The 61,756-nt window shown below is 37.9% G+C and overlaps 3 protein-coding genes and 1 long non-coding RNA gene across 4 annotated transcripts; 3 read left to right on the top strand and 1 right to left on the bottom strand.

Moving 5' to 3' along the window:
- Positions 1 to 11,519: 11,519 nt before the first annotated feature.
- Positions 11,520 to 14,590, top strand: LOC130104477 (cytochrome c oxidase subunit 5A, mitochondrial). The gene is made up of 5 exons (XM_056271040.1): positions 11,520 to 11,681; positions 12,713 to 12,829; positions 13,912 to 14,033; positions 14,199 to 14,327; positions 14,433 to 14,590. The coding sequence occupies exons 1-4, from the start codon at positions 11,609 to 11,611 to the stop codon at positions 14,310 to 14,312; spliced, it is 426 nt and encodes a 141-aa protein (XP_056127015.1). The 5' UTR covers positions 11,520 to 11,608; the 3' UTR covers positions 14,313 to 14,327; positions 14,433 to 14,590.
- A 1,180-nt stretch (positions 14,591 to 15,770) lies between these two features.
- On the top strand, positions 15,771 to 46,683 carry arid3b (AT rich interactive domain 3B (BRIGHT-like)). The gene is made up of 9 exons (XM_056270981.1): positions 15,771 to 16,059; positions 17,729 to 18,418; positions 28,682 to 28,756; positions 30,881 to 30,953; positions 40,955 to 41,138; positions 41,252 to 41,502; positions 44,274 to 44,579; positions 44,660 to 44,749; positions 45,738 to 46,683. Exons 1-9 carry the CDS (start codon positions 16,024 to 16,026, stop codon positions 45,896 to 45,898), a joined length of 1,866 nt encoding a protein of 621 aa, XP_056126956.1. The 5' UTR covers positions 15,771 to 16,023; the 3' UTR covers positions 45,899 to 46,683.
- Positions 46,684 to 48,567: 1,884 nt separating this feature from the next.
- syt18b (synaptotagmin XVIIIb) lies at positions 48,568 to 50,898 on the top strand. Its single transcript, XM_056271049.1, has 2 exons — positions 48,568 to 49,261; positions 49,560 to 50,898. Exons 1-2 carry the CDS (start codon positions 49,117 to 49,119, stop codon positions 50,570 to 50,572), a joined length of 1,158 nt encoding a protein of 385 aa, XP_056127024.1. The 5' UTR covers positions 48,568 to 49,116; the 3' UTR covers positions 50,573 to 50,898.
- Positions 50,899 to 52,888: 1,990 nt separating this feature from the next.
- Positions 52,889 to 54,159, bottom strand: LOC130104485 (uncharacterized). Its single transcript, XR_008809501.1, has 2 exons — positions 54,090 to 54,159; positions 52,889 to 53,356 (listed from the first exon to the last, which is right to left on the bottom strand). It is a non-coding gene; the product is annotated as an uncharacterized LOC130104485 (long non-coding RNA).
- Between the last annotated feature and the right edge of the window lie 7,597 nt (positions 54,160 to 61,756).

Genomic DNA, 61,756 nt, shown 5'->3' with positions numbered 1-61,756 from the left:
ATGGCGGCACAGCTGAAAGGTTTGTTTTAGCTGTGCTCATACTGAACAGGCGTGAATTTGCATTTCCTTCAGCCTGAGGCTTATTCATTTCACTTTTGGTCTGAAAGGGCCTTTATATTTGCCAAAAAAATGAATTTTTGTTTTAAACAAACAAGCAAGCCCAGCACAGGTGAGAAAACAGTAACGCAAAAGTAACGTAACAGATTACTTTTTAAGGGAGTAACGCAATATTGTAATGTATTACTTTTGAAAGTTACTTTCCCCAACACTGGGAATCACAAATTAGTATCCTAGTGAAGATCATGGTAGCTAACTCTATAATGACTCAAGGGTTTCCAAATCCGTCAGAAGGAATTACTATCCAAAATCTTGCAAAAACCCCAAAAGCGTATGACTTCAGTCATTACTAGACAGTTATCATGCTTTTCACTTTAGAATACTGCTCCAAATAATTATTCATTCCTTCTGAAAGATTTGGTAATACTTCAGTCATTCATTACTAGTGGGTTACCATAATCTTCAGTTTAGAATTAATTATACATTATGCATTATTCACATTAATTATGAACCTATAGTAATCCTCTGGGAGGTATGTAGTTACTAGCTTAACTGGTGTATTCAACTAAGCGCTATTACTTACTAATTTGTTAATCAGAGTTTCTTGTTAAGGTATATATAGTTCACCCAAGAATGAAAATTCTGTCTTAATTTACTAACCCTCAAGTTGTTCCAAACCTGTATGAATTTGATAACACTTTATTTTGATACTCCCCCAGCAGCAAGTACATGTCAACTCATTCAACTAACCCTAATCCCTTACTAACACCTCAGTCTACTAATACTCTGAGAGTTAGTTGACATGTGCAGCGTTACTTATAGTCAACAGAATGTTTAAAGGGGACCATCACAATAAAGTGTAACCGGATTTCTTTCTTCTGCTGAACACAAAAGAAGATATTTTAATAAAGAATGTCGGTAATCAAACAATTGGGCCCCATTGACTTCCATAGTATTATTATATATACAGGTCCTTCTAAAAAAATTAGCATATTGTGATAAAGTTCATTATTTTCCATAATGTAATGATAAAAATTAAACTTTCATATATTTTAGATTCATTGCACACTAACTGAAATATTTCAGGTCTTTTATTGTTTTAATACTGATGATTTTGGCATACAGCTCATGAAAACCCAAAATTCCTGTCTCAAAAAATTAGCATATCATGAAAAGGGTCTCTAAACGAGCTATTAACCTAATCATCTGAATCAACTAATTAACTCTAAACACCTGCAAAAGATTCCTGAGGCTTTTAAAAACTCCCAGCCTGTTTCATTACTCAAAACCGCAATCATGGGTAAGACTGCCGACCTGACTGCTGTCCAGAAGGCCATCATTGACACCCTCAAGCAAGAGGGTAAGACAGAAAGAAATTTCTGAACAAATAGGCTGTTCCCAGAGTGCTGTATCAAGGCACCTCAGTGGGAAGTCTGTGGGAAGGAAAAAGTGTGGCAAAAAACGCTGCACAACGAGAAGAGGTGACCGGACCCCGAGGAAGATTGTGGAGAAGGACCGATTCCAGACCTTGGGGGACCTGCGGAAGCAGTGGACTGAGTCTGGAGTAGAAACATCCAGAGCCACCGAGCACAGGCGTGTGCAGGAAATGGGCTACAGGTGCAACATTCCCCAGGTCAAGCCACTTTTGAACCAGAAACAGCGGCAGAAGCACCTGACCTGGGCTACAGAGAAGCAGCACTGGACTGTTGCTCAGTTTTGCATGTCATTCGGAAATCAAGGTGCCAGAGCCTGGAGGAAGACTGGGGAGAAGGAAATGCCAAAATGCCTGAAGTCCAGTGTCAAGTACCCACAGTCAGTGATGGTCTGGGGTGCCATGTCAGCTGCTGGTGTTGGTGCACTGTGTTTTATCAAGGGCAGGGTCAATGCAGCTAGCTATCAGGAGATTTTGGAGCACTTCATGCTTCCATCTGCTGAAAAGCTTTATGGAGATAAAGATTTCATTTTTCAGCACGACCTGGCACCTGCTCACAGTGCCAAAACCACTGGTAAATGGTTTACTGACCATGGTATTACTGTGCTCAATTGGCCTGCCAACTCTCCTGACCTGAACCCCATAGAGAATCTGTTGGATATTGTGAAGAGAAAGTTGAGAGACGCAAGACCCAACACTCTGGATGAGCTTAAGGCCGCTATCGAAGCATCCTGGGCCTCCATAACACCTCAGCAGTGCCACAGGCTGATTGCCTCCATGCCACGCCGCATTGAAGCAGTCATTTCTGCAAAAGGATTCCCGACCAAGTATTGACTATTGAGTGCATAACTGAACATAATTATTTGAAGGTTGACTTTTTTTGTGTGTGTTAAAAACACTTATTTTATTGGTCGGATGAAATATGCTAATTTTTTGAGACAGGAATTTTGGGTTTTCATGAGCTGTATGCCAAAATCATCAGTATTAAAACAATAAAAGACCTGAAATATTTCAGTTGGTGTGCAATGAATCTAAAATATATGAAAGTTTATTTTTTATCATTACATTATGGAAAATAATGAACTTTATCACAATATGCTAATTTTTTGAGAAGGACCTGTATATATATTATATAAAACATATTAATTATTAAGTATTGTTGTGGCAAAAATTCATCTCAAGCAAACATCACTGCGTAAGAGACAGTCAGAGTCAAATTATATAAAATAGAAGTATTTATTCTTGCAAGAATAGGAGCAGTCTAATACACAGTTGTTACCCTGTGCAGAAGAGTGACACACCCCCAGACAGACTGAACTAGCTTTTATCTTAGTTTCAAGGCCTTCTTCCCCCCAGAGCCTTCCTCCCAGTAGTTTTCCATAGACGTCACTAGTTGGTCCAATAAGCCCCCCTGCACCAAAATGGCCTTCTGACATCTAGGTCAGAGGTCCTTGTTCGTCTGTTCTCTGGAGTGTCTCCCTCTTCTGCCTCCCCAGGTACATAAACAGAATCTTCTCTCACTACAAGTGAGACACACATGTGACATTCTTTGAATCATCTATATTTTACACATTGAATAGGTTCTCTCTCTTATGATATCTGTTAGGGATCAATGACTATTAAAATTTCCACAACAAATTCCCGCTTTTTATCATTCTGATTACCCATAATCATAACAATAAACAATAAGACAAATTTTAAGTCATATCATCACACTTATACTCTTCATCTCTGATTTTTGCATAAATGATCACTCTCCTTGAACCTGTGAAGAAAAGTTTAGAATGAAGAAGCATAAGGCTGTTTTTGTGGGGGAAAGGCCCCGTAATATTTTAGCTAGCAAGTAAACATTTTTACTGGGCCGGGCTAAGCGAGAAATCACTGTTCCTGCGCTCCTGTAAACAGACCCTCAGTCACGCCAGTAAGGAAAAAGGTAGTTATAACATAGTAAGGAAACAAACAGATAAAAGTATAATAAAAAATCACTCAGTTTCAAACCCTATCTTTGTACGCCATCTCGTAACACGGATGACCGCTGCTTGTAACCTTCTTTAAATCTTTTGCCCTTAATCTTTCTCAGAAAATAAACAAATAGAAGAAAAACAAACAGAAAATACATTTAACACATATCTCACTGTAGCTCCCGCTAACTGTATCGTCACATAATTTTGTTCATCCTTGGGATAGACTGTCATTTTCACCAATTGAACAGACAGCATGTTTCACCTGTCACTGTAATCATATTCACCCATGAATAACAAAATTATTAGAATAACAATCCTAACTCCTATCATTAAGCCTTTTCCATTATTCTACGCCCATCTCCATATTTCACCTCGGTTTTCCTAACCATATTTTGTTCACTTCTAATTCAATTTAGTAAGCTCTATTTAATGCCATATTTAACTAAATCTAACCAGATAAGTCTTATAATTTTATCCATTCTTCCAACCAATGCAGTTGTTCAATATTAACTCTAATATTTCCATTACAGACACAATCAATATATTTTCTACATTTACAATCAAATCAATACCTAGTTTGATTCAATCAAACAAAATCATCACAAAAACAGATTCTTCTGTTAAACTTAAACCATCAGTTGTGTTGATCATCTCGTTCGCCCCACGGACGTTCTGTGTTCTTTTACCTTTAACTTTTAATTCAAACATGCTGTGGTTCTACTTAATAAGCTTCAACAATTATCCCTACCATTTACATTAATTAATAGATCTTCTCTTCCCAAAAACATTTTCCTTAAATATTTCCTAATGAATAAGTAACCAATCAAATCTTTTGATCTACTGTATATCAATACTAAGCCCTATTTTGATTTAATCAAATCAAATCCTCAAAATAATCACAAAACCACATTCTTAAACCATTAGTTGGTTCACATCCTCCTCCAGGCGTGTTGATCATCTCGTTCGCCCCATGGACTATGGGATGATTGTGGCCTGTTGGTGTTGTCTAAGGTGAGAGGCTTGGACCCAGGTGACACACTGATCTCCTGAGATCACCACCGCACCCCCACTGGAATGAACCATTTCCTGCTTCCCGTCACCTGTGAATGGAGACCTTAAGTATTTTGTTAGTGACCGCTTGTCTTGCCGCTCGTCCCCTTTGGTGTGACCTGTGGATTCAACAATCTGAAACATTATCACCGGATAATTTCTTGCTCACTTAATAGCACTCAGTCCTTTTCCCCTGAAAAACACATATCCACTTTGCTTACGTTAACAAGTCAATATTCATACATTTGGAAACACAATCAGTTCAGCTTGATGCAATCCATCCTGACATTCTGCAAAAGGAAACTTTTAAGTTATGCGCTGCGCAGGTGTAGCACCTTTCTGCCACAATAATAACCCAGGCCAGGACAGTTAGCCAAATTCATCCATAACCATTATTTTATTGGGCACATTTTGCCCTGTCTCCCAATCCTGCATGCTCTCTGTAAAGAGAAACAAATTTCGAGGTTATTGTCAGATAGTAAAGTACGTAGTTTCTTTTGTCTACTGTTCTCCCGTGTCCTTCGATGCCCTGGCGTTTCCTGTTGAAACAATCTTTGTTATTGGTGTGTGCAGCACACTCACAGACATAAATTTTGTTAGGCAGAAAAATGGCTTCTTTCAGGGCTTTTATCCAAATACCCCTAGTGTTCTCCCAACATTTATTCAGCAAATGTGAACCCCTTAATAAACCATATTTGGCAATTGTTATACCATCTCCCTCTTGATGCACGACACAACTCGAGCATCAATTTAACATAACATTTAACATAGTGTTTTTGATAAAGTTTGCCATCAACACTAATCCAAACATTGTCCTTCAGACAAATTTCCTCCAGACATCTTTCCCTGTCTCTGAAACAAAAATATTACATTCTTCACTTAAAGCCACAATCTCATCTTCTTCTCGCAGTATTTGAAGGGCAACGGCCCTCAGTCTCACAGCAAATGCCGCTTTTCAGGCCTGTTGTTTGGTCTCTCAAGTCAGTCATCTACAAACATTTTCCAAAGTCATCAATTGTTTCTATCAGGTCAGGTCGTGCTGTACAGACTTGGTCAATGTCAGTCAATCATTTCTCCCCCTTTGTTCACAATAATCATAAATGTGAGGGGCTCTCTTGATAATTTCATGTTGGCTTAGCCAATATGTCACTTTGTTGTTTCCCTCAAATCTACAACATTTTCATTTATCTCAGCCCATGCCAGATGGTGATCTACCACTACACTTCTACCTAATTTTACATCTGTTCATTATTCATTTGATTTTTAGACAAGTCAGCTGGGTTGTTTTGTTTCATTATCATTATTTTGCTTCAGCTTGCTCTAGCAGGCCGATAACAGAAAGACAGACACAGTTACCATCCCTTCCTCCGCTCAAGCAGTCTCTCTCACTATAAACAAATAATATTTCCCCCCCCCCAGCCTCCTAAGGCTGTAACTTAGACAAAATTTGTATTCATTACAATAACCTTTGACCATTCACCTTTGTCATCCAGACTTTTCTCAAATCTACAAAAGCTGTCTTCATCTTTAGCCACCACCATGTCTAACGACCTTCAAGAGTTAAAACTATGTTATAACATATTAGTTCAAAATCAACACTATGATTTTCCTTGCCCATAAGGCAACCAGTACATAAAAAAAAATTTATTACTGTCTCCACAACAACTAATGGGAATCACTTCATGGCCTCAGCTGGCTCTTGAAAGCCCACTCCTGTTCGCCCTTTATCTATAATCTCCATCAGGGTGTTTTCCCCTGGCATATTTGCAGACGCTTGTCACAATAAAAAAACAAGCCATACAACTAATGCGGTTTCTTCTGGCGAGTGGTATATATCGAGGAGCTTTGCTTTATTGGGGAGACATGCCGTGACTCGTCACCGCGTCATCTCCCCTTAACGCCATAAGGACGCTGCTGGCCTCACAGCTCCTGCTCAACCCTCATACCTGTCTCACATAACACACCTCCATTCAGGAGATGCCCAATGACTTTACGTGATCCACTCTGGCTTGGGTTGCCCCCTGTCAGGCCAATAGAAGGTCGTACCCGTCATAGAGATGGCCACTCGTGCCCACTGGTGACCGCTCTTTCCAATCACACAATCAGTTCTCTTCAACAGAACTCAGCTGTTTTCTGGAGCTTAGGAAAGGCACGTTCAAGAGTCACCCAGAGCCATTCCGATTGCCTAATAGTGTTCACATAGGGAGACAGATTAATAACAACAGTATTTAATCACTTAAATCCATTAACCATCTTAAAAGCAGAAACCTAGCTGCTTAGATTTATACTCAGTGAATTTAGATCACAACCGTACATTCAGTGTACTTCATCTGTAGCCGGAGCCATCGGTCCTGAATGGTGGAGACTAAATGAGACAAAGAAGTTACTGGTCCTAAAATAAGCTAATCAAAATGTCATCTCTATCTGTATTATTATTTTAAATACTTCTTTAAAGTCATTCAGTTTTATTTTTAAAACATCTCTGTGTCTATGATCTTCAACTGAAACACTGTGCTTTACTTATTATCACAGATACCAGCTTTTAGCTGACTCATTGAATGAGAGAGACTCTGAGACTCTATTGGATGGTACACTGCTCTCTCATATACTTCTAACATCAAACATTTATCTATCATCTTTTAACTCTATCCCAGCTTAAGGCATCTTTGCCAGAAATTACATACGGTTTCAAATAAACATATTATTTATATTTGTCTTTTGCCCACCTCAGGGAATTTAGACAAATTTCCCCTCAGATTGAGTCTCTGTCGCACTGGTAGTTTCAGGCACAGCACACATCAGATTTTAGATAAGCGAACTGTTTCATTACAGCCCATAGCAAACTTATCTTTTGAAAGCAAAACATCAGCTTCTAGTTCTTTCATGGTCAACACTAGCAGGCCTTTTTTGTTTAATCAAATGCCTCTCTATACATTTTACATTTAGCAACTCTTAATCCTATAACACTGCTTCTGCTTATTTGTTCTTACATAATGGTAATTATTCTAGTTCTCAATAACGTTTCACATTTCTCAATCTCAATTTTAGTTGTCAAGTTCTCAATTACCATAACTTAATATCTGACCTCAAAGTTTTCTCTTCTAGGAGTTTATCAGTCTCCAATCAGGATTCACACTAACTTTTACAAGGCTACTGCCTCTTTTGCAGTTATTATAAATCATCTTTGAGATCTGTCTCTCTATATTACCTGAACCCTTTTAAAAATGCTTAATTAAAACACAATTCTCCTTCTAGTTACCTTTACTATATTTTGCAACTCACATTTGTTGCAGTCATTCATTTTGCATCAACCTGTATTCAATTCACTTATAAAAATTACTATTATAGATCTTTTCTTCAAAAGGATTCACTTTGAGATCAATCTTTTGACCTTGTTTTTTATCTCTTATTTCTCAGACCAAAAATTGTCACTGTCGTCATTTAAACACTGATCTATTTTCAAACCAATATTATTACCAGAAATGTGTTTTCATTTTATCACATTTTTAAACACCTTCTCGGTGGTAATTTACAGTTACCTACTAAATTGTCCTGATGACCACCATTAAAACACTCTCTGTCATCTAGTGAATTTGTTTCAGCCTCAACTTCAGCATCAGACACCTGTCCTTGACTATAGTTTGATCACTGTGAGCTTGCAAACGGCTCCAACTAACTGCACACTCTTGAAGCAGTGTGTCCCATTCAGGAATGTAAACAGAGCCACTGATAAGCAGTTCTCTGTATTCCTTTGACCATCCACCAATGGCGGATTCAAATCACAATAGCCAAATCATACTCTTTATCATTATTATTGGCAGAACATAATTTCATGAGCAGCACAGAAAATGCTCAAAATATTCGAATTTGTTTTCTGTCTTTACCTTAGTAATTTGGTATTATCATCAACAACACTAATTACAAGTACTGTTGCTGTTATCCCAGCTTATCTTTTACAAAACCTCATCTGCAAATCTCTTCAAAGTGAGATCTTCAGAGCAGAGCTGTTTACAGCATTTGCTCTCTTCTGTCTCACTATTTATTTACTTATTTATTTTCCCGGACTGTTCCGTTACTCTTCATAAAGTGTAACAATTTGTACATCATTATTTTCATTACAACTGGTTTGAAGCCTTTTTTCCTTCCATCACATTATTGTCTCAGTCTTATCTCTACTGTTTCTCCAAAACAGATTATATTACTCAGTCCGTAAATTACACAGACAACCATTATAGCTACTTGCTTCTTTAATCTTATTTTCTTAACATTAATAAAATAAAACAGATATATCATCATTTCAATCATTATTTTATCAAAATCTAGAATTGTTCCCCATTCTGCTTAAAACATTCTTCATATCATGTTAATCCCTGTCAATCATACAATGCCTTATTTTATTCTAAAACTTTTCATATCATTTAAACTTCCATAAATTCTATCAGACCATGTCTATTTTCATCACATATAGTTTTCTACTATATTTCTCCTTTCTTTTCCCTACATGCCAGTTCCTTCATTATCCTCTCCTTTCTTTTCTCAAACATGCCAGTTCCTTCATTATCTAACCAGTACATGATTGTTTGAACAATCCCCACACACACATGTCTCAACCTTTTGTTTTTTCACTTCCCTCTTCCACCAAGTCTCACTTACAGTTCAGTTCCCTCTATTTCACACAGACAGGCTTATTGCTTCTTGCTACTTCAATCCTTGTCATATAAATTTAAGTTCTATAGACATCCCATGTCATGCATCCATTATCTGTTCACATTTTTACACACATGTTGAACGCAGCCACAACAACCTTTTGTCCCGCTGCCCTGTTCCACTGATTCTCGCACACTCTTAGTCTATTTGTGCTCAGTGTTCCCTCCCTGGGAAAATCATGGTATTTTCTCAGTTTTTTCAATATCTAAAATATACATTTTCCCCCATACTTTCCTAGTTCTACAGAAAACCGGTGTATCAAATTTCGCAAGCTTGCTTTTGAGACATCCCCATACTGGCTGTTTTCTGTTCTCTGTGGATTTCTCTTCAACGCGCGTTCTCTTGGTCTGAAAGGCGTCCCTCCCAGACCCGATTTTTCTTTTAACCCAAATCGGTCGGGTTGCACTATTAGTGCCCTCCTAATTATGGTTTACCAAAAAATCTTTTCTGGTTCCCCCTAATTAGCCTCAGCACCTAAAAACAATTTGCTCCGTGGTGGAACAACTAATTTTCAGGGTACCTATCTGTTTGAAATCTCTTGATCTGTTACAGTTCTCACTTAATCCCAGATTATTTATCTGCTTGAAATTTCTTGTTCTGTCACAGACCTCAATTAATCTCAGATATTTTCTCTCGTATCTGTTTGAAACCTCTTGATCTATATATAGATCTCAATTAATCTCAGATTACGTACCACAGAAACAGCCTTCAGCCAATATGGTTCAATTTCACTCTTCTCCCCAATTAAACTGAATTTAATTAACTTACCCAAAAGAAAATAAATTGAACTGTCTCTTACCAGAGATGCTTCTGTTGCCACCTGCGGGTTCTTTAGATTCCAGTGGTCGATTCTCCCGGCCCTGATATCGGTCGGCCCCTCTCTCTCAAGTTTACGAGGTAGAGCTGGAACTTACTTAGCCCAGGTGGCCAAACACCGTCCGATCTCAGGTCCAGGAGGCACGTCCAAGGAATGTCACTTCTGACACCAAAACTGTTGTGGCAAAAATTCATCTCAAGCAAACATCACTGCGTAAGAGACAGTCAGAGTCAAATTATATAAAATAGAAGTATTTATTCTTGCAAGAATAGGAGCAGTCTAATACACAGTTGTTACCCTGTGCAGAAGAGTGACACACCCCCAGACAGACTGAACTAGCTTTTATCTTAGTTTCAAGGCCTTCTTCCCCCCAGAGCCTTCCTCCCAGTAGTTTTCCATAGACGTCACTAGTTGGTCCAATAAGCCCCCCTGCACCAAAATGGCCTTCTGACATCTAGGTCAGAGGTCCTTGTTCGTCTGTTCTCTGGAGTGTCTCCCTCTTCTGCCTCCCCAGGTACATAAACAGAATCTTCTCTCACTACAAGTGAGACACACATGTGACATTCTTTGAATCATCTATATTTTACACATTGAATAGGTTCTCTCTCTTATGATATCTGTTAGGGATCAATGACTATTAAAATTTCCACAACAGTATATTAAGCAACTAATATATATATATATATATTAAGTAACAATAATGTTTTTATTTAGTTTTAACTATACCTGGGTTTTACATTATGAAATGTAATACTGCCCTCTGCTGATGAGAACAACTATTTTGGAAACAGATGCTTGTTGCTGTATTGTAGCTGTATGAAATTCACATTTAGGGATTAGAAGCTAAAAAAATATGTATGTTTTACTTTTAACTTAATAAAATACTTTTTTTTCACCAAAGACTAACTTTTCAGTAGGACTATAACATTATAATCACGCTACAATTGTAAAATCTATAAATGTAATGAAACTTAACTATGTTTGATAATACCGGTAATGCCATAATATAGCACAAAAAAGTTTACTAATGACGGCATATAATATCATTTAAATTATAAATGTGTAGGCCTAATGAAAAATTGCTTATATATATATATATGCAATCAATGCAGAATATTGTAGTTGCTGTAAGTTTTTGTTTAATTTAGCTGTTTTTTGTGTGTTATCCATTATTAAATATCAATTCAAATATGAATATAACATATATATAACATATTACATATTAAATAACAAAATAATATAAATATATTGAATCAAACATTGCTTACTGCACAAGACATGAGTTTACATTTATTACTGTGTTCATACTGGATACAGCTCATAGAGAGGCGTGGTGATTGTACACAGTATAGAAATGTATCTTTTGTCCTTCATGCTTTTTTATAATCCTCTTTAGCAAACCCCCTCACTACCATGAACAGAGTCCATACACTGCTTTATTGCCAAAGAAGTGCGCATGCGCAGTGACGCGACAGTCGCGTGTTTAGCAGGTCGGCTATCTGAAGTAGCCTCAGCAGCGCGAGCCCGTGCCGTGTATCGTTCTTCAAGTTCGAGCAGCGCTTGAGCCCGGTGATCCGCACAATGTTCAGAGCCGCCCTTCGAGTCTCAGTGTCCGGTGCTCGGAGTTTAACAAGGGCACGGCCACAATATACAGGTAAATACAGATTTTGCCGTATTACGTATGAAATCTTTAATTGAAAAAACTACAATAAGAGGCAGAGTTAACTGAAACACCTTGAACGTAGCTTAGCATACGAGCTAACCGAAGCCGCACCGGTGCCTTTCTTGAAACTTAGGTTATAACTTTTAGAGGTTATTATCACGCGCTCATTTATCGCTTTCATTAAAGCATTTCCATTTCATAATCGTGTTTTTCCCTGTCATTTATTAAGTCCTGTAGATGTTTTCTCACAGTGTCCTTGTAATGACCGACTAGAGTGAGGCTTCGGCCCAGCGCGCGGAGGAAACGCCACACTCAAACCGAAAGCTTTCCAGATTGACACATTATTCTGAGCTTTCGTTGAAACAGGAAGTCTAATAGCTAAATACTTGAAGTTCGAAAGATCACTCTGCATTTTAAACATAGCAAACAGGCTGTGTGGTTTATACTTTTTTGTATGCTTTGTAGCAGTTTAATCATATAGTCAATGGCTACGTGCAAGACTTGCATCTTAAAATGAAGATGCGTTACGCATAAATTCACCTTGCGTCAGTGCAAACCGCACTTTCCATTAGCTACAATACACTGACCTCTATGCGAACCCACACCTCAGATCATAATAGATGCAAGTATAGTATCATCAGAATATACACCACATCATACAACATCTACTTTGCATCTCATTTGTAGTATATCAGTTGGATTGATTGCCTGACCACCTTTAGCAAACAGTTAGGACTTAGCTCAAATCATACTTACCAATCGGACAAGGTAACGTAGGTCAAACTAGAACTGGGCCAGTTCCAGCTGGAACAAGGCCAGTATGCAAAATCTCACTGCACTATTAAGAGTTGTTCGCAATCATTGATATATAGACTAAATTATTAGCGCATTATTATGAGAATTGTGGCCCTTTTACACCTACACAATTGGCCATGACGGTAATGTTTGTCATTCTCTAACTAATTTATTTAGTGTATCAAGTCTCTTTTGATCTGATCGTCTCTGGTATTTTACTTTCACAGCTTCGGTAGCTGCTCGTTCTTATTCCCATGGCAAACATGAGACCGATGAAGAGTTTGATGCCCGCTGGGTCACTTACTTCAGCAAGCCGGACATCGATGCTTGGGAGCTGAGGAAAGGTGGGTGACTGAGGTGCTTTGACCTCATTGTATCAGCAGCTGTGCATTCGACTGCTGAGCTTGTAAAGCAAGCATTTACTCTCATAAATGTTTTTTAATGGCCTTACGTTCAATCTAAAATCCTCTTTTATTTGAATGCTGCTCTTTATGATTGCCGTATTTTAGAAAGTGGATTCCGTAGCAAGTTATGTCCCTGAAATGTTTTTGATGCTTGCTCCCAATATATATATACATACACACACACACACACACGGACAGTACCGATCAAAGGTTTGGAAACATTACTGTTTTTGAAAAGTCTCTTATGGTCATCAAGCCTGCATTTATTTAATCAAAAACACAGAAAAAATAGTAATATTGTGAAATATTATTTAAAATTTTAAATGTTTTTCTGTTTGAATATACTTTAAAACAAAATTTATTCCAGTGATGCAAAGCTGAATTTTCAGCATCATTACTCCAGACTTCAGTGTCACATGATCCTTCAGAAATCATTATGATATGCTGTATTTATTATCAATGTTGGAAACAGTTGTGCTGCTTAATATTTTTTATAACCTGTGATGCTTTTTTCACTATTATTTGATAAATAAAAAGAACAGCATTTATTTAAAATGGAAGTATTTTGTAACAATATGCACTACCATTCAACCATTTGGGGTCAGTCTTTTTTTTTAAAAGAAATTAATACTTTTATTCAGCAAGGATGTGTTAAATTGATAAAAAGTGATAGTAAAGATTTATATTGTTTAAAAAGATGTCTGTTTTGAATAAATGCTGTATCACCCTGTAACTATAATACACCATTAGGCAATACAAGTAGGTTTCCATAATTAAACATAACAAATGGATTTATATTGTTACAGCCTGTTTTTTTTTTTTTTACTGTTTACTAACCTGTAAAGCTGGTTTAGTTTGATCCGTTGATATAAAACATTTATGACCGTCTATTTATCTTTAACCTATAGAATCTTTGGAACAAGGAAGTGTAAGTTGTATGGAAGAGAATGTCAACAGAATGACACTCATCTGGTGTCTGTGGAGTAAATGTCTGTCTTCTTTTCTTTCTTTTTTTGCTTCAGGAATGAACACTTTAATCGGTTATGACTTGGTACCTGAGCCAAAGATCCTGGAGGCAGCCCTGAAAGCCTGTCGGAGGCTCGACGATTTAGCCAGTGCCATCCGCATTCTCGAGGCAGTCAAGGTCATTCAATCTCTCTGAACAACCGCAAAATACACCACAGTGACATTATTCACTTCATCTCTTGAAGCTGTTTAACGTGATTTTTCTGAAAATGAATACAAAAAATTATTTTTTACAAATTTAAGTAAAATTGTACTCGTATTCATTACTTTTTCTTTTACACAGGACAAATCTGGCCCACACAAAGAGATCTACCCCTATGTTATCCAAGAGCTGCTGCCTACCCTCAGTGAGCTTGGTATCCCTACACCCGAGGAACTTGGCCTTGACAAAGCATAGAAGTCTGCGATTGTGGTGAGTATTAGCATGCAGGATGTATTGTTCCTCTAAGAAAGTGAAAGGTGTTTCCTTATTGATATGATTGAACATGTCCATTGTATCTTTCCTTTTCACCTACAGTCTCCCAGAGGACTGCTGCTCTTGTCTGGACCGAGTAGACCACTGTACTTGAAGTCTTTGCCTCGTGTCATGGTGTTTGTGTTATATTTAATTGGCCTTTATTATGTTCTTTTGCTTGTAAAATATTGATGGACCTAATAAAGGGAGATTTATCTTTATTCAATCTTGTTGTGTTTTTATTTGATTCCTCAGACTTTGCTCCAGACTTGCTGTTTTAACTGTTAACTTAAAGGGACAGTTCGCCCAAAAATGAAAATAGTCTTTTACTCACCCTCAAGTTGTTCCAAACCTGTATGAATTTCTTTCTTATTCTGAACACAAAAGACATTTTAAAGAGCGTCAGAAACCAAACAGTGGAAAAAATACTATGGAAGTCAATGGAGCCATCAACTGTTTGGTTATAAACATTCTTCAAAATATCATCTTTTATGTTCCACATAACAGAAACTCATACAGGTTTGGACCGACATGAGGGTAAGTAAATGACAGAATTTCCGTTTTTGGGTGAACTATCCCTTTAAATGTAGTTTTGTTTGTTTGTGTCTTTAAATCGTTATAATCAATCACAAAAGTGAAAAATCAATCCACAAGTCTGTTAAATGTTACTGAATTTAGAAATTTAATGAACGCAACTTATTTCCGGTGAATGTGCAAGACTTAAGCGCAGTAAACGGTGAAACAATTTGCGCTACAAACCAGTGTTTATGAATATCATATGATAATACATTTATAAAAATATGATTAAAAAAGTATCAGTTTCCAACAACAATCAGCATAACGAACAATTCGTACCTAAAATAACAGGAAGCGGCCGATACCGGAAGCCTCGCACATTCGAGGTAAACATGAACGCGCCAGCCCTTACGTTGAAAATAAGGTGCATAGTAAACAGTTTTTGTTTTTCTGCTTGTCACCACCACCATAGACTATAATTATATAGAAAACGTTATAGCAGTTTTGTATCAGTAGAGGGCGCAGTAGATAAGCTTTCAACCTAAATCATATATCAAAAAGTCAAAAATTACAATCAAAAGTTGTGGTGTAGCCTATACTTTAAAAGCCTTTGGGTAAAAACGTACTTTTCCATCGGAGAATTTTTAAATTTTGGTCTTCAATAAATAGTATGCTCATACGTAGCTAAGCTGGGGTCAGAATTTCGAGTCTAAAATGAAAAATGACAGCCTAATATTAGATCCATAGCCACGTAAGTGTATGTTAAGTCCTATCGGTATTTGTGCTATAAATATTTTACTTAGCTGCTTGCATAGGGGAAACGTAAGAACGTAGTAACTTGTTGCACGAGCCAGTGGGGCGGGATTTAAATGTGCGTGAATGTGCGGGGGGATTGGCTCCGGCTGGAGGAGGAAAAGTCGAGGGGACTGTGGGAGTCCCTGAGCGCGCAGTTCGGGAGGTGAGGTCAGGCGTTTCCCCTTTGGCTGGCCCCAGTGTCGAGTGTTTTTTTCCCTCCCTCTGCGAACACCGTGAGGTTTATTACTGTTTTATCAGAGGGGATATTAAACGTCCGGGTGGATGCACACGTACTCGGTGCGCTGAGCAAAACACGCACAGTGGTTTATCTAGGAAAAGAGTGATGGTGGACAATTCCAGTAGCAGCAAAGCGCAAGTGGTGAGTTCCGTCCTGTTGGCACAGAGCCCTGTTGAATGTATTGATAAGCTACTGTAATATTTCATCAGCCGATCTCGAGCGAATTAAATATTGTATCATGTATACATTTAAGATTTTCTAACATAGTCGCAATGAATCAACATGTATTTAAATTACCTTCGTGTGAGTGATCAAGCTATTAAATGTAGCGAAAATCCACATTGTACACGTCATGATATCAGGATTTTTTTTTGATGATACTACTCGTGCTGTTTATTTGTTTTTAAAGTTTCAGTTCGCGCGCTGCCGAATTCGAATTCGTCAAAAACATCTCCGTTTGTTTCCATTAGAACGCGATACTTTGTTGCGTCGTGTGTTCGTTCTCTCTTTTAATAGCTTAATTGTTTTTGGAAGAGCGCCATACTTTTTGGCAGCCATGATTCGACTGTGCTCTGAATATCTTCTGTAACTGCGCGCACTTATCAAACTATGCTTTAATTAGTTATAAAGTAAAACCATAACTCGACTGGCATTGGCTAAATATTAATTATTTAACAAAGTGTAAAGCGAGACGCCGTTTTGGCCGGACATCCGGTCGTTCCACAATCCAGACTGGTCGCCTGTATTGGGGGGGGGGGGGTCAAAGGTAGGTTGGCCTACTGGGCAATAAGCGAGCTGCGGAATGCGACTTTAATCCTTTTGTGACATGAATACTGTTAACACTAGTTAAAATTCTTGTAAACATTAATTCGAAATTTCGAAGGCTGACCGGGCCACGCTCGTTGTGAAGATGTGCTTACACGTATTTGTTCCATTTAAATTAAATGAATTTGAATTCCTTATTATTGTCGTTTGTGCTTATTTGTTTACGCATTTTCGTGAATCGAATTTATTAGCCACTCTTTGTGCGTATTTATTTGTCCGTACTTCGAACTCTAATGCGTTTCTATTAAGCAAATAATGTAAATTATTTAAAAGAATTGAAGTTGCAAAAAAAAAAAAAAAAAAAAGTGATTGTTTACAAATTAGTTGTGTTTCGTGACTGAACGTTTGAAAGTGAGTTATTCAGTTGTTTATTATTATATATTTAAGTTAAATTTTTAATATGAATTACAGTACCAGTCAAAAGTTGGGAAACAACTATTTTTAATGTTTTTGAAAGAAGCCTCTTATGCTCATCAATCCTGCATTTATTTGATAAAAAAAATACAGAAAAAACAATAATATTGTGAAATATTATTACAATTTAAAATAATGGTATTCTATTTGAATATACTTTCAAATATAATTTATTTCTGTGATGCAAAGCTGAATTTTCATCAGCCATTACTCCAGTCTTCAGTGTCTCATGATTTGTCAGAAATCGTTCTAATATGCTGATTTATTATAAATGTTGGAAACAGTTGTGCTGCTTAATTTTTCTTTACAATCTGTGATACTTTTTTCAGGATTCTTTGATGAATAAAAAATGTAAGCATTTGTTTAAAATAGAAATCTTTTGTATAGTTTTTTCTATATATATATATATATATATATATATATATATATATATATATATATATATATATATATATATATATAATTATTATTATTTATTTTTTTCGGGTGAAAAAAAAAGACAAGAAATTGACTTACAGAATTTGTGTACAGAATGAATGCATTTTCTTATTTTCTTCTGTCCACAATCCAGCCCAGCTTGTCTCAAGACAGCAGTCTGGCTAGTGCATTTTCCCAGGCTGCTTTCGGAAGTGCGGCTGGTGTCAAACTGGAGGCAGTTATGGAGCAGCTCCAGAGACAACAACAAGCTAAACTGGAGATGGAGCGCAAGGAGAGACAATTCAGGGAAGCCCACATTCTCTACGCCCAACAGCTGGCTGCACAGCAAGCCATCATGGCCTCCGCTAGGGCCCAGGGCACCCCATTAACCCCTGATTTTTACAGCAAAAACTCTAGAGACAGCGCGCTGAAAGGCGGCCAGGGGCCTCCAGCTGCCAGGGGGCCCATGAAAACCAGCTCTGACCTAGTACACGAAGAGGACGCCACTGATGAGATGGACAGGGGAAGAGGCTCCGAGGGGGACGAGGGGGACGAAGATGACGATGATGAGATGATGATGGATGGAGAAGACGGCAGTGAAGAAGAGGAAAGCGAAGGCTTGGAGTTCCTCAGGAGGCAAAGCCTTGCTCTTCAGCAAGCGGCTGTTGGAGTCCCTCCATATCCGTACGCCGTCTACGCCGCCTCGCCCTCCGCTGCTAAAAAACGTGCCCTGTCACCAACCACTAAGGTGAAAGATGAACCCGAAGACTCCCTCAATGACCAACAATCGTTCAACACACCAAACGGACTGGGTGATTGGAGCCTCGATGACTCATTCAAACAGGTTGGCGTTTATATTTCTATCTCTTGTCATTGTGTTCTCTCCCACTCTATCACCATTGACCTACAAAAGCAGCAATACAGCATATTTTCATGATTTTTGGAGTGTCAGATCATAAGATGAATTGTAAAGAGTCTGTACATGTTCAAAAACTGTGAAACCACTCAAATCAACTGAAATGTTTTCGGCTCTGAATAGGACATTTAATCAAGTTTTCTTGAGCACATCAGGAATTTGTGTTCTAAAAGTGTACAAAAGAATTTGGTTGTTGGAGGTAAGGGTTTAGTGAAAGATTATAGCGTCATTCAACTTCATACAACACTGTTGAGTGTAATTTAGGGGGGAGATTTTCACAAAATCTGTCAAGAAAATGTCAGAAGAAATACATTTTATGTTTGTTATAAAAAAGTCTTTCTGAATTTGTATTGCCATAATGTTATTAAATCAAGTTATAAACAATTGTACTTTGCCCTTAATTTATGCTAATTTGAATCAAATTTAAGTAAAAAATAAATTACAAAGTAGCGATAATGGGAATCATCGTTGGAAATATTAAAAGAAAATATCAAATACATTATGGTAATGAGAATTAAGAGATTAAATTCCAATTCCAGTTTTCTTGAACGCAAAATGAACATGCATTCTCCCAAAAGTGTACAAAACAAATGGTCCCTCTTTTTTTTTCTCCTCTTGTTGCATTCTCCTTCTTTCTGAAGCTATTGTCTTCCTCTTCCCTTAACGTCAATAGTGTCCTGCTGTGAGCCAAGCTGTACCCTCAGACATGGTCCTTCGACTCTGTCAGTTAATTTCTCCGTTTGTTCAGCCCGAGTCTTTAGGGAATTCTGTCCTGACATAAGGCTTTTGTCCCTGGATATCCCAGAAGTGTGGCGTTCTGGCAGGCGGCCCAACAGGAGAGCGCTTTCTTTCTCTCTCACTTCTTGCCGTCTCACTTTCCTCTGTCATTCCCCCTGCCGCTAGTGTTTCTTGAGAACACGCTCTTGGCAGTAATGCTGTCTTGCCCTGTGACCAGAGAGGCACGCTGTCAAGTTGCAATACAAGAGGGAGAATGTTAGAGGCGCATGCTATGGGAGAGCCGTCCTGACAGTTAACACGTGTAGATTTTGCAGGGTTTAGATCTTCTAAACTGAGCAATTGCATGTGGGACACTTAAATACGTGCATTTAAAGAGATTATTCATCAGAAATTTAAAAAATGTGGACATCGTTTACTCACCCTCATGTTGTTCCAAACCTATGATGAACACATAAGAGGGTTTTTTGAGAAATGTATTTTTCCCCATACAATGAAAGTCAATGGGGTCCAAAGTTGGACATTGGACATTCTTCAAAATATCCTTTTGTGTTCCACAGAAGAAAGTAAGTCATACAGGTTTGGAACTGCATGAAACGACTTTGGCATTTTCATGTTTGTGTGATGTCATTTTCGTAAACACAATTTCATGCTTTTAAAGCACTCGCGTCAATCATGATAGGATGAAGCCGTCTTTCAGAAGACTGTCTGGGTGGGTTTAATATGGAGTGAGACATTTCCCTGTAGTGCTGTCATCCATTTTAGTGGCCTCAGGTCTGAGCTCTTTGTTTGCTCAGCTGCGCTTGAGTGATCGATCAATCAGGGAAAAATGGATTGCTCTAATTTCAGACGCTCACTCTTATGGCTTCTTGAGCCCTTGATATGTGCATGCTTTCAATCAAAGCCCATTTGCCCTTCTTTATTATACTACGTTGAACAACACATATATATGTATATATATCGAAATCCCCAAAGCAGCATTTAGTAGTAGTACATCCATTTTAATTCTGTAAGTGTTGCTATCTTTGATGTTATGACTGTGTGTTTTTACGCTAAACATCCAACATGGTTTTATTGACAGTTACTGACATCAAGCACGTTCAAAGCGGTACATCAGTAACAACAAGCACAAGTTGGTAAAACTATGGTGATGTTTGGGAAGGTTGTGTGTTGACAGGCAGGTCTGTGATGTTTTCATCACACACCCATGTCATTATATATGTATTTATAGAGGGTAGTGGTCTGAGGGCTTGTATACTGCTTTTCAAATATAGGCTTGTCCACGTGCATAGGAAACAATAGGAGATTCAGTGCCCTGAAAAGGCTGATGGTTGGACTTATACCTCATTACTAAGAGGGAAGGGTTTAGTGAATGAGCTTTATAGAGTCACTTCATGTTTAGTGCATTTTTAAGGGTGGGGTTTTCACAAAGAAATCTGTCAAGAAAAGATCCAGGTCACTCCAAAATCAAAAGTTAGCATCTAGGAATTTCTTTTTTTTTCTTTAATATAAAGGCTCTTTTAACAACCATTAAGAGTTTCTGCATTATTACTTTATTTCTATACAAATTAAGCAGTTCTCCCTAAATTCTCATTACTGTAATGCATAAAGAAAACTTGTTTTTGTATTTTCATTACCGTGATGTAAAGAATTTAATATTTTTATAATTTAATATTAAATTAAAACATTTATAAATGATGGTAATATTTGTTATATCGCCCTTAATTTATGCTAATGAAACTTTTTTGAAAAATACTGCATTGTGGTAATGAGAATCAGCAATAAAACTAATGGAAATAGTCAAAGTGAAATGTCAAATGCATCACGGTTATGAGAATTAGGGGGTGAAATGTGCCTAATTGTCCTAAAAAATAATTGTTGATCCTACATGTGTCCATTGTCTCTTTAAGTTTAATGTACTTTTAAGTATATATTCTAATAATAAAGTATAAATTCTTTTTTGATCCATACGTTTTTGAGATGACCCCGACATTAGTATTTTGGTCAAATGTTAATGCACACGAAAAAAAGAGCAAAACACTTATTTAATAAGACCTGTTTTAGAGCTTGAGGGGTTCAACCCGTCCCCACCCTCTTTTTTTTTTTTTTGGTCCCACCCGTCTTTATTTCTGTCCTTTAGTATTTAATGATGCTCTCTGTGGTAACAGTATCAGATTGCATGGTGGGGGGGATGTGAAGAGACTGGTTTGATGGCACTGACTACACAAAAGAGAACAGATGCCACAAATGGCATTTTTAAATGAGGGTGGGGGTTGTCTTTTTGAAGCTTTTCACACTTAAATGGATAAGCCTTAGTCAATCAGTAAACACCTTTAATAAAAGCGCAGTAGTCAGGTGTAAAGTTGGCCGTAACGTTTACTCATAATCTTAGCAAACGGGGGAGTTAATTGGCAGTTTGTAGATAAAGGAAGTTCACGCCAGCTTTGTTTAATATTTTCAAGGGGAAGGACTTTGCAGGTTTTTTAGGGAAGTTCATGGATGTTACTATCGTAATTTCTACTTCCTGTGTTTTGTTGTTGCTGATTTGTTTTTCAGGTTTATTAGCAATGAATTCAATAAATCATCTCCAAGTCAGTGAGGGGGTCAAATGGCTGCCATTAAACTTTTCATTGAACACATGGCTGAGGCTAGTCCAGATAGCTCGGCGCCCTTTAAACCTAGCGTTTTTAGCGGTAGCTGACACAATGCCCCTTTTAGGGAGCTCGGCATGGTAATCTTGGGTGATTAATGGAGTTTTAATCAGGCTCAGTTGACGTCGGAGCGCGCATGTGCCTTGAGTTACGGCCTCCCATTTGGTGAGTATGATGACCATATCAAAGGCATCGGGTCAATAGAAACACCCCTGCTACTTTGATTCTGCGTTTGTCAGGAGAAATATATGGCAGCAATTAGCAAAATCTTTTAACCAAGTACCTGTTTATTATTTTAGGGGCCGAAATATTCACTCCAAGTCTTACTTTGAAGCTTCCAATTGCATTTTCGCTACCCAACATGGACTGGGATACATTGTCTTCCTTGGGGTTACTATGGTAAAAGTGATGTGTATGGATAAACAAAAAGACAGCAGTGCTTTAGATTGCACACTCTTGATGTTCTCCCTTCCCCCAAAAGCGTGTTTCTAAACGAACAACAGGAAATTTGTCCTTGGGTTCGGGGGACAATCTTGTTTGTCGAACTGTTGCATTATTTAACTGTCAGCGTCACCTTGACAACATGTCACCCCCATGCTAGCGATACAACCCAGCCGGTTGCAATCAATTCTTATTATATTGCTGTCGCAGTGGAATTATTTTCCATATAAATTATCAATGACCTGATGGCCTCACACTTGTACGTTTCCTCTAAATGTTAGGACGTACATCTGGTGTACATTATTAGCACGGCGTAGCTTATTTCTCTAACGCGTTACGGGCATTAATGCGTTAGTGAGGTCTGCCAATCTTTCTCTGGTTGCTTTGACGCCACTCGTGGTCCATCTTGATGGAGAAGTTTCAGTTGGACGGCCCTCCTGGGTCCTATGATGATGTGATCGCTGGCGTCAGCTCGAAGTGCAGCCCATCTGTGTGATAGATCAGCGGCGATTCAATAAGCCCTCATGAACATCAGCCCGATTCCGTGATAAAACGTGGTTTATTTGAGTTGTCAGATGGATGTTTTATAGCTGTGTTTTGGTGCCATTTCACCCTTCCCGTTCCAGTGTGAAGTATCTGGTAGGGTGGTAACTCTAACCCTTGAATAGGAGGCATTTGATAGTAAAAATCTTTAAAGGCCAGAGGCAAGAATGCGAGTGTAGTGAGGGTCTGGTGTCTGTGTCTAGTTTGTCCAGCCCCACCCAGAGGAAACATTCCAACTGGAATTAGAGTTTCTTTTGGTGAGAATTCCCATTAGGGGCCTGTGCATAAAGGGAGAATAGAGGGAGTGTCTTTGTCGCAGCCGTCCTATGATTTGTGACCTTTTCTAGTCCATTTCACCAAGTGTAACAGAAGCAAGTAATGGAGGGGGGAATGGTAATCAACCAGAAAGGTATATGGTGAAGGGAGGGTGTGTTTTCTTATTTGTCCGTCCATTTCCTTTCCCTCTTAACAAGTATAGAATGTTTGTCCCCAACCCCCTTCAAAACGTGTCCCAACTCGCCAGAGGTTTTCGCCGCTTTCGTTCTACCAAAAGCAGCTTAGGGCTTTATCATCACACAGTATCTATTTATCAGTGTCACTAGAATGTGGAATTTCAAGCACACCTAGGAAGTGCTAAAGAAATGCATACCTTTGTAAAAAGTTTGGTCGGACTGGCTTAGATCTTTTTGCTTAAAATTGTTAGCAAAAAGTAAGGTTTTTGTGTCATCTACGAATTCATATGGGTTAAAAGTACATTTTGGTTTATATCACGATACCGGTAGTTCTTTTTGATAAAAAAAAAAAAAGACAAAATGGCAATTTTCTATTTATTTCTTCTACTTATTATCTTATGTAATTGACCTTTATTTATTGTTGACTTAGCGGCTTTTGTGTTGATTTAGTTTATTTCTCAATTTGATCTATTTGTGTTAAAACCAAATAATGTTTTGTTTTTCTCTTTTTTTGGGTTAAAAATGTAGGTTAACTTTCTCTAAAATTCTTTTTTTTGTCAAATAACTTCTTTTGAAAAAGTTGGACTGCATCTATTGGTTTGGGATCAAGTTTTTAGTCCCATTTGACTAGATTAATGATTGTTTTGCAGATGTAGACATGATGCAAGAATTGCAAAGTATTATAAACAGTAAATGCAAATACCATCATGTTCTGAATCCTGAAAAGCCCAAAATCTCGTTCTTGGGGGTTTATTGATGTTTTTAAATTCTTCACTTTGGTTTCACAAACAAGGCTTAAACCTAGTCCTAGACTAAAATGTATGTCTAAACAGTTTTAACTAATAGAAACGTGCCCTGACATATCTTAAAATATGTCAGAGCCATTGTTTTGTCTCAAGATGCACCCCAGTAATGTTTTTTCTAAGACACATTTATAAAAGCTACTTAGATCTCCTAATTGAACTATGACCTAATCCTGGCTTAATCCAAGCCTTGTTTGTGAAACCAGGCCTTAAAGTTAGTAGAAGAGCCACTGAGGAGAGGTAAGCTTCTGGCCTGGGATATGATGTCCTCCTTCAGTTCCTTCCTTTACAAATTTCCAAATGGCATAATACTGGGATTGGACTATGGTGGACAGAAATGTTCACACCTGTGTCCATTTGTGTGAAAGACAATCTCTTTTCTCATGTAGCACCCAGTCAGGACAAAGATAATGGATGTGAACTCTGCCTCAGGCCTTTGCAGGATGTTCAAGGATTTGGACAAGCAGTTACAGGCCCTGGCTTTGGGCCTTTTGTCTCTTTTTCGGCTCTTGTCAACTATGTGCCATTTGTATTGTTCAAAGGACCATATCAGCAATATGGCCTAATAAAGCTGCTTTGTTTTTGTTTTTTACCCCTCCTCCTTTTATTTACATTTAACTTTACATTTTGGTTTCCCTTGCATACTTTACACTGCAAATTTTACAGACTTTTCCCCATCATTTTTCCCACGTCATCTTACTGTGGGATACTGGACAGCCGCACACCTTAAAATATCACTCAGCGTAGTGATGCATACAGCAACCAATTGATTTTAATGGATCCATTACAAATTCCCAGGGATAGATGTGCCCAATCTACTCCCTCCCCCGGCCTCCCCCGCTTCTATTGCTCCTGGCACAGCAAGGAGCCGAATAAGTGATACTGTGACTTTTGGCAGTGGAGGACCAGTTATTTGATTTGGATTAAAAGATCCAGGCCATCCCCCATGGTGCTGCTCTATGCTGTTGCCCATGGAGCAGCTGCAGCGGTGATGATAATCTAATGGCCGTGTGGCACTTGGACATAAGTTCAGTCAGAGAAAGTTTCCCTGATGTCTTTACTTTACAATGATCATTAAATAAAAGACAAAGTTCATTTTATTTCTCTTTTTATTTTTGTTTTGCGTTTTGTTTTTATTTTGGGAAATGAATCAGCTATTTATTTATTTTTGGAACTTTCTTTGGTTCATTTCTTTCTTTATTTATTTTTTTTTTGTATTTGAGTCGCCAAATTTCTTCATATTATTTATATATATATATATATATATATATATATATATTATATAGCACTTTTTACAATACACATTGTTTCAAAGCACCTTTACAGAAAATCATGATGTTAATGTTTATAATATCTTCATGCCGTAGTCACATTTAGCAGATTAGAGCTGGGCGATAATATGACATTAGATTACATTTTGTAAACTGTACAGTCAATCAAGCAGTTGAGATTTGCTATATAGTAAATCTCGCCCTATGCGGGTAATGTGTATACAAATAAAGTTGTGCATACTTGAACATCTAACTTTATATAAAGAGCTGGGCAATAAATAGTTACATTTTGTGACAAAAAAAGGCTGTATTTTGTTTGTTTTTGTTATTTTAACTTATTTGGTTCATTTACTTTTATTTATATTATTATTATTTTTGTTATTCTTTCAGAATGTTTTATTTAGTCTTTTTTTTCATTATTTTATTTATTTTTAAATAAAACTGCCTACTTAAGTGCCTCTGTCTCTTCTCATTTATTTATTTATAATATATTTTGTGTGTTATTTTGATAACTATGCTTTTTTTCTTGTTTTGGTTCAGTTTAATTTTTTTATTTTGAAAACTTGAGTGCCTTTCTTTTTTCCCCCATTTATTTAATCTTTTTATTGTTTTGTTTTTGTTTTGGAAACATAACCATACCACAGATCAGTTGTATATGGCTTCATTTTGCAGTGTTACTCAGCTAATGTGAAAGACTTACATATATACTGGATTCATGTGATGCATCAAAACCAAATTATAATCAACTAACCTGTCTACACTGGAAGTTCATATACAGTACAGCAGAATCTCGACGCCGTCATAAAGCCCAACCCTATCGTAAAATAACGGTTTAAGAAAGAAAATCAAACAACTGAAGTGCCTCAACTTAATGTTGACTCACGGTGAGTGCTAAAGACAAAATTGTCCCTCACAGCATGATCTCTAATTTATCAAAATACAATTACCACCCATTCCTATCAGCATACTGGTATATTTGCATTAACACCCAGAGAGGTCTGCTTGATAGGGGAGGTTACTTATTCATCTCAGTTGAACAATCCCATCTAGGTGTTGATAGCACTAGGGAAGACCATTCTGCTATAGCATTACTGCCTGTTGACTTAATGTCTCTCACCACACTGGTTTCTCAATGGTAGACTGTATTCACATTAGAAGATCTTCGCTTGAGCCCTTCTGTTAGGATGTCACTTATCTAGAAGACTCATGCTGTGGTTTTCACCCACATTAATGTTGTTGTTTTTTACTAAAATCAAATGTTTTTCATGAGCTAGAGCCTTATGTTCCTAGGAGAGACAATTGGATTTTGTGTTCGTCCCTTCAGCCCAAGTAATTATTTGCCGCATTCAGATGTGACAAACACTGGACAACACCATGTGTTTGTTCCTTCCACCCAAGTAATTATTTGCCATGTTCAGCTAGTGTAGTGGTTTCTGTTGAATTAATATGGGGGAAGGGGCTTACATTTCCTCTGGGTGACCCAGATGGTCATCTGCTTCCTCTCTTCTCAGCTAATTTGGACACTAGCCAATCAGTTCTCCCTTAATATGATTAGTAAGGCCAAAGCTTGACCTGTAAGCCTGATAACAGCTTGCACAGTTTCGTAAATGTCTTCGATGTAGGATAATGTTTTGCATTCGGATCTCGCGGCGACGCCATTTGCCTTGGCATGTGCACCGGACAAAATTTGGTCTGCAATTGGTCTTTGTAATTCAGAGGTCTGCGAAGCCTGAGATTTCTCGTAATCCTTTTATAATGTAATTCATTATACAAGTGGTTGTTTTCAGATTCCCTCAAGGTTATACAGTAGATGCTCATTCACTTGACACATCACAATAGCACACAGCATGGATGCCCACCGCTGTTGATTGACTTGATTCCCTACCGGGTTCCCGGCCGCTCTTGGGCCCAGCTGGGGTGTATTTGCTGTAAACCTGAAGAGGGCCAGGCTGTAGACCGCTCTCTTCCCCAGCTGTGATTCACTTAGCATATTAAAGAGTGGGGCGGTGGATGAGTCCTGTAAACTGCTTTATTGCCACTCTGCCTTTTCCTTTCAGACTTTGTGTAAATGAATCCTGGAGCCACAGTGGATAACTTGTAATCAAGCACAGGGCATGTGCACAGAGGGACTATTAGATTTTATAACCGTTTTGTGGTCATGGCTCCTGGGTCACCACGGTGACGTGGCGCTAAAACTAATTGCCTAAAAGCATATGAGCTAAAAAGATAGCATCAATGTTAATAATACTAGAGATATATCAATTTATCTGTAACATATCGATTATTGGCTGATATTACAGATTTAAAATTTAACGTTATCAATCCATATTAGATGGATATCAGATTTTGTTTTATTATTAGTATTGGTTAATTTTGGATATTTTTCAAGCTTGTTTCTCCAGTCTTACCGGTTTCCCCACCCGACATCAGTCCATATTGGTGTATTCGGATGATTATTAGAGTTTGTTTTAGTAGTATTAGTTTATATTAAATATTTAATTATTTATCCTCCTTTCCTCTATTTTTACATTTTAGATTCACTTTAAGTGAGTGTTAAGGCCGTTCACACCAAGGACAATAACGATTCAGAACGTTTTTTTTCCATCTCATGAATGATAAAAACATTGGCAGCCAATCAGAATCCAGCCTCCTTTAAAGAGCTCAAGCATTTAAAGCTGCAGGCGACAACTGTAGGGCACGCTTATAAAAATCAGAACGATATCGTCCGCTGGTGTGGACGCTAATATAGTTATCTTTAGATATTGTTCTTGGTTTGAACTGGCCTTTAGATGATGGCCAAGGTAATTATTTAAAAACTATTTAGTAATTTAATAACAGTGTAAAATGTAATCTTAAACTAATCTCAAAATTAATATACATTTTTCGCACTATACATTATAATGTTGTGATGCCTAAATTCACTTTTGCTTTTATAAATCAAAAATTATATTTGATCAAAAGTATTATTATTTTTTTGACAAAATTGTATACAATTTTAATATTGGCCATTTATTGTTTATTGTCAGCCAGAATGTGTACTTTCCCTTGCTGTAGCTTCTGTCAGCCAGCCGTCAGCTCCATACCCCTTCATGTTAGCTTGAGAAAGACCCTTGGAGTTCAAAGGTTCGCGCTAAAGAAGGCCTTCCTGACATGAAGAGAGGAGCCTGTTTGTGCATCTTGACTCCTGACACCCAATAACTCACTTTTTTGCTTGTCCTTTCAAACAGTGGCCCCCAATGTCATCCCCTCCCATCACTTTTTTTTGTGCTAATTGTTTCTCTCTCTTTTCTCGTAGAATGGAAATTCAAGTTGGAATGAGGAAGGCGATGGTGGGAGAAGCCGAGGAGAGGCCTCCAGAGACTTTGCCAAGGTAAACATTGCTTTTGTTAGCCACAGCTAGTCATTACACATTTTGTCAGTGACACACTAACACAATTTTGCTGGGTTATTTAACCTTACAGCAGCGTGTGAAAGAACTACTTTTTATTGATTAGGGCTGTCCGTTTTTCCATCACAATTAATCAAATTTTTGTAGTTAAGTTTACTCATTCAGTTCATTTAAGGAAAAAATGAACTGTATAATTATTGGGTTCTGAGATTTTTTTTTCTGACACTCATATGGAATATATACACTGCGGTTCAAAAGCTTGGGGTCTGTAAGATTTAAAAAAAAAAAAATTCATAGAAGTCTCTTATGATAATTTAAGCGCCATTTATTTGACAAAAATTGTGAAATATTGTTCCAATTTAAAATAACAGTTTTCTATTTGAATATATTGTAAAATGTAATTTATTCCTGTGATCAAAGCTGAATTTTCAGCATCATTACTCCAGTCTTCAGTGTCACATGATCCTTCAGAAGTCATTCTAATATGCTGATTTGCTGCTTAGGAAGCATTTATGATTATCAATGTTGAAAACAGTTCAGAGAGAGAGAGAAGAGAGATCGATCATTCAACAAAAAAACACAGTTATAACGTCAAATGTAATGATGCGTTAGCATATTTACAGTATTATATGTAAGGGATAATTCACGGCTAGCTGTGCAATAAACTATTTTAATGCACAATGTGGAGGCAAAGAACCACTTGACGCGAAACGTTGCTTCTACGGATTGCATTCAAAACGATTAATGCACAGCTAGCCGTGGATTATCCTGTCTATACAATGGTCATTTTCCAGCATTGACAAGTTAAGGCCCAATATACCCATGGCAAAGTTCTTCTTTGTTCTTCACTTTGGGGTAAAAAAAAATGTTTGAAACACGTGAGCAGCGGTATACTGTTAGCAAACGTCCCGATGCCGCCCACACTGCTAAAGAGTGATGTTTAGATGACCGTGTAAATATGTGCTTCACGCTGTCCTTTCAATAACTACAAAAATGACAGCGATGAGAAAACGTTAGTTAAGAAAGCATCTGATCATTGAGATCTAGATGTTTGCACGAGCTTTGCAATTCAGCACTTCAGTAAAGTCACGCCACGTTTATTTATATACCACTTGAAAAATAAAACATAAAAAACATCCCATCCGTTCATGTTTTTTCTCGTGGACGTCCGAACTCGAGGGACTGAACAGAAGAAATGAACCAGAAAAGATTTCCTTATCAAAGAAGGCCACAGACCAATGGTAGTTCGAAAGTGTTTACCAGCTTCTGGAAAGTTGGCTTTAAAGGTGAACTAAGTAACTTTTTTACCTTAACCGAACAGCTTTAGAGTCATTGTAATGTTTATATTACTGATTTCGTGTTGAATGGTGGTCGTCTCGCACCCCCCCTGGTGCCTGTGAGCCGCAAAACCACCCTTGCAACTTTGGGCCGGCGAGCCGCGAGGTAACGAATTGCTTTACAGCAAAAAAACAGATCTGATAAAATGAGCATCAAACAGAAATAACCCGGCGCCGTATACATGTGGTGTTGGGCGCGCGCAGCTCTTAAAGGGGCCATACCTTATTTCCACTCGTTACAGCGTCCATCCTACTGAACAGGTACCGGGATCCGGCCGTGAGTGCGAGCCATCTCTGCGTGAGTGCTATTCACGACAGTACAAGTACTCCACAGCGACTCTAGGGGTCGCTGTTTGACAAAAACGGAATTCCTACTTAGTGCTGCTTTAACTAGCCATTTCAAACTCCCAAAATGAACGAAAAAAACTAACTTTGTTTTGGCCTGATTTTGTTCAAAATTCACACCAGTTTGTTTTGTCTGGAACTACCTGTGAATTAAACTGTTTTAATGCACACCTTCTAGCCAAAAAGGAATTGAGTATTCAGACAGACCATGGTATAAATGTATTTAATCGCATACATTTACAAAATTTGACAGCCCTTAAATTGGTTAAATGAATTCTGTGTTTTATCAAACAAGTAAACAAACAAGGACTTGTCCAACAGTACTAACAGTAGCTTTATGTCTACAAAAAGATTGATGTAAAGACGGTTCCAAAAGGATTTCAGAATAATGACCTTATTAATTGTTCACAATTTTTACTTTCAGCTTTATGAACTGGACAACGACCCAAAACGGAAGGAATTCCTCGACGACCTCTTTGCGTACATGCAGAAACGAGGTAGGACGGGCTCTTTTAATCCCATTTCAAACACCAATTTTGAAGAACTTCATCTCATCTATATAGGGCAAGTCTGCATACAAATAATTTAAATCCAATTTAGCTTCACTCTTTGGGCACTCTCATCTGACACCTATACCTAGCATAGAGACGGCCCCCTTAGTTAAGTGGAATCATATGTCCCTGGTCTCAGATTAGCATACTGTGACAGAAAGATGGGCCTGACGGCGTCCTCCGACTAAGACTAAGCTCTCAGCGACACAGCTTGACGGGGCTATTAACCCCATACCACGGGTTTAAACTCAACCAGATGGAGAGCTGTTTGTGTTGGTCTACCATCACACCCCTGCACCACCTACCAGTGTGCGTAAGTGGGTTTGTCAGCTGAGACTTCATAATAGGCGGGGGATGGGAAAAGTGTGATCTTGCCAAATGTCCGTCATGGAGGTCCTCGCAGCCATGATTAATGATGTTTTTTTGACTGATGGAGTGTGTGAAAATGACTTCTGTGGGTGACGGTTGTGTGTTATTCAAAGGATCCATCCTGAAAGTGTTTCAGCGTGCGCCCCGTCTCATTTTTAAGCCTGTGGTGGTTATCTTGTCAGTCGTTTTGCATATCACAATGCAAATATCTATTTTAACTGTGACATTCAGGTCAAGTGACCAAGACTAGTAGCTGGATTTGTACAGATTGTGTCCTGTTTCCACTCAGCAGCTTTGAAAAGCAAACAGACCTTTCTTGTTTTGTTGATTTGGTTGTCTGGTGTTGTTCTGAAGGGTCTCTAACTATCATCTCTCATTCTACTTCAGTTTATTCTAGTGGTCGACCGATAAGGATTTTTTTTTATGCCGATATCTTAGAGAGCAGGTGACTGATAAATATGATACCACGTTGTTTAATTGAATTTGCTGCAATACATTTTGTATTAGGAAAATGAATCGGCATAAAAATCTTTAAAATAAACTTACATTTATACTTTAGGTTGAAACTATCTTTTTTATTTCTTTTTTTTAATAGTTAGGTCTAATAAATGATTAGACCAATGTTAAACAAAGACCATAAATGGATGGAAAGATGGAGAAGGGAGCTCCTGTGTCAAAAATAAGTTCAAAATAAGTCAATTTCCAACACTTAACTGCCAAACAGAAATTTTCTCGACCAAAGCTGAAAATTTGACCAAATATTAGCCAATATAGATCGATCAACCACTAGTTTATTTCAACAGCACTTAAAAAAACGATGCTGTGTAGTGTCTTTATTGGCGACCGTAGCTTTAGACACATTTTGGTGTATTTGATGTCCAAAATAGGTTTGTTGGTGGCCTTTTTTGGTAAGATTAAAGGAATATCCCAGGTTCAATATAAGTTAAGCTCAATCAATAGCATTTGTGGTATAATGTTGATTACCTAAATAAATATTTCCACTTGTCCCTCCTTAAAAAAAAAAAAAAAAAATTGTGTTACAGTGAGAGACTTAAAGTAAAAGTGAATGAGGCCAATTTGTAAATGTTAAAATACTCAATAGTACAACCACGAGGCACAAACAATATGCAAGTTAACATGAATATAGTTTTGACAATGACAATGTAATGCCTAAACTCTAAAATGACTGTAAAGAGGATGAGAAAACCATTACAACTCAAATCACACACAGAATGATTAAAGATTAAATTCATAGTTTACCCAAAAATTTACATTTAAGATATTTTGAAGAATGTTAATAACCAAACAGTTATTAACATAACTGTTACGAGTAATCAAAATTACTTTAACTTTATTGGTAATCCACAACTGTTGTTGACTGGGCTTCACTTGTATTGAACCTGGAATATTCCTTTTAATGGCACACTCGCAGTATATATATATTTTTTTATGCTTTGATCTTTCTAACTTTGCACGCACTTCTATAAAAGTCGGCCTCTGCCCTGTGTATTGTCCACATCAGAGCCCTTGAAACTTGATAAGATGGGAGGAGGACAGGAGCAGTGGCTGCAGGGGAGTTTTGTGAGGGGATGTTCAGTGTGTGTGTGTGTGTGTGTTGATTGGGGGCTGTGAGGGGGGCGTCTTTTGCTCGGGGCCTGAGGGGATCAGATAGAGGGTGGGTGAGGTGGATTAAGGGGCCCCTGTCCCTCTCCTAAAGATTAATGAGACCCTAAAACTCAGGGCCCCACCTTTGATATTAGAAGAATGACAGACAGTAGAAAGCAAAGACAATGCTGTGACTGCTGAATAACAGCGGGATGGGGAGGGGATTGCATGGATGAGAGGAAATGATGACAAGATGAATAGAGAAAGAGAGGGTGCAATAAGTTATAAGAATGCTGCAAACCAGCTAGTGAAGTTGTGTGCCAATAGAGTTCCAAAATGGAGAAAATAAGCCAGAGGTAATTTGTTGTATATGGAGAAGTGCAACTCTGTATATCGATTAAAATGTATGAATCTTACTAAAACATTAAGGGAATTGAAAAAAAAAAAACGATGTTAAATCATTACAAAACAACCTAATTGTGACTTATGCAGGCAATAGCAATATAAATTAAGGTGCTAATATTCAACAGTTCAATATATTTATAATCATGATAATAAGACAATTCTTATGACAATAGTTTATTAGCCTAACAAAATGATTGAATGTGTATGTATATTGAATGTTTTCAAATGTGACTCATTTAATCAGATCTTACAGCCAGAACTAATGTTATTAAGAATGCACGAAATATTAGTACTATCAGATTATATACAGACAGTGTTATTTATTTATTTTAATTTATCGGTATTTGTCCATATTAGATTTAAATTGACCAATATTGAGTATTTAATTGTACATTCTCATCCGTATTTTAACATTTTATTTATCTTTTGCTTAAGTCACATTTTAAATGCTTGAATTTAATAACATTGTTAAAGGTAATCTTTAACAAATCTCAAAATTAATATTTTTTTTTTAGTCTGTACATAATCATTTATCATTTGGTAGCATTTATTTATTATTTTTATGTTTATTTAGACAAAAATATAATATAGAATTTTAATGTCAGGCATTTATCAGTTATTGCTTTTAACATGAAAATAATCAGTTTATCAGAATTGGTCAGAATTGTTTATATCAGTGTTTTTTTTTTTTTTTTTTTTGTGGATGCAAAAAAAAAAAACTTTGACAAGTACCAAATGTTACTGTACCAAATACATAAAAATTTCCAAGAAATATTATACATTATTTATACAAATATATTTGATAGGGATGCACCGATATGAACAGTGCGCATCTGAAGTGTCTCAGCTGAAGGAAATAATCCATTATTTATCGGCTTTAATATATTGGCCAAATTTTCTTATCGGGCTGAAAACGATAACGTTAAAAATGAACATATATCGGCCGATACTAATGTGGTGGCCAATATATCGTGCATCCCTAGTATTTGAGACTTATATATTTGAGGCTGTTGCAATTGACCAATCAGAATCAAGTATTCTATAGAGCCTTATAAACGCATGTAATGTAGAACACACTTCCAAATTCATCACGCTATCCTTTGTTGAATTATTTAACTGGCTCATTTTGTTACCGTTTTAATGTCCGTAGCTTCTCAAGAACAGCTTTGAATTATGACTAAGAGCATTTGTTGCCCATTTTAATTTATCGTTGACATACCGAACAGCTGCAATAGAAGCGCTGCTCGGTTTCCTACAGTCAGCAGGGAGTAGGAGGTTATATGTGTGCACGGCCTCTATTGTGTGACTTCATAATAAGTGTGGCATGTCCTGTTTGGAGCATTTGTCTTGTCACTCCTGAGGCTTGTTACTCTCCTCAAGCATGTTTATGACATCCTGGGTTTGAAGTGGGCTGCTCGTTTCCCACCCGAGCGTCTCTGTCCTTTTATGACCACCGACTACAGATTTATCTTGTAAAGTCAGGAAGATCCCCAAAAAACTCTTTCCTTATCCATTTCTCTTTGCGTCAATGTTCACTGTCCCCCAGGGAAACGCAGCCTTGTACTGAGCCCTCATTCGTTCGTTTTTATGGCTCAGTGGTATAGGGATGTGGCCCTCCTAAACCAGTAAACATGTTGAAGTCTTAATCAAATGCGCTAAATCAAACTCGACAGTAAATTCCTTCTTGTGCAGTGTCAAATCAACTGAATTATGACCCGTGTGTGTGTGTGTGTATGTATGTATATATGTATGTGTGTGTGTATATATATGTGTGTGTGTGTGAGTGAATGTATGTATGTGTGTGTGTATATAATAAAGAATGAATACTAACTAAGAATAAAAATGTGTACATGCATCTATTATCAGCAAAATGTCTTCTGCTTGTAATGTCTTGACATGCTCATCTATGATAAGAAAATTAAAACTAATCCTAATTAATAGCGATAATAATAGTTTTCTCTGCGAGTAAAGCAAGTAGCTTTATTTGTGTAATCCTGCCTTAACCCACCTGAAATTAGCTCACCTAGAGCCAGGGCGGCTATATATGCATATGTGGAGTGTCTTTGGAGTTGTGGAGTGGAAGATGGGTGTCGGAGGAAACATGAATATTTTATACAAGAACGGAAAGTGCTTGTTGCCAAAGAAAATGAAAAATGACTCGCTTTAAAATAACCCTGTTTGTTTGCGATTTGTCAATTTCAAGGATGTTGTGGTTGAAAGTTCTGGTGAATCTCAGAAAATCTGTTTGTTTTTTCTTGACAATTTGGCACAGTTCTTTTTTTTTTAAGCAATTTTTTTGCATTGCAATAATTTTGCAAGTATATTAATTCTATTTTAATGTAAAATTTGTATTTAATTTGTTTTAATTTGTAAAATAAACTAAATATGTTTGTAATAATTATTGTACTGCCTTTTCCCTATGTTATTTAAATAATGGTTGACTGATATTTTGCCAAGGCAGACATATCGGCCGATTATTTGGCTTTTTTTTTTTTATCCGATACGTTTTTCTGTTTCGCCAATGTCAGAAGTGGGTCTTTTATTTTGATAGCGCTAAGAACGCCAACGCCTGAACACAAAGCGCTCCCATTTAAAGGTGAACTAAGTAACTTTTTTACCTTAACCGAACAGCTTTGGAGTCATTGTAATGTTTATATTACTGATTTCGTGTTGAATGGTGGTCGTCTCGCACCCCCCTGGTGCCTGTGAGCCGCAAAACCACCCTTGCAACTTTGGGCCGGCGAGCCGCCGGCCTCAGTGTTAGGAAGTATCGTGTGATATCAGGTCTCGCGAGGTAACCAATTGCTTTACGGCAAAAAACAGATCTGATAAAATGAGCATCAAACAGAAATAACCCGGCGCCGTATACATGTGGTATTGGGCGCGCAGCTCTTAAAGGGGCCATACCTTATTTCCACTCGTTACAGCGTCCATCCTACTGAACAGGTACCGGTGTACAGGGGGAGGGGATCCGGCCGTGAGTGCAAGCCATCTCTGCGTGAGTGCTATTCACGACAGTACAAGTGGACCACAGCGACTCTAGGGGTCGCTGTTTGACAAAAACGGAATTCCTACTTAGTGCTGCTTTAACAGTTCTGTCTAATTAAACTGTTAAACAAATAAATGTAATTGGTATTTAAAAAAAAGTATTAAAACGTTTGCATTTACATTTGTAATAGAAAGTCAAACATTATAATATTTTCTCATTAACCGTCAGCATTTTGCAAATAGGCATTTATATCATATAAAAAAGTCTTTGAATATCTATTAAACATTTAATTTCACAAACCTTGCAGATTTAGTTGAATCCAGCTGTGAGATCTTTTGAAATGTGTATTTGTAGACTGCTTGAACGCATGTTACTCTGTGTAAATTAAATGAGGACATGAGACTTTATTTTATTCATATTTTTAAACAATTTCTTGATTCTGTAAGTGTTTTTCACAAATAAAGAAGTTCCCATCTGAAGTATAAGTTAATTATAATTATAGGTTAGTATAATTTCTAATTTATTGAATATTAAATAAAATATATGTGTTACATATTATATCAGCCATCGGCCGTCCTGTTCCTGTTCCTGCATTGGCATCAGCAATCAAAAAAGAATATCAGTCGACAACTACACATTTAAAAATAAATAAGCTGTATTACAGTACAATTTGTGTAAAGAGAATCTGATGAAACCATTAAACGTATTCATTTATATTTATTTATTAATTTATTTGGTCATTTGTGTCATAAATAATGTGCAAAAGACTTGAACAGCCCTAAAATGTACTTTAGTGTCTGTAAGCAAAATCTAATTTCTTCTTTTTTTTCTGTTGACTTGACTGGTGTGAAATGTGATCTAGCATTACCCTAACGTTTTTCAGGTTATCAAAACAAAAGATCTAACCACACAACATCATCCAGGATCTTTCGTCGGGTGTGAGACCATGCACTTCCTGTATGCCCCCTCACTTCCTCTCTGCAGCAGCCATACAGTAAGAATGGCAATCATTGTTTAGGTCAGAGAGTGGAATTTCCTTCACCAGCCCGGCGTCTCGGAACGCCTTATTGGTTCATCGCAGAGCGCAGGCTTCTTAATGTGGGCAGCTGTTTCCTCCTATATTTAGGGCAGTGGTCAGATTCACTGACCTATTTTTTTTCCGAGCAAACAAATGGGGGAGGGGACGGAATTAGATGTGTAATTAAAAAAAATATAAATTAGTTAGAAATTGCTGCTTTGACTTTGAACTCCAAGTCCAAACAGAAAAAAAATGACAGCATTGTATCAGTTTATAATAGCTAGAGAACTAGTAAAGTGATGAAAGCCACAATGCTAGTAATGTGTCTGTGTGGAACTGTCCTGCTTTTGTCTTATTATTATTTTTGTCCTCACTGAACATTTCAGTTGATTCCAGTTAGAATTTGCTCTCTTTATAGATTTGTTCTGGGTTCATCCATTTGCATACCCTGCAACCTCATGCTTTTATTTCATTAACCCCGTCTTGACGTGTCACATTGCCCATTTCTTGAGGCGTATGAAGGGAGACAACATGATATCAATTAGGAGTGCAGTGCTTCAGCATTAAACCCTTGCACAGCGTACATCAATCAATAATGAAGCCTCTTTAGCAGGAAAAGGCTTCCAATGACTTTTCCATTCTTGAGTTTGAGCTAAATTGGTTTTGCAGTTATGGCGCGTGTCACAAGGTCGCTCTCTAGACGATTTCCTGTGGACCTTTACCTGAATCTCCAGCTCGGTGACCTAGGCCTAACCTTTTGCTTGAATCTGAGCAGCGATTGTTTGATGAATGAGTAATGTCATTCCCAGCATTAAATAACTGCCTTTCAAAGGGAGCCCTTGCTCCGGACTCTCCGGGGGGTGCTGGGCCTTGTCTTGGAGGCCTGGGCTTCTAAATTACACTGGGTAAATGAACGCTTTATGGCTGTTTGCTGTGAGGAGTTTCAGGATGGAACATTCTGACCCCGATAATTTAAGAAGAACCACAGAACGGAATCAGCCATTAGAACTAGGTGTTTATTTGGAACTAGCGTTTATAATTCACATTTGCGTAAAAACATTGCACGAGTGTGTCCTGAAAGTGTTTGTGTGTGTGTGTGTGTGTGTATATATATATATATATACATACACACACACACACACACACACACACACACACACAGTAGTCAACATTTGAAGTTGATCAAAACCTTTCATCAAAGTTATACATGAATTTTGAACAATACCCGTTCTTGTCTTAGGACAACCTATATATATATATATATATATATATATATATATATATATATATATATATATTCACATACATACATACATACATACATACAGTACTGGTCAAAAGTTTGGAAACATTACTATTTTTTAATGTTTTTGAAAGAAGTCTCTTATGCTCATCAAGCCTGCATTTATTTGATCAAAATTACAGAAAACAAAAAAACAGTGAACAATTTAAAATAATGGTTTTCTATTTTAATATACTTTAAAATATCATTTATTTCTGTGATGCAAAGCTGAACTTTCAGCATCATTACTCACATCATCTTTCAGAAATCATTCCAATTGCTGATTTATTATCAATGTTGGAAACGGTTGTACTGCTTTAATATTTTTTTATAACCTGTGATGCTTTTTTCAGGATTCTTTGATGAATAGAAAGTAAAAAATTACATTAAATTAAATTAGTATCAAATTAGCATATTAGATGGTTTCTGAAGGTTTGTGTGACAAAAGTATATTAAAATAGAAAACCATTATTTTAAATTGTAATAATATATTTTTTTCTGTATTTTTGATTAAATTAATGCAGGCTTGATGAGCATAAGATACTTCTTTCAAAAACATAAAAAATAGTAATGATTTCAAACTTTTGACCAGTACTGTATATGAATGTGAGTGTGTGTATATAATAGATTTAAAGACAGAATTACATGCACATTTGTTAGCCACATAATTAGTGTTATTGGTTGACTTTTGTTTAGTGCACAGGTGCCCATCTATGTGCATTTGAATCCATGTTAATGAGAATAGAGAATGGAGCTAAATTAGGGCGTAATCCTGACCTCAGGTCACCAGGACTATTCAACCCCCCCACTTCTCACAAAGCACACACATACATTAATTGGTTTTATTCCAGAATAGGCCCAGCGTGGTATGTGGGGGGAGGATTTGAGCATGGTATTATGGGGGCTCAAAGCCCCTCCCCTCCTGTTCTGTACACACTTTGGTAACTGTGCTAACAGAGCGTGTGTGTGTGTGTGTGTGTTACCGCAATCCCTCCAAATGAGCTTCATTGCACTGGCCTACCCACACCGGCTCATTACTCACAGATTAAAAACTCGATCACTTCAATCCCTGTTTTTCTGGAAGGGGTGGGCAGCACAGACACTCATGAGCTTTTAATGCTTACAGATTGGCTTCTGCTTGCCTCTCTATTTCAGCCCATCACTTCCTAACATCAGCTTATCATTTAGCATAGCCACTGTTGATTGGCCCATAGCTGCCCTTCATCAGCCTATATCTGACCATAGTTGCTGTGTTGATTTACCCATCACTTTCCACAGGCAACCCATCATACCTTCTGTGTTCATGAGCCCATCATTTCAGTTACTGTCTTACTACCAGCCCATCACTTCCCATAGATACTTTCATTCGTTACGGTCTAAATAAATCCCAATTACTTCCTACAGTACAGTGCCTATGAAATCCATTTTATTTTCCCCAAATTCCACTTTTTTGCTTCTAGATTCCGTTTTCGTTCATTCTGTTTTAATGGTTTAATTAAATTTGAATGATCAAAAGGAATGGCTAATTAATAGAAATTATGAAATGTATATAATTTAACAACTATTTATTAAAAGTTTAAATAACATTTCTAGGGCCCCATTAAATCCGTTTTATTTTCCCCAAATTCTGTGTTTGTTGGTTTAATAAAAAATTTGTTATCCAAAAATGTCGAAGTAATAAAATGCATGAAATTCATTAATTTTAGGAGTTCATAAAATTAGTAATTTATTAAAATTGTTACAATAATATGGCCAATTAATATGTAATCAAATGAAAATGTAACAATTAATTAAATTTTTTTGGCTAACAAAGTGCTGAACAACAGCGGTTTACTTTTAAAATTAAAACATTGAAGACAAATTGTGATAATTCCTTAAAGTTTTCATCTTTTTTTTATTATTTTAATGTTTTTTTTTAATTGATCTAAGTTTACTTTGTACGTTCTACTTTATAATAGCAAAATATCACAATTTATTTGTACCATCAGTGGCCCCTCTCTTCACATCTTCATCAGCCCTGTTACTGTCTTGATGAGAACATAATTTTAGTTATTGTCTTCCCATCAGTACGGTCTAAATAAAGCCCATCATTCCGGCAGTTTCTGTCTTGACCAGCCCAGCACACACACAAAATGTGTTTTAATTTTGAAGTTTAAATCATGTTGAGACTAAACTATTCCTTTAAACACTCAACCAACTCTTGTTTTTTCAGCTGGTTTGATGTGATCCATCATGCAGAATATTTAAACAAAGGCTCCTGTCCGTTCTGTCTCCTCCAGGTACACCTGTGAATCGAATCCCCATCATGGCCAAGCAGGTGTTGGATCTGTACATGCTGTATAAACTGGTGACTGAGAAGGGAGGTCTGGTGGAGGTGATAAACAAGAAGATCTGGAGAGAGATCACCAAAGGCCTGAACCTGCCCACCTCCATCACCAGTGCCGCCTTCACCCTCCGCACACAGTAAGATCTCCTTTCCATGTACACGGCATACACACAAGTACTTTTTGCCATCAAGGTTTCTAACATCTCTAAAGTCACGTAGTAAGCTGACAGTTTTTGATCTTCTGTGGCAGGTATATGAAGTACCTGTATCCATACGAGTGCGAGAAGAAGGGTCTGAGTTCCCCTGGAGAGCTGCAGGCGGCCATCGACAGTAACCGCAGGGAGGGCCGTCGCCCCGGGTACAGCAACAGCCTGTACCGCTTTTCCCCTTCTCCCAGTGCCTCAGCCCCTCACCTCCTCTCTCCTCTCAAAATGCACCTGCCCGCCACGGGACACAACGGACTGCAGGCCACCCCCAGTCCTGCCCTGAAGAAAGCCACAGGTGTGCAGTCGTCTTAAGATCGTTGAAATTTGGTTTATGTTGGGCTGAGCTGGAATGATTATCCGTTTAGTCCAAGTAAAATATTACACATCAACATAAACATTTGGTTTATTTGCACACACCAGTGGTGAGGAGGAGAATCACGTTCTTATTGAATGTCACTAGGTGTGTTTATATGCACCCAAATAATAATAATATAATAATTATAATCATATTCATGGCTCAATTGGAGTGAAAAGCCTTCATGTAAACACCTCAATCGGTCAGAATGAGCTCGATCCCAATTAACCCGTTTGAATCCGACCACATTTACATTTATTCATTTAGCAGATCAATCGGATTCAAAAATTAAAGAATGAAAAAGTTAAGGAAGTTTAAATTGATTGTAAATCAAATGTACTGTTCTAAAAAAATGATTTTATACAAAATATATATTATACAAAATAATTTTTACTATAAAATAAAAAAGCCATTTATCTAACCAAGCTGTGTTCCAAATTTGAAGTTGATATCACAAAGATTGAAGTTCCTATGATATTTTGTTTAGGCGTTGTACCAAAAATAACCCACATTCCATTTATTTTTTTTATTTTTTATGCATTCTCCTGTAACAAATGAATACATTTTTGTCCAAATTTCACTTCTATCACAAAATAGTCAAGAAATATGGAACCTACTCAGCTATGACGACTTCCGCTTCTGAGAACCTGGGAATGTGAAAAGGGTCCATAGGAAAATATTAAGCGTGTAAAAGCTTAAATCTGACGACATCAATTGTGTTTGAAAATATGTTGTGCACATGCGCAGTGCCGTGATGTGTATGTTTACGTGCGTTTTCCGTCTTACGAACCTGCGTATGTTTACCTACATCTGAATATTTACTAAATATTTGCTAAAAAAAGCTCTTTTGGCATATTATGTTAGCTTTCTTTTTAGATATGTCATCGAGGTAAAAATGGCGGTAATAATAATAATTCATTACGTTTATATAGCGCTTTTCTCTGCACTCAAAGCGACGGCAGCCATATTGCGCCAGAACGCCCACCACACACCAGCGTACTGGTGGAGAGGAGACAGAGATGAAGCCAATCAGTGTATATATATATATATATATATATATATATATATATGGAGATGATTAGAAGGCTATGATGGACAGGGGCCACTGTACAAATTTGGGATGTTTTGTGACCACAGAGAGTCAGGGGGTCGGTTTAACGACTCATCCGAAGGACGGTAGTGCCAGTGACACTGGGCACTGTGCTTGCACTTAAGTTTTGAAGACAAATTTTTTATATTGAACTACACAAATTAGGGTTCATATAAATGGAAGTTTCAGAATCTGAATGTATTCTGAATATTGGGTTCATTCTGATTCACTACTAAAATTATAGGCATACAGTGAAATTTTAATTGAATTGGTTTTGATGTTGACCGAAATGCATTTCATTACATTCTATTCTTCAATCTCCACACCTTTACATAATGCCACCTCGATGTGGAATAGAAACAAACCCAAGCAGGAAGTGTATGTAGGAAATGGAGCAGGTTTCCTGGCCTGATTGGGGAAATGATCGGCCATTAAGGGGCTGTGTTTTCCTGTGAGGGTCTACTGACAGAGGCGAACCTCGGGGGCCGCAGTAAATGAAGCGCTTGCCTTGATGTGTAATGCAGGGACCCATGTTCATGTCAAAACATCCTGCTTCATAACTTCCAGCTGGCTGATGAAAAGTTCCCCAAAACTTACCAAATAATGAAAGTTTGAGTTGACTTTTTATTTTTTTTGTCACCTATTTGATATTGTTAGTGTAACGGAGGCCAGCTAGTAGTCGCTGTGCAAGTAAACCTCACTCCTCTGATCTCAAAAAAAGGCGCTCTAGCGACAGATGCTAGAGGCTGCAGTCTTTAGCCTCCTTGTTAGAGCGCCTGACTCTCACGCCGGAGACCCGGGTTCGAGACCCGCTCAGAGCGGGGTGAGAAGGACCCGGGTGGAGGGGTTACATTAGTCAATAGCGAAACACCCATTTAGGTAGTAGCCTTTTAGCAAACTAGCATTCAGGTCTGCTACAATCATGGTCTGGAAGTAAAATCCAATTCATTTTCTCCAATTCATTTTAAACAATAACTTATAAAACACAACAATGAGGCTCAAGGTTGTTAATCAATGGTATCTGCTTTTTTTTTCTTTTTTTTTCTTTTTTTTGGGAAGTCATCGGCCAGCATTATTTAAACTTCCCTTTTTTGACAGTGGAATTCCTGGTGGAAAAACTACATTACCCATGATTCTGCAAAGAAATCTCCACCAATCAGAGAATCAAAACAAGCTAGATAGATAGATAGATAGATAGATAGATAGATAGATAGATAGATAGATAGATAGATAGATAGATAGATAGATAGATAGATAGATAGATAGATAGATAGATAGATAGATAGATAGATAGATAGACAGACAGACAGACAGACAGACAGATAGAATCTATCTTTATGGGGAAAATACTTCTTGAAAGGCCAATGAAAAGTTGGGCAGGCAATGTTGCGCACTATTCTGGTGTGGAAACGCCTCCTTTTCATGATCCACTCAATTTCCAATGGATAAATCATGAAAAAAAAGTCCTCAACAAATAACCTGTTGAACTAAAAGATGCATCTCACTATGGAAGTACAATGCATTTCATGTTGGTGTGAACATGCCATGGATTATATCATCCTGATTAACATTATGGATGTGATATAGTAACAGATTGAGTATTGTTGTGGCCTCTCCTCAGTCCCAGAGGACGGTCCAGCCTCCATGTTGCCCGGTCGTCTGCCCCTGGCGCTGGCTCTCGGGCATCAGCAGCAGCAGCTGGCACGCGCCGCCACACTGGAGCAGCTGAGGGAGAGGCTGGAGACCGGCATGGGTGTCGGAGTGGTGAGCGCGGGACCCGCCGCGGTGGAGGGGCCCGAGAGGAAGATGGCCCGTATGGCAGAGGAACAGCAGAGGCTACTGCAGCAGGCTTTCCAACAAAACCTGCTGGCCATGGCGTCACAGGTGAACCCAGCCCACCTGCGGATGAACAACACCAGCACCCGCGGTGAGTCCATCAGCGGTTTCATCCAAAATAGCTACAGTGACTTACAAAGTGTGTCATTGACGTTTGTATCTTGTTTTCAGAGGACAAGCAGGACCTGTCTCTCAGCATTTCATCTAATGGCTCTGCTAGCATTACTGTGTCTGTGGAGGTCAACGGGGTTATTTACTCAGGTGTGTATTACTGTATTTATACACGTGTGGGATTGTCCAATATTGTTAAAGGCACTTAACCTCAGGTTACTCCAAGACCCCCTTTCCACTGATTGGGCCGGCTCCTAAGAAAATCCTTTGTATTAGAAAAACTAATACATTCTGATTGTTACTAGCATACTCGGATTACAAATGTAATATTTTAAAACGCTTGTAGATCTTGGCTGTTTGTTTAATTCATTTTATTCCGATTATTTATTTATTTATACTTGCCTTGAGGAGGATATTTCCATGAATATTTCCTTAAGGATCCATAAAGTTCCAATAAGCCTACAAGTATTCTAGATCATAAAAGTATTATATTGTAGTACTAATGTAAGTTTTATATTGTTCATTATACAGTAAAATAATAATGGAAAATCTTAACTTTTGGGATTTCAGTGAAAGGCCACCCTAACTTAAAAAAATAGGTGTTTTTAATTTTCTAATTTTAAAGGTAATAGAATAGTTTAAAAGTTTTTGAATAATGTTTTTGAAAGAAATTTCTTGTTCACCAAGGCTGTATTTATTCAATAAAAAAAAAACAGCAAAACAGTAATATTTTTATATATAATGTTTTTTTTAAATGCATTTTATTCCTGTGATGCAAAGCTGAATTTTCAGCATCATAACTCCAGTCTTCAGTGTCACATGATCCTTCAGAAATCATTCTAATATAATGATTTGCTGCTCAAGAAACATTTCTGATTATCAATGTTGAAAACATTTGTGCTGATTAATATTTTTGTGGAAATCATGATACATTTTTTTTCCAGGTTTCTGTGATGAATAGAAAGTTAAAAAAGAACAGCATTTATTTGAAAACGAAATTCATTAAAAGTATTCTTCTTTTTTTTTAAATAAATCTTACTGACCCCCAACTTTTAAACAGTAATGTATTCCTGTAATCAATGAAGTATTCCTGTATGAAGTAAATTGCTAAATGCATTTTTTTCAATACTCTGTACAGGATCCTTATATGCCCAGAAGTCTGTAGCTGCTCCCACCGCTGTCACAGCCATGTTCCCAGGCCAGACCTCCACCCTCAGTCCCGGTATCCCCTCTTCCTCCTCCTCTTCCTCCTCAAAGGGTCCTGACTCTGTGGAGCCGGCCACAGGAGGGTCACCCTAACCGTCACCAGCTCCCTGTACCAAACAGCCCGTCAGTCCACCCTAAACTAGTCTTTCCTCTGGAGCGGCACGAGTCGCTCTGCCCTCTAGAGGCGGTCTAGCAAATCACAGTCTGCCTCCTGCACAAGCTCGCAGCTGTGTTTTCCTTCCAGTGAAGGGAGGACCACACACATACACTTTTACAAACTCATCAGCTGTTAAAGCTCATCACGGACCCCACCTGCTCTTTTCCTCAAGATGTTTTCTCAGGACTGAGAAGGTTTTTAGACATGTTTGATTCAACAGAATACCTCAGCGTACACACTTTGGTGATCGCGTAATTATGCCTTTCCACACCCATAGTCATTCTCTCACAAAGATCTGCAAAGCAATCATGGCATGATCAAATCTACTTCTGCCAAAGTCACATCTGTGAGGTTGTGCTTGACACTTTCTTTTTTGCTGTCTATCAATTCTCTTATTTAAAGTTTGCTGAATTTACCTCATCTGCAGTGAATTTAAAAGACTCAGGATCGATTATGATACTGCTGTGTTGTTGTTTTTTGTCTAATTTGATGGATTTTAAAAGCAGGCTACAATCCCCATCTAGTGTTGCAAAGTTGTTTCAGTAAGAAAAGGGGTCACATATATTTTTTCTTTTTTTAAAATGTATTTACTTGATTTTATTGTTTCCTATTTCCGTTGTTTTTTTTTTTTAGCTTCTAGATAAAGAAATATTAATATGATTTGAAAAAGAGTTTTGAGTTTGATTGCATTGTACACTGTAAAAAGTGATCAGTTGACTCAACTTAATTTAAAGGCAACGGGTTTTCCTCTTTTTTTTTTAAGTTACGCGTAATCAAAAAAATTAAGTTATGTGAACTTGACAATTCCACATAACTTCATTTTTCAGTTATGCATGGTTTATTTACTTAACTTTTAAGGCAAGGGGTTTCCTCCCTTTTTAAGTTAAGTCAGCTGATCACTTTTTTACAGTGTAAGCAGTTGACAGTTTTTTTTGTTTTTTGTTATTATTAAGACATATTTACAGGCAACAGTTTGGTTGAAAGATTTTTCTCTACCTCAGACACAAGACAATGTATGGTTGAAAAGAAATGATGTCGACATGCACAGTTAGTGTCGCACATGTCAATCATTTCTGTGCGTTGGACGATCATGTACAGGCTCATAAATAAGGGCCCTGATTAATGTACTATTCTTCTACTCTGGTGCGCATACGAGTTCTTTTTAAAACAAACCAGGTCACAGAAAAGCAGGATAACATTCAAATCAAAAGAAGATTGGATGTTTTTTTTTTTAATTGTTGAACTTCAGACCTCACATATCTTTCCATATTGGAAAGCGAGTTTCTCAGGAAATCTTTTTTTTTTCTTCACAAATTTCAACTTTAGAACCTAGACAGTCTCACTCCTGAAACGAATACACTAGATATAACTCGGTCAGTGTGGGACTGAAATAGCTACCTCAGTCAGGATTTACCTCGGATGTAGTTCAACTGCCTGCAGTACATCACTGAATTACCTCAAAGTTCTGCTGATTTTAATGCAAAAAAACATCTCAGGTAATGAATTAGCAAAATACCTCAGAAATGTAAAGATGGTGAAAGGCAGAACGTTAATACGGGAGTGTGAGATGAGATTATTGCTTGAAGAGTTAGATCTCATATCCATGAAGTATTGATTATTATTGCATAAACTGTCTTCCAGTACTTCCAATAAACTTCCAGTAGCAATTGAGGCTGGTTATGTTCATGTACCCATGCTGATTTAGCCTCATTTAACTATTAGCTTTTTAGTCGTTTATAATCCTGCATTTGCTTGACCCTGGGACCTGCTGGGATACAGACACTTTTAGTTTCTTCTGTTTTAATTGCTATATTCTTCAGATAATTACATAGCTGAAAACCAAAGACCATGTGTTTGTTATCCTCTTTGATGACCTCGATGTATAGACACATGCAACTTTACACAATGAAATTAAAGTCTGATCTGATGCAAGATTTTTGTGGTTTTGTGGTGGGTTTTTTCTTACTCTTTCTGTAGGATATTATTACTCTTTTTGGATTAACTGAAGTTAATTGCAGTCATACATCATGGTCATGTATTATTTATTTTTATGTTTGCATATTTAAATGTAAACATTGCATTTATCTCAATTTTTTTTAGAAAAAGCAGTTAATTCAAAAGTAAAGAAAAAAGTCAAACAAATTACTCTTGACAGAAGTCATGAAAATAATGTAAAAATGCAAATAATGGTCCTTAAAGGCTTCTTTTTCTTTATGAAATAAATGTATCACAATGCATGGTTGTGCACATTGAAATCAGTTTTAAGGAAAGATGCAATTCATGTCACAAGACACCAAGAGGCACTACATCAGTATTATGCTTTTGAAATCAAACAGTTGTGTCCACAACTCAGTATGATTTTATAGATCTGCCTTTGTAATCCTCATTAATGTCTGATAAGATTGACAAATGTGACGAAAGTGCATGTAATAATGCAATGCATATTTACTTCTGTATCTGCTTAAAACAGCAAGTGACATTAACTATGACATTTTCATTATGTGCAGAACTCGCAGTGGATGTGACAGATGCTGTTTTGTGGGGGTGGTAGGATGGGATTGTTCCGTTGATGCCTTTTTTAATAAGCACAGTGTGGGACACATGACATGGTTGTCCTTGACCCGTCACCAGTAAAGTGTCTATCCCATCTCTGGTGTGTCCCGCCCCTGTCCTGAGCTGGACCACCCCTCTAAACTCATCTTAGTCTCTCACCACGGGAGTCAGTGGAGAGGATTACTGCCCTGGATATAACTAAAAGACAGATGTAGGAGAGGAAAGACCACAAGCAGAATCAATTGGATTTTATTTAGACTGAATGACAATTTGGAATTTAATCATATAAAAAAGTGTTTCTTACAACTTGATGGATGGTATTATTCACCTGATCTTGTTGCTTTAAATTGGGAAACAGGTTTAAGGTTCATCTTAAAGCATCTTGACATAAGAAAGACTCGACAAAATTCGGTTCTGACTTCAATTTAGAAAAGGACATTAGTGTCTTGTAGAACATAAACCAGAAACCAGTGTTGTTCAACTCTAGAGATGCATACGGATGGAGTGGAGTTTACAGTTCTGAAGTCACCCCTGTGAAGATACATAATGTTACTCCAGAAGGTGAAGATGCGGTGAGAAGCTGTGGCGTTCCTTGGTCATCATGCCTACTGAGGAGGAGGAGAACTCTGGGGAACCTGTGTGGCAGTCTGTGCTAATGTTTGGCTGTAAGGGAATGATCGAGGGAATCATCGTTCTCTTGTTTCTCTGGCTGCTGGTGCAGGTGCTTTTCACAAAGCAACTTGAAGGTATGGTAGACCTAACCTCTAAGCAAACTATATAATACTTGGGTGCGTTTGCCAGGAAAGTTGTTAATAAGTAGTTGTCCATTCGGTCTGAGAAACCAACCATTATTTAGATTACTTGGATTTCAAATTTAAGTACTGCAGTTCATATCTGGTTTGTTACCATTCTGTTACTGAATACTGACTTTATGCGGATTAAATTGTTTCCTTTGTTTGCGGATTACGATTTAACAGTTGTTCTGTCATTTAGAATGATAGTTTCGGATTAAAATGCTGTTCTAACCAGCCTCTGTCTCTTCAGTCCACCTACAGATTCTGTTGAGTGTGGGCTTGGTGGTCCTTTGTTTATCCCTTATACTGGGCTGTGTAATTTGTTGGTTAAAAACCAGACACAAACCACATGAAGACGAAAAGACTGTGAGGACCCCCCCTCCCCCCGATTCTGTGGATCATGTGACTGTGGCATTAAGTTCCTCCCCTTTATCTGGAACCACATTTACCAAATTGCAGTATGAGCAGCTGGAAGGAGAGGTTCTAGACTACCCATCTGCTTTTGAGAGCTCTACACCATCAGACGAAGAGTTCACTGCTTTCTCGGAGGTTAACAAGCAGACGTCATGCTTCCAAATGAGACGACTCAGTTCTCCAGCTGTCTCCTCTTCTCTATACAAGCCCATGGCCAGTGGCCGCTACTCTCTCCCCTCTTTACCAAGACTTAGTCTTCTCGCGAAGACTCGGAAGGTCCTGGAACGCCACTGCACTGTGGCTGGGGATAGTTATTCATTCAGTGAACACAGAAGGCTCACTATTCCTAACCTACAATCACCTTGCACCCTCTCTCAACTTCAAACTCAAGGCCTACTTCAGGAAGAATCTTTATTACCTAACTATGGTTCAAATTCTTGCAGCAAGACCTCAGATCCCTTCTTGCACTTCACCCTAACCTTCTCTTCAACACAGAACACACTCACACTATCCTTAGTTGGTATTACTGGTGTAGTCCATCATCTAGAAGAAGTGACTGTCCAGGCCAGGCTTCTCCCACTTTGCCCTGGACCTCTGGTTATATCTGCCCAAGATTACAACCTTAGCTCTGGACTCTATAAACAGAACTTGGTGGTCAATGTCGGATCTTTAGAAGGGCTTAAGAGTTGCATACTCAGACTGGCCGTCTTCACTCAGGATAATCCAAAGACATCCCTATTTGAGGAGCTGGAAGTTTGCTGCAGTAGTCTGGACTGGACACCAGACAGGCCTGTCACCTGCGTTAGAGAACTAAGGCAAGTTGTGGACAAGACCAAGGTCACTTCATAGCTCTTGTTACAAGACTAGACAGTCTTAAACATCAACCCAGACATCTTAAATACCTACACCTCATTGTTCTCTTTCAAAGGAAAAGAGTGGCTCATATTTTATTCAGCATGCTCAAGATATGAACATTGATGTCCCTCAGAAAATGACATCTCAAGATTCAGAGAGGTCACAAGGTCTACGGTCAGCTCTTCATTTTGTTGCAGTTCCAGACCAGTCCATCAGCTTAAAGTCCTGATCCTGAAAACAGACAATCTTACCAACCAGACTCCAGGTGAAACTACAATACACTATTCTCATTCTCTCCCAAATGGTACCCTCGCCCCAATCTTAGTTGAGTTATACAAGTTTATAGATAATGTCGACCAGTTTTTCTCTCCCCAGGACCCACCTCCCAGAATGTTTTAGATGTCTCTCTAGTCTATTCAAAAGACTGATGAGCTGAATCAGGTGTTTTAATTAGTGAGACTTCTAAAACGTTCTGTTAGGTTGGTTCCCAGGACTGGAGTTCAGAAACACTGGGTGCTTCTCAATACTTAAATTGATGCTTCCTCTTTTCCTCGGTCCTCGAGCCTGTGACCCGGAAATCGATCGGACTCAGCCATCTTGAAGGACATTCTCAAATTGCACCGTGAGGAGGTGAGGAACGAGGAGTGAGGAAGCTTCCTGAGGAGTCATGAGCGTGGATACGCTAAGATGCGAGGAAAGAAAGCGAGGATGCAAAAATAAGAAATGAGAAGCACCCACGGATGTAGACCACACTGAATTCCATACCAGTGAACCCCACCATTTTCTTCAACCCCAACATTAGGGGGCCAGTGTCCTGATGAGATTAGCTCAAACCCTAACCAAATACACCTGAACAAGCTAATCAAGGTGTTAAGAACTACTTGCAAATTACAGACAGGTGGGTTAAATTGGAATTGGAACTAAAGTCTACAAGACACTTACCCTCCAGGACTAGAGTTGAAGACTGCCTAAAATTATAAATGGAATTCCCTTCAACAGTGGTAGCCAACCCTGCTCCTGGAGGGCAACCATCCTGTAGAGTTTAGCTCTAAACCTGATCAAACACAGCTAAAACCAACTAATCAAGGTGTTCGGGATTACTTGATAACAACAGGCAGGTGTGTTGGAACTGAATTCTGCAGGAAGGTAGTCTTCAAGGAGTTAGGTTGCTTATCCCTGTCCATCCCAAAAGGGGACGAAAATCATTTTATTATTCAGAAGTGTGCTATTATACCATCAATGTGCCATTTCGCCAAGACCATACTGGTGCAGACTTTACAGCAGACTTCTACCTGGCAGTCTTAGCAGAATCAACTAAGTGTAGAGATGAGGGTGGCATTTGGGACAAGGCCATTTATAAGCAGTTTCAGTTTTGTGTTTGGGTGGGGCCAAAAAATGTGAGGTGAGCACATCTGAAGTTGCATATGCGTCATTACTTTGTGATGGACAGAGCTGGCATGAATTTATTGTGTGACTGGAGATGTCACCATCAGGCAAGATGGATGCAGAAAGGTTAACTGAAAGGCTAACACTTTTGAAAAATTCCCTTTTCCATTGTTATTAAAAAATGTGGAAGGACTTCATACAGCAAACAATTTAGTCATACATAATCTTCTCACAAAACACACAACTTCCCTATTCCTGTTTTAAATTCTGCATTAACAAAAAATGACAAAAAGCTTAAAATGTCAAGAGGTAACATATTGTCATATTAACATATTATATAAAATAGTTCCCAGAAAACTGTTTAATATCCTGGGAGTACATGAAAGCATATTGCACCACAAATCCCTCCTATCAGATAAATAAATATATTTGTCATGATATGCATACAGCAAGTCCAGCTTGCTGTTATGTAAAAGCTAAAGGATTTGTTCATCATAAACTAAGCCTAAATGTTTGCTTTTAATGTTCAGGATTAAATGCTTGTCTTACAGGATCCAAGATCCACAGGAGATCAGCCTATTTTAATGACATTGTAGTTTAATCCCCCATCCCTCTTCAATCCTTCAGACGACAGTCCGATCCTTTTTATTACAGATCTGCTCAAACCTCAGCAATGGGAGTTCATGGCCATGAGGTCATTTACTTGTATAGCATTTATCCCCATAGACAACACAAAGTAATCTCATGGCACGTCACATGTTCTATGACTACACATTAACACAGGTTTTGATGTGTAGCACGAATTAAGTGGATACTGCGCAACATCATGTTATATTCAACCATAAGTGCAAAATGAAAAGCTGACATGATGACCTCTAGTCTGACCCAACCATGGACAGACAGACATTAATGACCTTTACCCTATGTTGGAACACTTTTTATTATCGTTTTAGAAATGAATCTCTTTAAATCATATTTAGAACTAAATGATATTTTTATTATGTTACTGTTGTATAGATTAAATGCAAATGTATGTATCAGTGAAATCAAATATCTCTGAACATTGTCTTTAGAAAACAACCTGCAACTGGCATTCAAGACAATAAAAATGAGTATAAATGAAAAAGTGAAAAATGGTTTCATCTGACATCATTGGTGTTTTGTGTCAAATTTTAAATGTACCTCACAACAACTCCAAAACTGCATTTATATAGGTTGTCAGTGCAGTATGAATCTTTGCAATGTATTATTATCCCTCCAGCAGTTTGCTCCCCTTTCCTTCTCCTCAAATGGTTTATTCTGTATCCGAGTCACAAACCTCAACCTGCCTTGCTAGGAATGTTCCATCCTTGCAGCCCAGGGGAAAGTTTGGATAAGGAGATGTTACTTTAGCTGGACCAGCAAGACAGAAAGGAATACAATTACACCACATTAAATTATTGATATATGAATAACATTTAAATGTAACATTCAGAAACAAATAATTACAACCCCACACAAATTTCCAAAACTTGGCCCCAATTTCTATATATGATTGGACTTCTGTCACTTTTTTCACCTTCAAGGAGATTTTCATTTCTCTCTTTTAGATTTTCCTTTTTATCTCTCACAGCTGACATCTGCCGGGGGAAAGTAAGTGTAGGATATTTTAATGTTTTTTTTTTTTAATTCACCATTTATTTTCATAATATCACACCACAGCATAAAAGCTGTTTGTCCCATTGTAGTTCTTTTCTAAGTATCGCAAGGATAAAACAACTATACAACATTAGAAATCTCATTCAGTTCAGTGTTTCTGTTGCGTTTTATCGCTGGTTCTGACCACATCCTCTGCAGACGCCCTCCTGCAACCCTAAAAGCTGCTTATGTGCCCCTCCATCCCAGCATGCTCTTTGATTAAGACAAAATGTTAGATCAGGACACTTCAATTAGAGTCTATGGCCTTATGTGCTCTTGAATGGAGTCGTTTTGTTTGTAAAACTTCCCTCTCTAAGATATCACAGATTCCAGTCGGATGATTATGAATTAGTCTTCAACTACACTAGAATTAGAACAGATCTAAAGTATGTTATTGCAATATGACTGGCAAGGTAGATTCTCAACAATAATCTTTATCATAACATACCTGGGCCGTCTTGCTGAGGTGCTTCTGGTTGGTTGACTGTTTCTTCTCCTCCCCTCTCTCAGACCTCTCCGATCCCGCCTGAGAGACTGAAATATGGGATGAAGACCCCTTTGCTGCCCCCTGCTGGAGTTCTTGCTCCAGTTTCTGTGTTTTTCTTCCCTGATGGTTTAATGTGTCAACAGCATTCCAGTTCTAAATGTGTCACACACAGCTGTTATTAATTTCAGTATTAAAAAGTATCATGATTTATGGCCACAAAACAAATTTACCACTTAATTTGCTTACCGGTACCTTAATACCTGTAGCATTTTGGACCCCGCTTTCAACCAAGCTAGGTCTTCTCGGGAACACTGGAGATCTTAATGGTACACAAGACATACGTAAACATTTTCTGTCAAACGTCAACAAAATTTGATTTATGGCCTCCTCTCCAGTTGGGTTTTTATGTCCTCTCCTGTCAAACGTGAATTATGACACTGGGAAAATTCCAGCATTCCCACCCCCACTCCTTTCCCTGAGCCAGGATTCACGCAGATATATTGAGTTAAAGTTGGGAGCATGTATATGCTGTCAATTTAGAACTGAAGGATTTGATTAACAAACAAAGAAAACTAAGCAAGACAAAAACAAACACCAGTCAAACTCCTTAAAACTTCAGGAAGTGTTTTTTTTTCTTTTTTGATTTCAAAAACTTGTGGTTTAAGGATTTCCTTCAATTGGATAAAAGCAGTGAGACACACCTTAACTGATCTTGTTCAGTGTGTCTGTCCATCCATTTAAGCGGCTCACTTACTGATTTTTCCACAGATTTTCAGTTGGGAACAGGAGAAGGGGGAGGGGAGAGTACTGGGGCCTCTGAGTCTGGAATTTCCCCACTGTCTCATTTTTATATAGGAAGGAGTGGAAATAAACCCGCCTTTAGGGGGGAGATAATGAATCAAACTGATTGACAACTGACAGTGTGTTCATTGTTTACTACTGACCTTTCTCCATGTTGCTCTCTCTCTCTGAACAGACTTTTCAGCTGTAGCACAGAAAGAGAAGTAAATAAGCACAGACAGGAAGTTATAATAGCAAGTAGTATGATGAAGTGTTTAGTAGTATCACTATGCACACTGTATAGCACCTGCTCAGTGACTAGCCTCCTCTGTTGGTTAGGATCTACAAGGTCTGAACTAACAGGTTTCTGGTTTTTGTTCTCTGGTGGAGATTCTCTCTCTGCTTTACCCTATGGAAAGAATTTCACTTTAAAGAAGCGAAGTATCAATGAATAAACACTGGCACACATGTGCAAACAAACGGCAATCATTACCTGATAAGGTACAAGGCTTATACTTTGTAAGGGTTGGTCTCTCTCCTGCTCAAGCGTTTTAGCTCGCCTCTTGCTTTCTGGGGCCACAGAATAAACACAAGCAAAGTTTTAGGCCAGGAGCATGAATTCTGAGGTAACACATTGATTCCTATTGTACAAAATGTGCATTCTTGAGTTGTTTTGGTGGGAACACACCTCCAGTACACAAGGGGGCGATAGAGTCACCTACAAATGGCTATGCTTTTTAACCTGCCTGAAGTGTACATGTCGAGTAGACTCGCTCCCTCTGTCAAAATTGAGTGGTTGAGGGTCTGTCTAAATAAACTTCCCTCGCCAACTTGACATAGTTTAATGCACTTCAAAATGGCAGTGGGGATTCCCCCGAGAGGAAGAGCTAAGAGAAGTTCTTGAGTGTATGTCTAAAAGTGGAGTTAAACGCAACTCAACTCTGGCCCTCAAAAATCCACTTTTTTCTGCAGAGTTTAGATTCAACCTTGATCAAACTCACCTGCAATTTCTAGTACTCCTGAAGACTTAGCTTAGCTGATTAGCTTGTTCATGTGTGTTTGATTATGGTTTGAGCGAAACTTTGCAGGAATGTGGATTTCAAAGGCCAAAAAACCCCTGTTTTCAACAGTATGAGTTAATATTCAGGTAGCTAGCCATAACTTGTTTTAATTTCAAACTGTTGCACCGCTTTTATAGCAGATGTGCTAATGCTAATGCGGTACAGAGCCCCTTCTCGTGTAAATGCTATGCCTTCTTGCGTTGTGTTTTTGAATTCTGACACATTTCGGAAAACAACAACGTGTGAAATCGAGCTTGTATAACTAGGAGCTTTTGTGTTCATGTAAATTCAACAAATTTGCAGGCTATACTCAATCATAGCATGTGGAGATACCTTCTAGCAAGGCCTTCAGTGACTCAGGACTGCATCCACTGACCACTCCCTCTCTCGACTGAAGCCCTTTATGTCCAAAAATCTGCCCGAGGTATGAGGCACAAAGATGTGGCATAATGAAACCTCATTAGATTAATCTGTTCTGCTGTGAGAAACTTTTAAAGTCATAGTTGTCGTTGTACCTCCTGCTCCAGGGCGGATATCTTGATCTGAGCCTCTGCTTTCTCTGCTATCCTCTGTATCTCCAGGTTCTTCAGATCTTGATCCCTGTGGTAGAATGAAAAAGAGTTGATGACATGAAACATTCAAGGAACAATAAGCAACTGCTTCCAGTTTTACTTGTTTTTAATAGCACTGCATGGTCACATTACATGCCCGTTAAACCCCCCACTGGAAATAAATGGGGTCCTTTGTCCTGATGAACTTCTCTGACTCCTTTAAACAATCACATGCATTATTCATTTTCATATGACATAATCATTCATTTTTTTGGCAGTCAATATGAAAGAAAATTGCTAATATATATTTTAATATATATATATTTTTATTTGCTCTAGTGCTGTCAAATCGATTAACTGTGACATAAAAGTTTGTGTGTGTATATACAGTATGTTTATATATCTATATATGTATGTCTGTGTGTGTGTACACACACATTCTATATTTACAAACATTTTTAATCGATTGACAGCACTAATTTGTTCCTATATATTTGTGCCATTTTTATACAATGTCAATCTAAAATAAATACATTTAACAAATTAAATACATTTTAATAAATGTATTGTCTTGCCCCTTGAAGTACATATTGATTTTGGTCTTAGAAGGTTTAAATGAAATATATTTTCAATAAAAAAAAAAAATTTCATTAAGCCATTTACACTCACCGGCCACTTTATTAGGTACACCTGTCCAACTGCCGGTTAACACTTAATTTCTAAGCAGCCAATCACATGGCGGCAACTCAGTGCATTTAGGCATGTAGACATGGTCAAGACAATCTCCTGCAGTTCAAACCGAGCATCAGTATGGGGAAGAAAGTTGATTTGAGTGACTTTGAACGTGGCATGATTGTTGGTGCCAGAAGGGCTGGTCTGAGTATTTCAGAAACTGCTAATCTACTGGGATTTTCACGCACAACCATCTCTAGGGTTTACAGAGAATGGTCCGAAAAAGAAAAAACATCCAGTGAGCGGCAGTTCTGTGGGCGGAAATGCCTTGTTGATGCCAGAGGTCAGAGGAGAATGGCCAGACTGGTTCGAGCTGATAGAAGGGCAACAGTGACTGAAATAACCACTCGTTACAACCGAGGTATGCAGCAAAGCATTTGTGAAGCCACAACACGCACAACCTTGAGGCGGATGGGCTACAACAGCAGAAGACTCCACCGGGTACCACTCATCTCCACTACAAATAGGAAAAAGAGGCTACAATTTGCAAGAGCTCACCAAAATTGAACAGTTGAAGACTGGAAAAATGTTGCCTGGTCTGATGAGTCTTGATTTCTGTTGAGACATTCAGATGTTAGAGTCAGAATTTGGCGTAAACAGAATGAGAACATGGAACCATCATGCCTTGTTACCACTGTGCAGGCTGGTGGTGGTGGTGTAATGGTGTGGGGGATGTTTTCCTGGCACACTTTAGGCCCCTTAGTGCCAATTGGGCATCGTTTAAATGCCACGGCCTACCTGAGCATTGTTTCTGACCATGTCCATCCCTTTATGGCCACCATGTACCCATCCTCTGATGGCTACTTCCACCATGTCACAAAGCTCTAATCATTTCAAATTGGTTTCTTGAACATGACAATGAGTTCACTGTACTAAAATGGCCTCCACAGTCACCAGATCTCAACCCAATAGAGCATCTTTGGGATGTGGTGGAACGGGAGATTCGCATCATGGATGTGCAGCCGACAAATCTGCGGCAACTGTGTGATGCCATCATGTCAATATGGACCAAACTCCCTGAGGAATGCTTCCAGCACCTTGTTGAATCTATGCCACGAAGAATTGAGGCAGTTCTGAAGGCAAAAGGGGGTCCAACCCGTTACTAGCATGGGGTACCTAATAAAGTGGCCGGTGAGTGTATATACCAAGTGTACCATATATATATACTGTGTGTGTGTGTGTGTGTGTTTACTTTATCTGTATGGGAATTAATTATTAGTCAAATACATATACTTCTTTTTCATTTCTTGATCTCTCTCTGCCAGTAGCTGCTCCAGCCTCTGGACTTCACCGCTCTGTTGTGACACCTGCACAGTATGAAAAATCATATCTTCATCCTCGCATTAAACCAACCAAGATTACACAGATTTCCATGAGGTTTGCCGGCCCCACCTGAGCGCGAGCAGACTTCAGCTCCTGTAGCTGTTCCTCCAGCTCAGTGTCTCTGATCTTCAGCATGTCCCTCACCCTCAACAGCTCCTGCACTAACTCTCCTTCCATGTCTTCAAGAGACACCTTGGGAAGACATGAACGTAAAAACAAGAACCCACTTTGTTTGGCCTACAAATCAACATCACTAAATAGCTCTTTACATACATATTATATATTTAAAACTTTTAAAGATCATGTGGGAAATTTAGACTATGAGATCAGGATGGGTGGAAAGAAGAAGAACAAAGGACATACAGAGCTACCCATGAGCCTCTGGTGCCCATGGCTTCTGTCCGTCTCAGGCTCTATCTGTTGCCTGCAGTCATCTAGTGGCACTTCCAAAACATCAGCCTCTCGCTGTAAGACAACATATAAATATAAGTATACTACAAATCCATTAACATACTGAAGTACTTCTTTATTGCACAATGAACATTTCTTTATATTAAGCCGAAAATGTGTTTTAATATCACTATAAGTAAGGATAGTATGATCTCTGTTTAATATCAGTCTTTAAATGCAAGAAATTTAAAGTGTACCTAAAGTATACTTGCAATAGTTCCAATTTAGTACAATCAAATATACTTAAGTATATCTTTAGTTGGACCTCAGCACTATTTCTGGATAACTAAAGTACAAAATGAGTTACAATTTTGCAGACTTAAAGTATACCAATTTAGTATACTAAAAGTACAACTGCAGGGTATTTATATTAAAGGAGAACTCCGGCGCAAAATGAACCTTTGGTCTAATTACACATTGTTACCTAGTCAACCGTTATCTGAGATTTGTTTTCATGATTATCGAATGTAAATAGTTTTATCTCTAAAAACAGTTTAGCCTATAAAGCTAGTATAACGCTAGTATATTGGGCATAGTGTAATGACAAATAAAAATCGCTTGTTAATACCACTAACAAGGCTGAAAATAGCCCCACACTAACAAGGTAGCATAATGAGGGTCCCTACCTTCAAACCGAAGCATTGAGAACTTTGTAAGTGTACAGACAGTTTAATAAGAAGATATTTTAAACATACAGTCAACTTCGCGTATACAGGCAGAAGCCATCTTTGAAATACAGCCTTTACCAGTCGATCTACGGATTCTGCCTGTATACGCGAAGTTGACTGTATGTTTAAAATATCTTCTTATTAAACTGTCTGTACACTTACAAAGTTCTCAATGCTTCGGTTTGAAGGTAGGGACCCTCATTATGCTACCGTGTTAGTGTGGGGCTATTTTCAGCCTTGTTAGTGGTATTAACAAGCGATTTTTATTTGTCATTACACTATGCCCAATATACTAGCGTTATACTAGCTTTATAGGCTAAACTGTTTGTAGAGATAAAACTATTTACATTCGATAATCATGAAAACAAATCTCAGATAACGGTTGACTAGGTAACAATGTGTAATTAGACCAAAGGTTCATTTTGTGCCGGAGTTCTCCTTTAAGTACATAAATATGTAATGGTATTTGTAGTCTACTTAGCATAAAATAAATGTATTTCAAATACATTTTATTACATTTATTTTTCACTAGGGAACACACCACAGTAACACTACACACTTGCCAAATGGTCAAATCAGACCAAAAAAAGGGGACCAAATATTAAAAACGAAAGTTACTTTGTCATTATCATGCTGTTGATTCCTGAGCTCATCAAGTTCTTCCTGTGTCGAACATAACGTCATCGCCACATCCAGCCATCTCTCGTTCCAGTGAGCGGCCACTTTCCTTAACTCATCCTTCTCCCGCTCAAAATCCGCCCTCATACACTGATGCTCCTCCTCTTTTTGCTTATACTCCGCCTCCAAGATTTGGACATTTTTTTCCAGGTCTTGACATTTTAATTGCAGAGTATGATTTTCTTGCTCCACATTGCCCTGCAGTTCCCTTGATATATGAAATGAATAGGGATTAGAGACATAAAAAATTAATCTGTACAATCAATATTAATATTCATTTTTCAAACAATACTTTGATAATGGACAAGTTAAATAATGGACAGTGCTATCATACCTGTGTTGGTATCTCTCTCCCAGCTCTCTAATCTTCTCGTGAAGTCCAGCATCAAACGTTTTCCTCAGTTCCTCCTTCTCTCCAATCAGCTGCAAGCGCTCAGTCTCCAGTGCCGCAATCTGATTGGTTTGGATCAGTTTCTGTGCCTCCAGCTCGTGTAGCTGGTTAAGGGTCACCTGCAGCCTCACTGTAGCCTGGGTCAGATCCGACGACAGCTTTTCGTTCAACTGAATGTCCAAAGCATTAAGAAAAGGTTGTTTAGAGCAATTCAGAACATACTAGCTAAAATACAAAAGTATTTAAATGAATGCCAATCTAATTGGCTTAAATAATTATTGTGTTATACTGTATAATATTAATGCTATTATCTTCTCATGTTATTATTTTGAATGATCTGACTTTCCTGAATGTTTTTTACCTGATGAAATAAGTTATATGTATATTTATTTATATATATTTATAACTTATATATATATATATATATATAAAGATATATAATGTACAAAAAAAAAGATATATATATATATATATATACAGAAAAAACTGTACTATTGTGAAATATTATTACAATTTAAACTAACTGTTTTCTATTTGAATATTATTTAAAATGTAATTTATTCATGTGATGTAATGCTGAATTTTCAGCATCATTACTCCCGTCTTCAGTGTCACATGATCCTTCAGATATCATTATACTATGCTGATTTGTTACTCAAGAAACATTTCTTATTAATATTAATGCTGAAAACAGTTGTGCTGCTTTATATTTTTGTGTAAATGGTGACCTCTTTCATGGAAAGCAACTCCTCCTTCATCAGCATGGTTTCTATCTTCTGTTTGTTGGCCTGGCTCTTAGCTTGAGAAATCTCAGAATGGAGCTCACACACTTGCTCATTGAAGCCCTGTTTGCTCCTCTGTTCCCTCTGCAACTGCAGATCCAGAGTCTGAATCCTCTGATGAAGCTCTGCTTTCTCCTTTACAGACAATCATACACATAAGGGTCATCGTATTTAACTCACTCATTTAAATCAGTGGTACTCAACTGGTGGGT

The sequence above is a fragment of the Rhinichthys klamathensis genome, unplaced genomic scaffold (genome assembly GCF_029890125.1).
Source record: "Rhinichthys klamathensis goyatoka isolate OS25496 unplaced genomic scaffold, OSU_Roscu_1.1 h1tg000310l_1, whole genome shotgun sequence".
Classification (NCBI taxonomy): domain Eukaryota; kingdom Metazoa; phylum Chordata; class Actinopteri; order Cypriniformes; family Leuciscidae; genus Rhinichthys; species Rhinichthys klamathensis.
Note: the sequence above shows the minus strand (reverse complement) of the source record. Positions and strands in the feature narration are given on the sequence as shown.

Coding starts and splice junctions, on each gene's coding strand:
- LOC130104477 (XM_056271040.1), top strand. CDS start 11,609: ATGTTCAGAGCCGCCCTTCGAGTCTCAGTGTCCGGTGCTCGGAGTTTA. Junction 11,682..12,712: donor GGCACGGCCACAATATACAG/GTAAATACAGAT, acceptor TTACTTTCACAG/CTTCGGTAGCTGCTCGTTCT. Junction 12,830..13,911: donor TGCTTGGGAGCTGAGGAAAG/GTGGGTGACTGA, acceptor TTTTTGCTTCAG/GAATGAACACTTTAATCGGT.
- arid3b (XM_056270981.1), top strand. CDS start 16,024: ATGGTGGACAATTCCAGTAGCAGCAAAGCGCAAGTG. Junction 16,060..17,728: donor GTAGCAGCAAAGCGCAAGTG/GTGAGTTCCGTC, acceptor TCCACAATCCAG/CCCAGCTTGTCTCAAGACAG. Junction 30,954..40,954: donor TGCGTACATGCAGAAACGAG/GTAGGACGGGCT, acceptor TGTCTCCTCCAG/GTACACCTGTGAATCGAATC.
- syt18b (XM_056271049.1), top strand. CDS start 49,117: ATGCCTACTGAGGAGGAGGAGAACTCTGGGGAACCTGTGTGGCAGTCT. Junction 49,262..49,559: donor TTTCACAAAGCAACTTGAAG/GTATGGTAGACC, acceptor CTGTCTCTTCAG/TCCACCTACAGATTCTGTTG.